General features: G+C 46.4%; 1 protein-coding gene across 1 annotated transcript; it reads right to left on the minus strand.

Moving 5' to 3' along the window:
• Positions 1-1,462: 1,462 nt before the first annotated feature.
• Positions 1,463-28,255, minus strand: SERINC3 (serine incorporator 3). Its single transcript, XM_056547925.1, has 10 exons — positions 28,075-28,255; positions 23,852-24,013; positions 15,637-15,830; positions 15,361-15,440; positions 8,378-8,515; positions 7,749-7,918; positions 4,916-5,006; positions 3,299-3,482; positions 2,883-3,107; positions 1,463-1,712 (listed from the first exon to the last, which is right to left on the minus strand). The coding sequence occupies exons 1-10, from the start codon at positions 28,111-28,113 to the stop codon at positions 1,574-1,576; spliced, it is 1,422 nt and encodes a 473-aa protein (XP_056403900.1). The 5' UTR covers positions 28,114-28,255; the 3' UTR covers positions 1,463-1,573.
• Between the last annotated feature and the right edge of the window lie 43,834 nt (positions 28,256-72,089).

Below are 72,089 nucleotides of genomic sequence, written 5' to 3' on the forward strand. Positions count from 1 at the left end.
CGGAAAGCCCTGTGTGTATAGTGAGCAAGGAATATGCAGCGTATTTCCCGCTGCTGCCATAAATTTACTAGTGTCCTATGCCTTGATAAAGCTGGGTCTCTCCAGCGAAACGTCGGGGGGATGCTAGGGAGCAACAAATTTTAATAAGCAATAATAGGAATTGGTAGATAAAATAAATAGAGGAGGTTATATGTTATGTGGACCGTTAAGATTGGAATCTCAGGACCCAGAATAATGGAATAAAAGAGTCCCTAACATAGAAGCCTTAGTGGAAATAGAATTAGTGGAACCAGTATTGGACCAATCCAATTCCTATATATTGTGTTTTTAAACACTTTCTTTTGTATTATTTTTGCACTACAATTTGATTTTAACAAATAATAAATAAAAGTGAAGTTTTAAAAGGGTGACCCTAGTTGGGGGTCTTAGTCCCGGATGGGTTGTTAACCCTGAAGGGAATTGGAATTTATGAATTAAATACCCTGGGTACCCTATGGGGGACTTTTGTGTATACTGTGCATATAGTGAGCAAGAGATACGCAGCGTATTTCCCGCTGCTGCCGTAAATTTTGCGTAGCGTCAAAAACGCTGCGTCTACGCCCTGTGGGAACGCACCCTAAAACAAAACAAAAAAAACAACCCAGGATATATCCCAATACAGAAGAGCACACCAACCTTGAGCTACACAAATGATACCTTTATTGCAGCTGGGAGGTGTCCAATGACAGAAAAGGCTGTGATGCTCTGCATCACTATACATAAATCTATCAAATACTGAATACAAAGAAAATCTGAGCATAAAAACCAGAACAACATAATACATATATATATCTTTTCATATAGAAAATGTTACCAATATATTACTGATATGAAGATGAAATAAACTGCTCCTGGATACAAAGCATCAACTCAACTGAAGCAGATTAAAAGCAGCAGAATACATATTATAAAGCCTCAAAATTAAAAAGATCCATCAGGAAAAAGAAAATGGCTTAAAGGGGTACTCCGGTGAAAACCTTTTTTCTTTTAAATCAACTGGTGGCAGAAAGTTAAACATATTTGTAAGTTACTTCTATTAAAAAATCTTAATCCTTCCTGTACTTATTAGCTGCTAAATACTACAGAGTAAATTATTTTCTTTTTGGAATGCTCTCTGATGACATCACGACCACAGTTCTCTCTGCTGACGTTATAATAATAATAACGCTTTATTTATTATTGTCCTTAGGGGTATTTGAACCCAAGTCCCCAGCACTGCAAGGCAGCAGTGCTAACCACTGAGCCACCATGCTGCCCTTAGCATACATCTGCTATGCATGGTTGCTAAAATGGACAGAGATGTCAGCAGAGAGCACTGTGTGCGTGATGTCACCAGTGTTCCAAAAAGAAAGGAATTTCCTCTGTAGCATTCAGCAGCTAATAAGTACTGGAAGGATTAAGATTTATTAATAGAAGTAATTTACAAATATGTTAAACTTTTTGCCACCAGTTGATTTAAAAGAAAATAGGTTTTCACCGAAGTACCCCTTTAAGGAATTAGAGCTATTACCAAAAAGGCAGGAATCAGAGGCATCTAGCTGAAGTCTCTGTTGGGAAGGGCACAGGGAGCTATGAGGGTCCAGGTATAGACTAACAGACAGAACCAGCTGGAAGCCATCTTCACCCAGACAGCTGGCCACTTGCTTGTAATGGTGTTCAAGTCCGCATCCGGGCTGTGAATTAAGAAGATTTAGATTAGCTGTGCCGTTTAATTTTGCATAGTTAACAATGAACGGGACTTGGCGCTTCCAGGATAGCCACGGCCCCTTGAGTCAGCTGATCAGGGAGTTTGATCCCCAATGATCTGACATTGATGGTCTATGCTAAAGAAAAGACTAGAGATGAGCGAACTTACAGTAAATTCCATTTGTCACGAACTTCTCGGCTCGGCAGTTGATGACTTTTCCTGCATAAATTAGTTCAGCTTTCAGGTGCTCCGGTGGGCTGGAAAAGGTGGATTCAGTCCTAGGAAAGAGTCTCCTAGGACTGTATCCACCTTTTCCAGCCCACGGGAGCACCTGAAGGCTGAACTGGTTCAACTGGTTCCAGAAAGTAAATAATCTTAAGCCTTCCAGTACTTATCAGCTCCTATGTGCTCCAGAGGAAGTTGTGAAGTTCTTTTCGGTCTGACCACAGTGCTCTCTGCTGACACCTCTGTCCGTGTCAGGAACTGTCCAGAGTAGGAGCAAATATAGCAAACCTCTCCTAATACTATTACAACTTCCTCTTGAGCATACAGCAGCTGAAAAGTTCTGGAAGGATAAGGATTTTTTTTAATAGAAGTAATTTACAAATCTTCGTAGAAGAAAATATATGGAGTGGCTCTTGTTCAGATCACGACCAAAGACGACCTGGGCTGCCCAAAAGATACACCTATACCTAAGGTGTATCAGGTGAATGTAAAATTGAAAGAAAAGAAAATTGGGGCTCAAGGTCAAGGATTTATGGACACAGAGTGATAATAAATTAAAATTAGTAATATGAATACACAGTGATCCCAATGACCTACAGGGCCCTTGTAAAGTCACGGTAACCACTGGATAAAGTCTAGTGATTACCGTGACTTTACAAGGGCCCTGTAGGTCATTGGGATCACTGTGTATGCATATTACTAATACATTTAATTTATTATCACTCTATATGTGTCCATAAATCCTTGACCTTGAGCCCCAATTTTCTTTTCTTCTAATTTACAAATCTGTTAAACTTTCTGGCAGCCGTTGATTTGAAGAAAAAAAATAAAAAAAAATAAAGGTTTTCTACCAGAGTACCCCTTTAAAGTCCTAGAAAACTTATTTAACCCAATCTCTAACCCCATCTAATAAAATGATAAAAGGTCTCACCTATACCAGTTGGTGAGGGTCACCATGACATAGAGGGAAGCAAGGCACAGCATGAAATGGAAGAAGGAATAATTGTACTGGACCCCATCCTTCTCATTATCCATAACACGGCGAACCTCGCCATCCTCAACATCTCCGCCATTCCCACTGGTGTCATCCAGTATAGCGGTGTCCTGGCCAGAAAGAGTCAACTTCCTCACTTGGCTGCTGGAGGAGTTGCGAATACTGCAAAGGACAAAAAGGAAGACATGTACAACGTGGTGAAAGGACTACTATACTACGGCTTTTTATGTGCAGGAATATAACTGCCCCTATAATACTGCCCCTATATACAAAAGAATATAACTAGTAAAACATTGCTCCTCTGTACAATATCATAACTACTATAATACTGCCCCCTGTATAAAAATTCTTACCTTGAATAAAGGAGACACAGCACAAACATGACAAGGCCAATGATGCTCTGAGTGTCCCACCATTGTAAAGATTTGGGGGGCTCAGGAGTGGATAGCTGTGGCAGTGTTGATGCATTGCCAGGACTTATTGTTGGGGCAGTAATTTTGTTCAAGATGCTTATCAAGCTTGGGTTACAAGTACGGTCTGGAGGAAAAAAAAGAATGCAACATTAGAATCCAACAATTACATGCATGAATCACATATCATGTACAAATCTACATATATAAAACTCAATGTGTGTGTATTTAATGGAGTGACATTTGGACATGAGCACTACTGCACCATTCAACCCTATGTGCCCGACAGACCGCAGAGCACTTTGCAATACCACTCAGTGCTATAAAGTTTTAGATTGCCGTTTCAGGTCACCCTCGTAACCAGTTAAAGACCCATCAACAATCCTGTAGTGCTGTTGGTGGGACAATTCTTTTAAAAGATGAAGAGGAGATGTGTTTAACCTAGGGCTGGGCGATATGGCCAAATAGGTGTATCGCGGTATTTTTGTAACTTATGGCGGTTCCACGGTGTATATAACGGTATCCCCCCCCCCAAAAAAAAAATATGATTAGTCCAGCGCTGCCCTGTCCCCATCGGGGTACTACTCACGTAACCTGCAAGTGCTGCCCTCCTGGTCCTCCTGTTTGTTGCGGCAGCCGGCGCTGACACTCTATAGCTGTATCCCTACGCCCAGGTAAAACAAAAATAAATTATAACGCATGTTCCTACGTCGGCCTTACTCTCTTCCTGGGGACGGGAACTTTGGAAAGCCGTCAGCCTATCACCGGCCGCAGCGATGTTCCGCCTCTGCCGGTGATAGGCTGAGCCCACTGTCATGTAAGTAGCCGGTTTCTTACATGACAGTGGGCTCAACCTATCACCGGCCGAGGCGGAACATCGCTGCGGCCGGTGATAGGCTGACAGCTTTCCAAAGTTCCCGTCCCCAGGAAGCTTCTCCAGACCGACGGGGAAGGTGAGTTAAAGTTTATTTTGTTTACCTTTTGCAGCCCGGGCATAGGGATATAGTATAGAGCAGTGGTCTTCAACCTGTAGACCTCCAGATGTTTCAAATCTACAACTCCCAGCATTCCCAGACAGCCAACGGCTGTCCGGGCATGCTGGGAGTTGTAGATTTGAAACATCTGGAGGTTGAAGACCACTGGTATAGAGTGTCAGCGCCGGCGGCAACAAAAAACAAGAGGACAAGGAGGGCAGCGCTTGCAGGTGACAGATGTGAGTAGTACCCTGATGGGGACAGCGCAGCACTGGGCTAATAATTAACTGGGGGGGCAGAACAGCGCTCGCGGGTCACATATGATTAGTTCCACGATGTGGGGACAGCGCTGGGCTGATAATTCCTTAATTCCCGAGGGGGAGGGGCCAAACCGGTATTGCGGTATGGGTTAAAATTCGTATCGTGCAGCACAAAAATGTCGGTATTTGGTATGAACCGGTATACCGTCCAGCCCTAGTTTAACCCCCAACGTCATGTCATTCCTAAAGTTCAGAGGCCCAATTTCTTTTCCCCTGCTTTTAGAAATGACAGGGTCCCACAAAGCATGTGGCATGTTTTCACTCACCTGGCTCATTGGACATAGCGGACCAGGTCAGGTACATGGTATACAGAGTAATTATGGAGGACTGGAGGAGTCCAGAGCGTGGCTGATATTCCTGCAATGTGAGAAGAGAGCACAAACATGTCATTTCTGTATAGAAACAAGTACACGTCAGAGGGGGGAGACATCCATCACTGCTGGGTACCGTATAAAGGGGTTATCTGGGCACAGACATTAGTATCACTAGGTTATTGCCTCTATGTCCAATTGGTGCAAGTCAGACTGCTGTGATGGCACCACCGGGGAAACACTGCCACTTCAAATCAGTGCCACCCATTTATTCCCCCCACAAGCCACATTATTGGCCATTTATAGAAACGAAATCAAGTATAGAAACTACAGACTGCTGCCTTGAAGTTTTATATTCTATAGTATTAGTGCAACCTTGGCATAACACTAAAGGGGTACTCCGGTGCAAAACAAATTATTTTCATATCAGGATATGCCCATATCAGGAACTGTCCAGAGCAGGAGAAAATCCCCACAGCAAACCTATGCTGCTCTGGAAAGTTCCTGACACGGACAGAGGTGTCAGCAGAGAGCACTGTTCACAAGACAAAAAAAGAAATTCAAAAAGAAAAGAATTTCCTCTGTAGTATACAGCTGCTAAAAAGTACTGGAAGGGTAAAGACTTTAATAGAAGTAATTTACAAATCTGTTTAACTTTCTGGCACCAGTTCATTTAAAAAAGAAATAAATGTTTTCCACTCAGATCCCGTGATCAGTACAGATCACGGCATCTGCGGCAATGCGCATGTTAAAATAGAAGATCGGATCGCCCGCAGCGCTGCTGCGGCGATCCGATCATCTATAATGACGGATGGAGGCCCCCTCACCTGCCTCTGTCCGTCCCCTGCTCTGGTCTGAGATCGAGCAGACCAGAGCAGGAGATAGCCGATAATACTGATCAGTGCTATGTCCTATGCATAGCACTAAACAGTATTAGCAATCAATACTTTAAAAAGTGTTAAAAAAAAAAAAAAGTTGAAAAATCTAAAAATAAAGTTTAAAAAAGTGAAAAATTTCCCCCCCCCCCGCCCAATAAAAATGAAAATTGTCAGTTTTTCCCATTTTACCCTCAAAAAGCGTAAACATTTTATTTTTATTGGAAACCTATTTGGTATCGCCGCGTGCGTAAATGTCTGATCTATCAAAATATAATGTTAATGTTCCTGTATGGTGAATGGCGTAAACGTAAAAAATAAACGCTGCTTTTTTTGTCACATTTTATTCCCCAAAAAAATTTTTTTATAAAAGTTTTATGTGTGCAAATGTGGTATCAATAAAAAGTACAGATGATGTCGCAAAAAATGAGCCCTCATACCGCCCTATATATGGAAAAATGAAAAAGATATAGGTGGTCAAAATAGGGCAATTTTAGATTACTGATTTTGTACAAAAACTTTGAGATTTTTGTACCGCTTAAAAAAATCTCAAAGTATGTAGCCATGGGTATCATTTTAATTGTACTGACCCACAAGAACTCATGTCATTTTTACCGTAAAGTGTATAGTGTGAAAACAAAACCCTCCAAAATGTGCAAAATTGTGGTTTTCATTAAAATTTCCTCCCTAAAAAAATAATTTTTTGAGCTTCGCTGTACATTTTATGGTAAAATGAGAGGTTTCATTACAAAGTACAATTGGTCATGCAAAAAACAAGCCCTTATATGGGTCTGTAGATGGAAATATAAAAGTTATGGTTTTTTAGAGGAAAAAACGAAAATGCAAATAAAATTGGCCTGGTCCTTAAAGTGAAAATGGGCTTGGTCCTTAAGGGGTTAAGGTACATCCACAGGGTATGCCATAAATGTCTGATAGATGCAAAGTCGCACCTCTGTGACCTCACCCCTATCTCCAGAACACGGGTCCCCAGACTTGCCTGGTTGTAAGCGTGCTCAGCTGTTTCTCCTAAACATTTCCACAGCAGCATATAGAAGCTGATCAGCTTGAATTTCCTTTCTGTCTGACCACAGTGCTCTCTGCTGACACCTCTGTCCAATTTAGGATCTGTCCAGAGCAAGAGTTTTTCTATGGGGATTTTCTCCTGCTCTGGACAGTTCCTGACATCGACAGAGGTGACAGCAGAGAGCACTGTGGTTCAGTAGAGCATTTCCTCTGTAGTATACAGCAGCTGATAAATCCTGAAAGGATTAAGATTTTTTAATAGAAGTAATTTACAAATCTGTTTAACTTTCTGGCACCAGTTGATTTTAAATTTTTTTTTCCAGTGGAGTACCCCTTCAAGGGTAGGGTCAGACGTAATGGATCTGTAGTGTATTTTACGATGTGGATGCGTCGATGACTGACCTTATAGTGTGCCTCCTGCTGTACCTCTATGAGCAGACTCACAGGTCCTGTGTGTCTGCTTGTAGCGGCAGATTGCTGCTACAAGCAGGCACAGTAGGAGGCGCACATCGACGGATCCACATCGTAAAATACGCTACGGATCTGTTACGTGTGACCCTACCCTAAGCGATTCATGTTATTGATCATCAGTGGATACCTGTAGAAGCCCAAGTAACATAGAATATAAGTGCAGCTGCCTGTACAGATGGCACATACACTGCTGTTTTTCAGTTACACATCATGCCAACATTTCTGATGTTGCCTAACCCTAACCCGACTTAGGCAGCTAACCCTAACCCGACAGTCTTAGGCAGCTACCGAATCAAAATGGCAGACCACCAAAGCCTTCACCTTGCAGCTACCCAATTCTCCCATACAGTTTTTTCCCCCCATCTGTACAACCAGCTGCGCCATCACCTGCCGAGTACCTGTGGTGACATAACCAGTACCTGTACTCTGGGAAGAATAGACACGATGGACACTATGATACACAGGATCATGTTGAAACTGATGAAGAACTTGTTCTCTGTGCAGCCGCCGGGAATGGTGTAGAAGACGTAAAAGAGGCCGATGCCGATGAGAGACAGGATGTACAGCAGGGCGGTCACAGTCAGCAGCACTGGACAGCAGAAAAAAAATTATGGCATTAATCAGATCACATAGTCCAGCCATACACATAGGCCCTGATGTACTATTGTAAACCCCACATGTCTCCGAGATTCTGTAGAACTGCGCCAGAAATTCTGTCTGCACAAGAATTTGCGCCAGAATTGAAAAAACACAACCAACTCACCATTTTACTAAGAAAACCTGAAAAGGGGGTGTGGTTTCAGAATTTTTTGAAAAATTCCAACATATTTTATAAGGTTTTCATAGAAAATGTGTTGGATTTGAGCTGAGGAAAAATAAAATAAAAATGCAAAATGTAGGGAAGCATTTGTAATTACCGTGTAAAAAATATCTGTCGGGGGGGGGGGGGGGGATTTGTTTTTTTTAAATATTAAAAAAAAAAAACACAAAGAAAACTCCATTCCACTCTTGTAGAGTAGAATCCAGTCCGTATAGAATTCTTACTTACCTGCATACCAGCATTTCGAGTTCCCTTCCTCCATTTTCTCCACCCAGGACTCATTTACTGAATGAGCAAAGTCAATGAGCAGAACCAACTGGATGACTATGAAGCTGCCGGCACCAAATATACCAACCCAGAACCATGCTGAAATGACAAAGAGCACATGGATGATTATACTGCCTCCAGCTAGGTGCCATAACATCTGCACCAAGGGAAGTGACAACAATTTTCACTGTAAACCAAGTCCGTCACTACAGCTCATACACATTAAAGGGAATTTGTCACCTGCAATTTACGGTACACCCCAAATGTCTGACACTGTTAAAGAGAACTCTGGTGGAAACAAGTAGAAAACAAAATGTTTTCAAATCAACTGGTGCCTGAAAGTTAAAACAGATTTGTAAATTAGTAAATTACTTCTATGAAAAATTTTTGATCCTTCCAATACTTATTAGCTGCTGTATAAAACAGAGAAATTTGTGAATTTCTTTTCTTTCTGACAACAGTGCTCTCTGCTGACACCTGTCTGTCTGTCTCTGAAACTGTCCAGATTAGAAGCAAATCCCCATAGAAAACATCTCCTGCTCTGGACAGTTCCTGACATGGACAGAGGTGTCAGAAGAGAGCACGGTTGTCAGGCTGGAAAGAACTTCACAGATTTCTCTGTAGTATACAGCAGCTAGTTAGTACTGGAACGGTTAAGATTTTTAAAATAGAAGTGATTTACAAATCTGTTTAACTTTCTTGCACCAGTTGAGTTGAAAATTATTTTTTTCCCCACCGGAGTTGCCCTTTAAATAGTTCTCAATCCTGTGCTGTGCAAACGAGTTGTGTGCAGGTGCAACATTTGGAAACAGGGCTCAGCTTCCGGGTGACTGTCATTCAAGCACAGCCAGGAATGGGAGCAAAAAGGCGTTCCAGTCCTCAGCCCCTCTGACACTTGTCACCAGAGAAAAAGCATGCTTCTCTGTCAGTGTTTCCCAACCAGGGTGCCCCCAGCTGTTGCAAAACTACAACTCCCAGCATGCCCGGACAGCCAAAGGCTGTCCGGGCATGCTGGGAGTTGTAATTTTGCAACAGCTGAGGGCACGCTGGTTGGGAAACATTATTCTATGTTATGAAAACACAGACACATATGAAAGGTATCATGTGTCTCCTTGGAACGTGAATTGCAGCTGACTGATTCCCATTAAAGGGGTACTCCAGTGAAAACCTTTTTTCTTTTAAATCAACTGGTGCCAGAAAGTTAAACATATTTGTAAATGACTTCTATTAAAAAATCTTAATCCTTCCTGTACTTATTAGCTGCTGAATACTACAGAGGAAATTCTTTTCTTTTTGGAATGCTCTCTGATGAAATCACAGTTCTCTCTGCTGACGTTATTATAATAATAACGCTTTATTTATTGTTGTCCTTAGTGGGATTTGAACCCAAGTCCCCATCACTGCAAGGCAGCAGTGCTAACCACTGAGCCACCATGCTGCCCTTAGCATACATCTGCTATGCATGGTTGCTAAAATGGACAGAGATGTCAGCAGAGAGCACTGTGCTCGTGATGTCATCAGTGTTCCAAAAAGAAAGGAATTTCCTCTGTAGCATTCAGCAGCTAATAAGTACTGGAAGGATTAAGATTTTTTAATAGAAGTAATTTACAAATATGTTTAACTTTCTGCCACCAGTTGATTTAAAAGAAAATAGGTTTTCACTGGAGTACCCCTTTAAGTACAATGAGGCTGAGTTCTAATATAAAAAAAAAAGCCAATTGTTGAAAAGGGCCACGTTTCAAAAATTTTATAAAAAAAAAAAAAGCAGAAACTTTAACCCCTTATCGATACAAGACGTAAATGTACGTGCTGGTACGCATCAGGATGTACTTTTACGTCCTGTACATGACGCATGCACTGGAGCCGTGCTTGCTTCATGCACAACAGGTCCCGGCTGCTATCAGCAGCCAAGGATCTGCCGGTAACGGCGGACATCAGGGTTCACTCTGATGTCTGACATTAACCCCTCAGGTGCCGTGATCAATATTAAAGTATAGTTAATAAAAAAAATTAAAAAGCCCCTCCCCCAATAACAATTTTAATTGTTAAATTTTTCGTCACATCATATTTAAAAAAATACTAAATAAAAAGCAAACAATAAAAACTACAGATCACAGCGCAAAAAATTAGCCCTCATACAGTACCGTATCCAGAAAAATTTGATAGTTATAGTTGGTCAAAATAGGGCAAATTTAACCCCTTAAGGACCCGGGCTTTTTCCGTTTTTTCATTTTCAATTTTTCCTCCTTAACTTTAAAAAAATCATAACTTTAAAATTTTCACCTAAAATTATATATAATGGCTTATTTTTTGCGTCACTAATTCTACTTTGTAATGACATCAGTCATTTTACCCAAAAATCTACGGTGAAATGGGGAAAAAAATCAATGTGCAACAAAATTGATGACAAAACACTATTTTGTAAGTTTTGGGGGCTTCCGTTTTTACGCAGTACATTTTTCAGCAAAAATGATACCTTATCTTTATTCTGTAGGTCCATACGGTTAAAATGATACCCTACTTGTAAAGGTTTGATTTTGTATTACTTCAGAAAAAAAATCATAACTACATGCAGGAAAAGTTATACGTTTAAAATGGTCATCTTCTGACCCCTATAACTTTTTTATTTTTCTGTGTTCAGGGCGGTATGAGGGCTCATTTTTTGCGCCGTGATCTGAAGTTTTTAGCTGTACCATTTTTGTTCTGATCAGACTTTTTGATCACTTTTTATTCACTTTTTTTGTGGAATAAAAAGTGATCAAAAATGCGCTATTTTGGACTTTGGAATTTTTTTTCGCATACGTCATTGAACGTGCGGTTTAAAAAGCGGTATATTTTTATAATTGGGACATTTCCACACGTGGCGATACCACATATGTTTATTTTTATTTACACAGTTTTTTTATTCTTGGAAATGCCGGGTGATTCAAACTTTAATTAGGGGAAGGGATAATTGAAAGGGTTAATGATTTTTTTACACTTTTCTTATGCAATATTTTAGCTCCTATAGGGGGGGCTATAACATTGCATTAACTGATCTTTTACACTGATTGATCCATCTCCATAGGAATGGATCAATCAGTGTTTTCGGCGATTGAATGCTCAAGCCTGGATCTCAGGCTTGAAGCATTCATTCGGCGATCGGACAGCGCAGGAGAAGGTAAGAAGACCTCCCCCTGTGCTACAGCTGTTCGGGATGCCGTGATTATACCGCGGCGATCCTGAACAGCTCCCTGAGCTAACCAGCACTTTTTACTTTCACTTTTAGCCGCGCGGCTCAGCTTTGAGTGCGCGGCTAAAGAGTTAATAGCGCGTGGAACCGCGCTCAGTGCCGCGCACTATTAGAGGCGGGTCCCGGCTTCACTATGACGCCGGGCCCGCCGCGATATGATGCGGGGTCACCATGTGACCCCCGCGTTATATCGCAGGACCGGGACCCAGGACGTATGCATACGTCATGGGTCCTTAAGAGGTTAAATGATTTTTAAAAAGTATCTAAACCTTGTTATCATTTTTATTGTATTGATCCACAGAATAAAGTGTAAAGAGTGAAAACAAAACCTTCCAAAATTAGCAAAATTGCATTTTTCTTTTAAATTTCCCCACACAAATATTTTTTTTGGTTTTGCCATACATTTTATGGTAAAATAAGGGATATCATTACAAAGGACAACTTGTCGCCCAAAAAACAAGCCCTCATATGGGTCTGTGGATGAAAGCATAAGAGTTGTGATTTTTTTTAGAAGGCGAGGAGGAAATAACGAAACTGCAAAAATAAAATTGGCTTAAAGTTTAGCAGGAAGGAACAGTGACACTGTGTTTATAAAAAGACAACACCTATAGGAGCAAATATTGCACAAAACATGACATTTTGGCGCAAACTCACACCAGCTCAAGACCATGTGATTTCATGGACTGTGTATACGTTAAGGCATCAACTCAAGTTGGCTATACATATAGACTGTGATCCGATAGCAGGGTTAAAAGGGGTACTCCAGTGGAAACCTTTTTTTTCTCTTAAATCAACTGGTGCCAGAAAGTTAAATAGATTTGTAAATTACTTCTATTAAAAAATCTTAATCCTTCCAGTACTTATTAGCTGCTGAATACTACAGAGGAAATTCTTTTCTTTTTGGAACACAGAGCTGTCTGCTGACATCACGAGCACAGTGCTCTCTGCTGACATCTATGTCCATTTTAGGAACTGTCCAGAGCAGCATATGTTTGCTATGGGGATTTACTCCTACTCTGGACAGTTCTTAAAATGGACAGAGATGTCAGCAGAGAGCACTGTGGTCATGATGTCAGCAGAGAGCTCTGGGTTTCAAAAAGAAAATCATTTTGTCTGTAGTATTCAGCAGCTAATAAGTACATACCACAAGTATCATACCCCAAAATAGATTACAGCCCATTTATATGGCAGCACTCTAAGTGTAAGCTGATTGGCTAAGGAAACCCTGGTGGATAATTGTGTATAACTTTATTACCAATCACAAGGTTCCTTTTACACTTTCTTCCTTATCATACTAGAAGCTTGTTATCCAACAAAAACCTCATTATTTACCAAGGTCACACTGGCGCTGTGGAGAGTCGCTGACGGCCGCCAGGCTATTGCAGTAATTTTTCTCCTGCTATTCTAACGGGCGTCACCCTGCTGTGTCATAACGGCAGTGTGAAAGCTATGGTTTGTGAGTGTAGCTTAGCTCCATCGTCTATTAGAGTCTAAGGCTACGTTCACACTGCCATTATAACAGCAATATGACACCCGTTAGGACAATAGTGGAAGAACAATTACTGCAATAGTTGTCCAAAAATAATGGCGCCTGACTGACCACATTACAGTCAGTCAGATCGGTCGGGATCCGTTGTGTCCGTTGTGCTCCAGTCTTGTAATGGCTTTCAAAGGTTAAAAAGAAAACAAAGAAAACAAGGGGAGGCTGACAGCCGTTAGCGTCCGAGCACAACGACAGTGTGAAAAGGGCCTAACTATGATGTGATGGAGAAGAGCTGCAGTGTAAAGCAGTCGGGGGAGGCAGAACAATAGTTTAAAGGGACTGTGTCACTTTTTTTTTTAAATATATTAATACAATTGTCATGTAATATTCTTTAGGTTTATTTGAGTATTAATTGTGTATGTGATGTATTTTTAATTTTATTCACTTATAAAGTTTTTACTGGGGGTTGCCATTACTAGAGTAGCTGTGATGACGTCACTTAACGACACCTTCACAGCTGCTCTACGGCAGTCGCTGGACATAGGAAAGTCCAGTCGGAGCCCATCTCATAGGGGAACATTAGGGACTAAAATGCCCTCTTCTGCGCATGTATGTCATGCGCAGAACAGAGCAGGTGTCCGTCACGAGAGGGAGCAGCGCCATGTTATTGAAGTCCAGAAGCAGCGGCTGCCGGACCTCCTGGCAGGCACTCAGGCCCGGTTACCACTCTCCCACCAACTGTCTCTTCCCTCCTCGTCTCCTCCACACCTCCCCCATCCTTCTCACCGCCTCAGGTTCTGTCTTCCCCGCCCAATATTCTTTTAAATTACAGGCAATAAATATTCTTTCAGCCCGGCCCCCATACACTGTACTGGCCGTGGGAGTGACAGTGCTGTGACCTCATCAGCATGTGCCTCTCTTTCACGGCCAGTGTTAGTGAACCGGCGCCGGCTGTATATTGCCTCCAAGCAAGATACCAGGAAAGACAGATGCAAGGTGGAACTTCACAGAAGCCGAGGAGGGAGGGGGGTTGATGGAAGCATTTTTCAACTGCAAAACTTCAACTCCCATCATGCTCCAACTGCAAAAGTCTGTCTGGGCATGCTGGGAGTTGTAATTTTGCAACAGCTGGAGGCACTCTCGTTGGGAAACACTTCTCCAAACAGTGTGCTCCCTTCACACCAGTGTTTCCCTACCAGTGTGCCTCCAGCTGTTGCAAAACTACAACTCCCAACATACCTGGACAGCAAAAGGCTGTTCAGGCATGCTGGGAGTCGTAGTTTTACAACATCTAAAGCAGTGTTTCCCAACCATTGTGCCTCCAGCTGTTGCAAAACTACAACTCCCAGCATGTCCGATAGTTTTGCCACTGTTGGAGACAGTTTGGAAAACACATGTTTACTACAATAAACAATGCTGGTACCACTATGACGAAGCTGCGGGCTTCAGCGCCTGCGCTCAACATATTACAGCAGTGGTTTCCAATCAGTGCATCTCCAGCCGTGACAAAACTACAACTCCCAGCATGCCTGAACAGCCAATGTCCGGCGTTCTTTCTGGTAGTATAACATGTAATAGAGCCATTGGCTGTCCAGTCATGCTGGAGATTGTAGTTTTGCCACTGCTGGACACACAGTTTGAAAACACTGCTGTAATATGAAAGCATAGCACACAGCTTGCATTTCTATTGGACCAGGGGAGAGGGACTTCATTAGGATGGGAGGGGATGTATATGGGAGGGAAAGGGGCGTTACTTTATTATCATTTCCTCAGAGTGGAGAGCAGGAGGAAGGCAGCAGCTTACAGGAAGTAGGAGAGGAGGCTCTTGGGAAATGTTGTCTTTTACGACTCAGGATTTTGGGAGGCTATTACAGGAAAACGGCTGAACCGATTTTGACCAAAGACGTCTTACTATCAGTGCTGCATATCTCCTTTAATTCAATGTACTATGTCAATGTAAAAGTAGGACTTTTTAGGAAACCACCATAGTAGAATGCTGGGAGATTAAAGGGGTTATCCAGGAAAAAAACTTTTATATAGCTCTGGTGCCTGCAGAATATTGACTGCAGCTCTGGGGTATAATACAGGATTTAACTCATGATCAGTAGAGAATAAGTAATGTAATGTATGTACACAGCGACCCCACCAGCAGAACAGTGAGTGCAGCTCTGAGGTATAATACACGATTTAACTCTTAATTGGATAAGAATGAGGAGCTGTCACATTTACCTCTAGTGAAAGGTCCCTCTGGAATGTAGAAAGCTCCAACCATAATACCGACAATGGCCAATATCTTGAAGAACCAAAACCTACAAGAGAGAAGATGCATCTTATTTAATACCCTGAAGACTAAGGAGCTTAAATGTGTTCTTTTCTGTGGAGAGGAGATAAGTGGTAACGATGGACAATTGCCCCTGAGTAAGGATGGTCATAAATATAGATGAGAGGTTATCACAACTCCACCACCTTCCAAACTTGACCCTAAATAAGACACTTCCTCTTTACCCATTGTGCACAGCAGCCCGGGCATCTCTGCTAGACTTGACTCCAATCATCAGCAAGGAAAAGACCAGGAAGAACATGGACATGGCAAAGCCGACACGATAGACGGCCTTGTATCCAACCAGCACATTACAGTTCACGTATCCGTCCACATGTGGAAGCTCCGTGCCAAACCCTCCTTCACAAAACCCTGGAATCTGTAAAACAAAACATGCAATTAGACCACATATAACTTGCTTGAGTTTGGGGAGTTACATGTCAATATGGGGGTCTGAGAGTTATGTCTGCCCTCTCTACAGGGTCCGTAAGTCTCATGTCTGCTTCATCCATGAGGTTGTCACTCGCATTTCTTACTTGATATGAATTTATGCTACCAAAGGTGAAGACTTCACAGACAGGGATGGATACCAAGGAACCAGTCGGACCACTACAGGTGCCAGGCGTTATGTGGCTGCAGCAATGCTGTAAGACCTGACACCTTTCCTGAGGTAACTATTCTGTGGTGTAAAGTAAAGCAAAGCAACATTGTCACAAACTAGGACAATCTGCCATGTGTAGTGGGAGATACAACGTGAGACAGGGCAGCAGCTTGTCCTGACTGACGCTGAATTTTCTGTCCCCTTCAGTCGTCCAGCATCAAACTCCAAAGAGAAAGTATCCCAAGACTATTTCTAGACAACGGAAGAGGAGACGTTCTTCTATTATACACAATGTTTTATTAATATACTTATATGAACATGGTGGTATAAGAGGCAGGAAGGACAAATCGGGGATATAAGAAGTCAAAGAAACATGAAATCTGAAACTCATTTTTTGGGTTGTTTTTACATGGATATCTATGGAAGTCCTTGTGTGGATAGTAAAATAAAAAGAAAAGGAAATGTAGCTCCTGAAGTCTACTTCTATTAGCCCACCCCTGGCTGGATTATTCTTTCCACTATAAACTATCAGTCAGCAGAATGATCTTTTAGTTTCAGACATCTAGAAGAGACACAGCTAAAGCCACTAAATACCCCTAAATGGGAATAAGGGGCCCCCACATTTATACATTAGCCACACTATACATGTTGTCAAAAGGATGGAAACCTAGACAGAACCACAATGGACCCCTAAATTAGGTCTGATCCATCACATTACAAACTAATGCCATGGATTCAGTGTGAACAGAGTCTTATAAAGGCCCCAAACATTAGAAAAAGTCAGTCAAACCTGCCGATTTTGATGGGATGGGCTGAGTGTCTAATATGTATGGCGGCCTCCACCAACAGTTGACTCTCAGGCATGTTGGAATTTAACTTCCCAATCCTTTTGTTCTTGAGATAAGTCCCCACAAGTTTACTTCCCCCTTCCCCAATCAGAACACAGGCAAACTCAGCCGATTGTGTGTATGGAGGGATCAGGAAAGATCAGTCAAGCAAAGGTGTAATGGTACATTTAATTTCCTATTTTAGGAATATGACAATTTAAGGCTAAAATTATTATTTTTTTAAATAATTTTTATTTAATTTTTTTAATAAACAAAATGATAAACATACCCATCCCCCCCTCCCTTGCCCCCAGATTCCCAAGTGTCCGATCCTCACATCACCAGAACTAGCAAGAATAAAGGGGAGATTTATCAAAACCTGTGTAGAAAAAAAGTTGACCAGTTGCCCATAGCAACCAATCAGATAGCTTCTTTCATTTTTCAGAGGCCCTTTCGAAAATGAAAGAAGCGATCTGATTGGTTGCTATGGGCAACTGGTCAACTTTCCCTCTACACAGGTTTTGATAAATCTCCCCCAAAGAGCATAGTTGAGACTGGATGCTTAGAAAAGCAGTCCATTGTATTATTTTCCCTGCAGCTTGGGCTACATATTAAAAAAAAAACCTCCGTACCGGGACAACCGATTTAAAGAGGACCTGTGGCCAACCCACTAAAATAAGATTTTACTGTCATTAAATAGCTTGTGATGTCCTAATCACACAGATTTTACAGTTTCTTGATAAGCTCGTCTATTCCTGAGATAAGGGGGTCAATAGTTTGTCTGACTGCTCAGGAAATCTGTCAGTTTGGCATCTGCTTAGTTTTAATACTTACACCCCTCAACTGAATAATCCCACCCACCCAAATTAAGTTCAAGCCCATCTGACCGATTCCCTGAATTGTCAAACTATCTTCCCACAATTCTCAGGAATGGGTGGACGTATCAAGAAACTGTAAAGAAGGTGTGTGATGAGGCACCCCAAGCTATTTAAGGATAACACAACCTCATTTTTGGGGTTGGACACAGGTCCTCTTTAAGCCTAAAATTGTCGGAGCCCTAAATACCAAATCCAAAAGTCCTTTTGTTTGTCTGATTTCTCCTGATCTACTACACTTTTGGGAAAATGTCACAGAAGACTATGCTTGGTCTATTAAAGTCTTTGTGTGCGCTGCAATATACATTAGTATACCTTTAATGAAGATATCCTGATGTATACAGGTAATGTAGCCACAAAAGATGATGTGAATAAGGCCTAATTATTATAGAAGGCAATTTTACCCTGTTAAACCCACTGTTCGCAAGGGGTCTTGGGAAACTAGATGGATTGTGAACACCCAGCAATTTAAGTTTAGTGCAACAATATTTGTTCAGTATAATTAAATGTATTCTCTTTTTTATCACAACTCCCACATTCAATGCAAGCAATAGAGCTGACAGTCAGGTGTCATCATGTACTGTGACCTCACTAAACACAAAGCTATAAACTCTGAGCACGTGTTACAACTGGATCCAATCTAGACAATCCTCGGAGCTAAACAGATCAGACTTTGAGCAGATACATTTTCTTGTACTGATACATTGTAGCAAACACAGAACAGTTAAAATATCCTAATGATTTACGGTATTTATCTTATGGAGGATTATCTGTAAACCAGCATGACATAACAGGAAACAGCAGCTGGCGCATTACTTTAAAGGGGTACTCCGGCCCTAATACATATTATCCCCTATCCAAAGGATAGGGGATAAGATGTCTGATCGAGGGGGTCCCGCCGCTGGGGACCCCCGCAATCTGTCATTCAGCACCCGCCTTTGCGAGCTCTCCGCAGCGCTGGAGGCTCCGAGTGTGCAGCGCGACGACCACGGGCCAGAGTATCGTGATGTAACGACTCCGCCCCCGTGTGATGTCACCCCCCTTAATGCAAGTCTATAATGCACACTCTGAGACCCCAGCGCTGCAGAGGTGGGTCCTGAATGACAGATTGCAGGGATCCCCAACGCGATCAGACATCTTATCCCCTATCCTTTGGACAGGGGATATGATGTATTAAGGTTGGAGTACCCATTTAATGTGCTAGTAATTGTTGTCATCACGGTTCAGCTTCTTATAACAAGCTGTGGGAGTCACATGGAGCGAGAGGCTTGTCATTTCATAGCTATGTAGATTGCTAACTATCTCTGAACTGAACGGGAGATGACAAGGATGGATCAATGACATCACCACATTTTTCTACTCCTTAATACACAGGTTCAAGGAGATGCCACTAGGAAATGGTATACATAACATCCTTGTCATATAGTTAATCAACCTAATCCAATGATAGAACAGGGCAGGGCGGTATACTTGTATGTCTATAAGTTTGAGTCTGCTGTTCCATACAAAGTTTACCGCAGCCTGGGCCAATGACCTCATCCTTGTGTTGTCACCACAGTGGTCAGGTGATGTGTTACTAATATGGACAATATATCACAGCCAGCAACACAGATCCGCAACGCTGTAACAGAATATGTACGTTCAGTATACTGAAACTTGAGATCTTCACTTACACTGCTAGAGAAACACATGACAGCACGCGCCACTTTCAGGCCACCTGATCCGACCGATAGAATGATATCGAGAAAAGGGCAGACTTGATTGACAGCTGGGTAGTGAGGCACATGCAGCTGAGCACTTCATGTGGCTGTGATTCATGATCGTGGTTCTCAGGATTAAGACCTGATGTGATCTAAATTTTTGACAAGTCTGGGCAACATATTTAAAGTGGTTTTAAATGACATCTTTAACCCCTTCAGGACCAAGCCCATTTTGGCCTTAAGGACCAGAGCGTTTTTTGCACATCTGACCACTGTCACTTTAAACATTAATAACTCTGGAATGCTTTTAGTTATCATTCTGATTCCGAGATTGTTTTTTCGTGACATATTCTACTTTAACATGGTGGTAAATTTTTGTGGTAACTTGCATCCTTTCCTTGTGAAAAATCCTAAAATTTGATGAAAAATTTGAAAATTTTGCATTTTTCTAACTTTGAAGCTCTCTGCTTGTAAGGAAAATGTATATTACAAATAAAAAAAATTTTTATTCACATAAACAATATGTCTACTTTATGTCTGCATCATAAAAGTGACGAGTTTTTACTTTTGGAAGACACCAGAGGGCTTCAAAGTTCAGCAGCAATTTTCCAATTTTTCACAAAATTTTCAAACTCACTATTTTTCAGGGACCAGTTCAGGTTTGAAGTGGATTTGAAGGGTCTTCTTATTAGAAATACCCCACAAAAGACCCCATTATAAAAACTGCACCCCCCAAAGTATTCAAAATGACATTCAGTCATCATTTTAACCCTTTAGGTGTTTCACAGGAATAGAAGCAAAGTGAAGGAGAAAATTCACAATCTTCATTTTTTACACTCTCATGTTCTTGTAGACCAAATTTTTAAATTTTTACAAGGGGTAAAAGGACAAAATGTATACTTATATTTGTAGCCCAATTTCTCTCGAGTAAGCACATACCTCATATGTCTATGTAAAGTGTTCGGCGGGCGCAGTAGAGGGCTCAGAAGGGAAAGAGTGATAAGGGGATTTTGGAGAGTACGTTTTTCTGAAATGGTTTTTGGGGGCATGTTGCATTTAGGAAGCCCTTATGGTGCCAGAACAGCAAAAAACCCTCACATGGCATACCATTTTGGAAACTAGACCCCTTGAGGTACGTAACAAGGAATAAAGTGAGCCTTAATACCCCACAGGTGTTTCACGACTTTTGCATATGTAAAAAAAAAAATTTTTTTTCACTAAAATGTGTGTTTCCCCCCAAATTTCACATTTTTCCAAGGGTTAATAGCAGGAAATACCCCCCAATATTTGTAACCCCTTCTCTTCTGAGTATGGAGGTACCCCATAAGTTGACCTGAAGTGCACTATGGGTGAACTACAATGCTCAGAAGAGAAGGAGTCATATTTGGCTTTTTGAGAGCAAATTTTGCTCGGGGGGCATGTCGCATTTAGGAAGCTCCTATGGTGCCAGGACAGCAAAAAATACCCACATGGCATACCATTTTGGAAACTAGACCCCTTGAGGAATGTAATAAGGAATAAAGTGAGCCTTATTACCCCACAGGTGTTTCATGACTTTTGCATATGTAAAAAAAAAAAAAAAAAAAAATTTCCACTAAAATGTGTGTTTCCCCCCTAATTTCACCTTTTTGCAAGGGTTAATAGCAGAAAATACCCCCCAAAATTTGTAACCCCATCTCTTCTGAGTATGGAGGTACCCCATAAGTTGACCTGAAGTGCACTATGGGCGAACTACAATGCTCAGAAGAGAAGGAGTCATATTTGGCTTTTTGAGAGCAAATTTTGCTCGGGGAGCATGTCGCATTTAGGGAGCCCCTATGGTGCCAGAACAGCAAAAAAAAAAAAACACACATGGCATACCATTTTGGAAACTAGACCCCTTGAGGAACGTAACAAGGGGTACAGTGAGCATTTGCCCCCCACTGGTGTCTGACAGATCTTTGGAACAGTGGGCTGTACAAGTTTTCATTTTCATGGACCACTGTTCCAAAGATCCGTCAGACACCTGTGGGGGGTAAATTCTCACTGCACCCCTCATTACATTCCGTGAGGGGTGTCGTTTCCGAAATGGGGTCACATGTGGGGTTTTTTTTTTTTGCGTTTGTCAAAACCGCTGTAACAATCAGCCACCCCTGTGCAAATCACCTCAAATGTACATGGTGCGCTCTCCCTTCTGGGCCTTGTTGTGCGCCCCCAGAGCACTTTGCGCTCACATATGGGGTATCTCTGTAGTCGGGAGAAATTGCGTTACAAATTTTGGGGGGCTTTTTTCCCTTTTACCTCTTGTGAAAATGTAAAGTATAGGGCAACATCAGCATGTTAGTGTAAAAAATAAAAAATTTTTACACTAACATTCTGGTGTAGACCCCAACATTTCCTTTTCATGAAGGGTTAAAGAAGAAAAAGCCCCCCAAACCTTGTAATGCAATTTCTCCCGAGTACAGCGATACCCCATATGTGGCCCTAAACTGTTGCCCTGAAATACGACAGGGCTCCAAAGTGAGAGCGCCATGTGCATTTGAGGCCTAAATTAGGGATTTGCATAGGGGTGGACATAGGGGTATTCTACGCCAGTGATTCCCAAACAGGGTGCCTGCAGCTGTTGCAAAACTCCCAGCATGCCTGGACAGTCAACGGCTGTCCGGCAATACTGGGAGTTGTTGTTTTTCAACAGCTGGAGGCTCTGCTTTGGAAACAGTGGCGTACCGGACGTTCTTATTGGGGGAGGGGGGCTGTGTAAGGGTATGTGTATATGTAGTGTTTTTAACTTTTTATTTTATTTTGTGTTAGTGTAGTGTAGTGTTTTTAGGGTACAGTCACATGGGCGGGGGATTACAGCGAGTTTCCCAGCGCAAAATTTGCTGCATCTCAAGATGCCACTGTAAAAGCCTCGCCCATGTGAATGTACCCTGTACATTCACGGGGGTGGCGGGGCGGGGGGGGGGGGCTTGCTTCAGCTGTTGCAAAACCACAACTCCCAGCATGCATGGTCTGTTAGTGCATGCTGGGAGTCATAGTTTTGCAACAGCTGGAGGCACACAGGTTAGGAAACACTGAGTTAGAAACAATGTTTCCCAACCAGTGTGTCTCCAGTTGTTGCAAAACTACAACTCCCAGCATGCCCAGACAGCTGAAGGGCATGCTGGGAGTTGTAGTTCGGCAACATCTGAAGGGCCAGATGTTGCTGAACTAAAACTCCCAGCATGCCTGGACAGTCAGTGCATACTGGGAGTTGTAGTTTTGCAACAGCTGGAAGAGCACAGATTGGAGACCATTATACAATGGTCTCCAAACTGGGGCCCTCCAGATGTTGCAAAACTACAACTCCCAGCATGCCCAGACAGCCAAAGGCTGTCTAGGCATGCTGGGAGTTGTAGTTTTCAGACTCCTAGAAGCAGCAGTGAAGATCTTCACTGCTGCCTCTGAGGACCACATACTTACCCGTCGCTGCTCGTCCACGTGGCCGGTCCCGCGCTGCTCCTCGGTCCCGCCGCTGGATCAGGTAAGTCCGCCGGTCCCCACGTGTTCCCCCCGAATGCCGTAGGTCCCCGCGAGCCCCTGCAGCCTTCGTCCCCCGTTCTGCCCGACTTTCAGGGGCGGGCAGTGCGGGGGATCTGAACTTTCACCCCAGATCACTGTGATTGGTCCACAGGGACCAATCACAGTGATCGCTGACCAGGACCATCAATTGATGGTCCTGGGGGTGAAGCAGAAGTTGTCCCCTGCTGGAAACAGCGGGACTTCTGCCAGTTAACCCGTGCGATGCTGAGCATCGCCGGGTTAACTGCATGTCATTTATAAACGCCGGGATGCGCGAACGCACTGCACAACCCCGCGTTTATATATGACATTCTGCGGGAAGGGGTTAAGATAATTGCTGTAAATGATTTTCCTTATAAGGGTGCATTTTTCAGCCATTACCGTGCGAATTTCGCGCGAAAACGATGTCGGGCGGATTTTTTTTTTACCATTGACTTCTACTGATTTCTGCTAGTGGATTCTGCTTGAAGAATGAACATGCTCATACTTCAAGCGGAACGGAGTTCAGCATTGGAATTCCACTAGCAGAATATCCGCAGTGTGAACAGGACAGCGGAAAAAACATTACAGTTAATGGGCAGAGGAGATGTGAATTAATTTGGAGCAGAGAATTCAAGAGGAATTACTTAAATAAATAAATTCCTCTTGAATTATTCTGTGTGAACGCACCCTTATACCTAAAAGTGAAACCTCTTTGTATGGACCATACAGGAAACGAGGAGACCATGTTTGAGCCAGAAAAAAAAAAAAAAAAAAAGAGAGAGACCTTTATAGAGGGCTTCTACAGCATCTGTGGGGAGCCCTAAAGCTGTGCTGGAAAGCAATGGGACCTGGGATATGGACATCATAGAACTTACTTTCTTTAGCTGGTCCGATATTCCTGGAGACAGCATTACAATGGAAAGCAGCGTCCCCAGAAACATGATAAATGCATAGATAAGGCGAGTCACGGTGGAATTGCCAGAGTTGGGGCAGCAGCGGCATAGTATACATGTGGCACTGCTGCACAGGCACGGAATCTGCAAAGAAAGACATTTACGGATTAATGGGGTCAGAGCTATCAGCTGAGAGTCACATGTAGAGCACAGAAGACGTGATAAATCCCAGAATACGGGTCATATGAGAATCTAACACAAGTCAGACGGCAAACCTGAGGCTCCTGGGCACAAATGCAAAATCTCTAACAGGGCCCCCACATGGTGTCTTCTGTAGCAGAGGGGACATTGGGTACCCAAAAGTATGTGTCACCTTGGATATAGCGTCATAGAGAGATATTTTGATCACTGGGTGGCTCAGGTGCTGAGACCCTCAATGATCTCTAAGATGAATGGGTAGTTAGTTTCCTCTCAGTTTTCCCTGGAAAGCAGAGCATGCAATATACAGCATACGGCTAGTTTTACACGGGTGTAACAGACACATTTTACCATCAATATTTCAGCCACGAGTCTCTGCCTGATGGTGCATTTGATAACCCAAAATGACAGCCGCCACACCCCCTCCAATAGGCTTGCATTGAGGGGGCAGAGTGTGATATCCCACAGGGGCGGAGCCGTGACTTCACAATACTCCGGCCCAGTGACCGTGATTCATCAGACCAGGAGCGATGTTCGCTCCAGAGGCTGACGATAGCGGGGTGCTGCATGAAAGATTGCGGGGGTCCCCTGCGGTAGGGCCCCAACAATCAGGCATATTATCCCTATCCTTTTGAATAGAGGGATAAGATGTCTTAGGGCCGGAGTACCCCTATGCAGGGAATAAGATGTCTGACCATGGGGGTCCTGCCACAGGGCAACCAAGCGATCTTGACTGCGCCACCCCAGACATCTGGTGCATGGAGCGACATGACAGGCGATGCGGGGCGGTGGCTCATAATGTCACAGTCCCTCCCCCTCAATGCAAGTCTATGGAAGGCCGTCAAGCCCCTCCCATTGACTTGCATTGAGGAGGTATGGCCGTGACATCACAAGCCTCCAGCGCAGCACCCAACGTTCTAAAAGAACGCCAGGTGCAGCAGGGCGGGACCCCTGCGGTCAGACATCTTATCCCCTATCCTTTGGATAGGGGATAAGATCTCTAGGGGCGGAATACCCCTTTAAAGTGATTCTGCTTTCCAGGCGTTCTGATTCTCCAGAAAAAAATTGGAATAAGAAAGGTTAGGACCCATTCACACTATGGAGACTCTTTCTGGGATATTTCCCATCTCAGCTCTAGCTAGGACTGCTCAGAAATATGATTTTTTTTAATAGTCAGCAATGCGTGTTTGAGCAAATTCCATCAAAAGAAAGAATCCTGAGTCCAAGATCCGGAATTTTCACTGCAGATGTTCCGTAGTGTGAATGGTGGAGCAAAGCTCACTAAAAACAATGGGAGGCTGCTGCAGTGGAATTTCCAAACAGAATTCCACTTCGAAAATACATAATGTAAAATGGGCCCGTATGAGTCTCATTCCAGAAAAGCAGAATGTTTTTCACAAGACTAAATATATTGACAGATTATCCATTTCATTTGAGTTGTGCAAATATAATTGTAGAGTCACTCGACTCTAACATATACTTTCTATGAATCCCCATGCCACACACTTTCTTGGAAACTAAAAGGCACAGTGCTCACCCCTTAATTTTAGAAATCACAGGGGTTTATGCACCCAGATCCTGACCAATCAAAACGTCCAACATGTCAGTATTACAAGGCAGACGTTTGTAGAGATGATACTTCCAGGAACTATTCCCCAGCAGTAACGCAACTTAAGGCCACTGCAGAGGGGTGGCTCAGTATTTATAAGGAGGTGAGATGGGGGGGGGGGGGTTAACCGAGAAATGACACCAGAGAGCGATATTGAAGTTGCCATGATCATCTCTATAAATTCCCCTATTTACCAACACCAGGTTAGGATGCCCAAAATGCGGATATCTTCCCTTTAAAGGGCTCCCCGATATGTAATACCACATTCCACCAACAGAGGCCACCTGCTACTTCCCTGCCAATAACTGCTGACCAGATGGACATCATGGCTTCCCAGCTTTTGCCAAACTACAACTCTCAGCATTCCTCAAAACCTGACTAAACTGTATCAAAACATGTACAAATTTTAACCCGTATACAGTTAAAAACTGTATACGGTTTAAAAAATGATATCCGGTTGCATTTGTTTTTTAAGAAAAAAAACGTATTTAACTTTTCACTCCATTATGAATACAGTTTCACTTGTTTGATTGAAATTCCAAGAAAAAAAACTGTGCAAAGTCAAAAACCGTATGGTGAAAACTGGATGGAACCGTATGCACACAGTTGTCTACGGTTCCAACTGACTCCCATGTTTAAAAAAAAACGTATACGGTTTAATTTTTCACCCAGACCAAAAACCCTGGTAGGCTACGGTTTTGGGTACGGATAAAAAAAAAAACAGACAAAACCGTACAGGATGCAAAACGGACACAACCTGATGCATCTTTTGGCATACGGTATTCAATGTAGAGTCAATGCATACGGTTTTCAATACGGTTCCGTACGGTTTTCACATAGAAAACGTATACGGGAACTGTATTGCAAAAACGTGGTGTGAATGCACCCGTAAAGGAAAACTGTCACTTGTTTTCTCCCGCACTATCCACAGGTACTGGTGGATAGTGCGGGAGACGCTGATTAAAATGAGTCCTACCTTGTCCGGATCTGTGCCGCCGTTCTCCTGCAATGTAGTTTTATTATCTGTTGAAATCTTGCTGTAACTGGCATGGGCGGGGCTTCGGCGCTTATCGGGCACTGACGTCAGCGCCGCTTATGAATATTCATCCTTCCTCCCTCCAGTTCTCCCTCTCTTTGCTGCTCTTAAAGGGGTAGTCCAGTGGTGAAAAACTTATCCCCTATCCTAAGGAAAGGGGATAAGTTTGAGATCGCGGGGGGTTCGACCACTGGGGCCCCCCTGCGATCTCTCTGTACGGGGCCCCGGCTCTCCGGCCAGATAGCGGGTGTCGACCTCTGCACGAAGCGGCGGCCGACACGCCCCCTCAATACATCTCAATGGCAAAGCCGAAGATTGCCGAAGGCAGCGCTTCGGCTCTGCCATAGAGTTGTATTGAGGGGGCGTGTCGGCCGCCGCTTCGTGCAGAGGTCGACACACCCCTTTTCCCGTGGGCTGTTGGGGCTCCGTACAGTAGATCGCAGAGGGCCCCTGCGGTCGGACCCCCCGCGATCTGCAACTTATCCCCTATCCTTAGGATAGGGGATAAGTTGTTCACCACTGGGTCACCACTGGACTACTCCTTTAACTGGAGGGAGGGGGAATGAATATTCATAAGCGGCGCTGACGTCAGTGCCCGATAAGCGTCGAAGCCCCGCCCGTGCCAGTTACAGCAAGATTTCAACACATAATAAAACTACAATTGCGGGAGAACAGAGGCGCAGATCCGGACAAGGTAGGGCTCATTTTAATCAGTGTCTCCCGCACTATCCACCAGTACCTGTGGATAGTGCGGGAGAAAACAAGTGACCGTTTTCCTTTAAACTACAACTCCCAGCATACCGTGAGAGCCTTCGCTGTGAAGGCATGCTGGAAGATACAGGGGGAGATTTATTAAAACTTGCGCAGTGGAAAAGTTGCCTATAGCAACCGATCAGATCCCTTCTTTCATTTTGCAGAGACCGTGTTAAATATGAAAGTAGTGATCTGATTGGTTGCTATGGGCAACGCGGCAACTTTTCCTCTGCGCAGGTTTTGATAAATCTCCCCCATAGTGTGATAACAGCCCATGTTCCCTGGAAAGAAAGGAGATAAAACATCACAATACAAGAACTACCATTCTGTAAGGCAATGTTTCCTGCCCAGTGTGCCTCCAGCTGTTGCAACACTACAACTCCCAGCATGCCCGGACAGCCGAAGGCTGCTGGGAGTTGTAGTGTTGCAACAGCAGGAGGCACACTGGTTTGGAAACTGTAGTACGGTGTGGAATTTTTAACTTTATCATTTCCAGAGCACAGAGAAAACCCTGGAAGTCCCTATGACCCCCATACTGTCCGCCCTGACCCCATGTTAGTGGTCTCCAACCACCGCCCTATGGACGTTGACTGACAACCATTCCCTTACCCAACTGGCGACAGAGCAGATCCCCAGGACTCCCCCCATGGTGGTAGCAGCTCCTCCAGACGACCACAAGACCTTTGTCAACACGAACACAGCACCGCCCGTCTCCGGCTGTCTCTATCTCTCCTTCCTGCCTTCCTTCCTAGACACTGCGCTTCTCTGCGTAATGACGTCATCTCATCTGCAGAGCCCCTCCCCAGAAACTTTAGGGAAAAAAAAAAAAAACAGCACTGGCGCATGCGTATTGAACGGCAGCGGTGACGTAAAGTTTCTAAGGCGTGCCAGTAATGCGCATGCGCACTTCTTTATGAGCCGTCTACTTGGTCTTTGGGAGATCCGTCTGCCTAGCAACCAATCACGGCGCTGCTTTCATTTTCCTGTTCTGAGCTTAGAAAATGAAAGCTGCGCTGTGATTGGTTGCTATGGGCAACAGAAAAATGTAACATCAACTTTCTGGTTGAGGGGATTTATGCTTCCCTGACCAAGCCCAGAGTAGCAAATTTGAGCAAATATTTGGTGCATGCTCCATTTTTTCCCCAAATTTTTTGCGCAAAGCATGAGTTTGCACAGCATTTTTTTTGCGCAAAAAAATTGCGCTGCTGCAGATGATGATACATCCTAAGGCTAGGTTCAGACTACGGAATTTCCGCCTGCAATTCCGCTTTGAAATTACAGGCAGAAATTCCGCTTGCTAAAATATATAGTGTAGTGAATGGGTTTCCGTTCACAAATTCACACTTCGGAATTTGTGAAGCGGAATTTGTGAACGGAAAATCCGCTTGGAAATTTCCGCCTGAAAAATGGCGTTGGAAAACCGCGCGGAACACATTGTAGTCAATTGGAGACTGCAGTGTCCGCATGGTCTTAGCGCAGACTGATTCAGCCGCACTCGGAATCTCCGGGCGGAAATTCTCTGCCCAGAGATTCCGTAGTGTGAACCTAGCCTAAGTGTTCACTTTGAGGCTATGTTCATGTGGCGAAATTGCTGAGCGGAATCTGGTCGGATTGTTTTAAACGGGACTCGGCGCACGGCGGAATTTCCGTGATGGAAACAATTGCCCTGAAAGTTCCGATTTCAGCCTTTGAAGAAAGAAATGACATGTCAATTCTTTCCACTGAATTCCAAGCCTGCAGGATGTCCGCCCGGAAATATTACGCTTGTGTAAACCTAACCTGACAATGAAAAGTCCAAGGCTAGGTTCACACTACGGAATCTCCGGGCAAAAAATTTCCGCCTGGAGATTCCGAGAGCGGCCAGTGTCGGCTGAATCAGTCGGTGCTAGGACCGCGCGGACACTGCAGTCTCCAATAGACTGCAATGTGTTCCGCGAGTATTTCTGCCTGAAGAATGAGCAACGCCTTTCTTCAGGCGGAAATTTCCACCTGTCAGTATTACAAGGCAGACGTTTGTAGAGATGATACTTCCAGGAACTATTCCCCAGCAGTAACGCAACTCAAGGCCACTGCAGAGGGGTGGCTCAGTATTTATAAGGAGGCAGGGGGGTTGTGAGATAACCGATTTCACAGAGAAATGACACCAGAGAGCGATATTAAAGTTGCCATGATCATCTCTGTAATGTCCCCTATTTACCAACACCAGCAGGTTAAGATGCCCAAAATGCGGATATCTTCCCTTTAAAGGGCTCCCCGATATGTAATACCACATTCCACCAACAGAGGCCACCTGCTACTTCCCTGCCAATAACTGCTGACCAGATGGACATCATGGCTTCCCAGCTTTTGCCAAACTACAACTCTCAGCACGCCTTAAAAGGGTACTCCGGTGCTTACACATCTTATCCCCTATCCAAAGGATAGGGGAAATGATGCCTGATTGTGGGAGTCCCGCTGCTGGGGGGGCACCCCGTTTTTAATCAGTCCCTGGAGCGTGTTCGCTCCGGGTCTGATTACCGGCGACCGCTGGGCCGACGGCATGTGACATCACGCCTCCGCCCCCGTGTGACGTCACGCTCTGCCCCTCAATGCAAGCCTGTGGGAGGGGAGCTGTCACGCCCGCTCCCATAGGCTTGCATTGAGGGGCGGAGCGTGACGTCACACGGGGGCGGAGGCGTGACGTCACATGCCGTCGGCCCTGTGGTTGCCGGTAATCAGACCCGGAGCGAACACGCTCCGGGGACTGATTATAAACAGGGTGTCGCGTGCAAGATCACGGGGGTCCCCAGCGGCGGGACTCCCGCAATCAGGCATCTTATCCCCTATCCTTTGGATAGGGGATAAGATGTCTAAGCACCGGAGTACCCCTTTAAGAGCCTTTATTATAAGGGAGCAACTATATCTAGCGGAAATTCCGTAGTGTGAACCTAGCCTAATCCTCTCTAATCCCTGCCGACCCTTTGCCATACTCCATTGAATTGAATAGGCCAAACGGGGTCTGCTAGTCGGGTCATTTTTTGGCCGGGACTGAAAACCACAGCAGACCTCAGTCCAGTGCTGGACAAAAAAAATAAATAAATACAGTCTGAAAATAACCATACACAGACTCCAATATTTAAAAAAAACTGCTGCATATCATTTTCTTTTTCCGCTGAAATCCTGCGAAGCAACGGACATCAGACAGAAATCAGACAGAGCCCATCCCAAGTCAATGGGACTCATCGGGACCCGTTGGTGTCTGTTGTGCAACGGACTGTCCAGCTCAGTTTTTTTCAAAGATGAACAAAGTCTGTGATGGAGCGCCAATGCAGATGTGTACTTAGCGTCACCTAGTAAGTCACATAATAAAAAGTAATGTCCATAGCAGGCAATCGATCGCTTATAAGTTGCAGTGGCAATCATCAGATGCCTATAAACCAGTGGGCATACAGGCATCTGTCCAGTTTCAAACTGGTAGAAAATATTCAAATACCTGCTCAGTACATAACAAAAAAAACTAGTAAGACACAGAAGCTTCTGTAAGGCTGGAAACTCAAGTTTCTGTGAAAAAAAAATGCTGCAGCCATGTTTTTCAACCTTTACTAGCGCTTTTATTTTATTTTTTGCTCAGTGGCAGTTTTGTAAAATCACAGCACGTAATGGGTAGGGGATTTTTTTTCAGGACATCGTTTCAAGACAAAAATGCATATTGGCACTTGTCAGGCGTTTTTCCCCCAATTCTTCAATAGAAATCATTGAGTCGCATGACTTTTAATTAGAAAAACATAGGGAATAAAATGCTAAAGAATACAATGAGAATACTAATACACACTATTGGGGGGGGGGGGGATGACACAAAAACTGTACCTTGGATATGAAAAATGAGGACAAAAAAATGTCAAACAAGATTTGTGTGTTTGTAGCCTTATAGTGTATTCCAGCCACCGATTTCCCCATAAGGCAAGGTCTACACTGCGTTTTGTCTCTTATTAGATGTATTCATCAGCATCATGCTAAAAACGGGTTGCCGACATATACTGTAACGAAGGCCGCGGATGCAACTTTTTTAATGGTCCTTCCACACTTTTGAGTCTGCTGAAAATAGCTAATGTGGCCCAAACATTGTCTCCTTTTGGACCACTGAAATGAATGCCATCAGCTGCCATCTATTACAGTATATGTTGGCAACTCCAGTTGTGCACCAGTCCTATTAAAAAGAAAAAGGCTCATGCATGGAACTCGCCAAGCATTGGTAACATTTGCCTTGGCAACTATTCAGCCAAACGGACAGAAAAACAAAGCAGGACTTGCGCTTTAAAGCACAGCTGCATTCTACACGATCGCATGCAACTCAGTGTATTTTATAGTTAAAATCTATGCCTGCTATCAGCTGGCATAGATTTCGATCTGTGGCTCACAAACAACCACAGATGCAACTGTGGTGGTGGGGTGTGTGGTGCAGGGCAGATGTCGTTACCCTAGGGACAGATGGCATTAACCCCTTGTATTCATGACGCCAGGGCGTGGTTTAGCCTATAACCCCCCAAAGGTATACCGCTGGATCCTGGGATAGGCACGGGGGCACGACCCCAAGTTATGGACTGAAAGGTTGTATCAGGGCATGCTGTGAGTTGTAGTTAGTGAAAGGCTGCACTAGAGTTCTCCTTTATTATTGTTTTATTCTTTTTCTTTCTTATCTCCTTCTTCTCGTTCTCAGCCTTCTCAAGGTCGTGTTCCTAATAAGTTAAATTTCCTGTAACTAAAGTTGCTTGTTAAAGAATTTCACTATGTTAATTGGCGCTATGTACCCTGAGAAGAAGTATGTGAAATCAAAACAATTATATCACCTTTTAGATGTGTCCACATTTTTATTGGTCAATGTAAATACGCTTTTTGCTCGTAGCCATATTTTAATTGGTCAATGTAAATAAGCCCTTTTGCCCTTTTTATACTGATGCTTGATGCAATAAACTAGAGTTTTTCCCTCACATATCTTTTTGCCTGTCATTTTTCCTATGAGGGATACGCTCTCCTGGCGCCAGGGAAGGTGACACAAACCAAGGTAGAACTAAGGCACTATATGTCAGGGGCAGGGCCGTTTGAAGGAATTTGGGGGCCCCAAGCAAAATAGAAATGGAGGCCCCCTCCCCACCTTACGCACGCAAAAAAGATTATATATACAGGACCATATAGAGATTATATACCAGCTGTACACAGGATATATACCCCATATAAGTGTTTACAGCTACACGAAGGAACTCACAGGTCACGTCTTTTCTGAGCAGCGTCGTCCTTTTTCCTTTTCTTCCCCATCTGACTCAGACCGCCATGATGTCTTCTTCCAGCCAAAACTTCATCTCTCTTCATCTGCAGAACAAACATCTTAGACTCTGCATTTTTCTAGTGCTCTCCTTAACCCCTTAAGGATGCAGGACGTAAATGTACGTCCTGGTGCGGTGGTACTTAACGCACCAGGACGTACATTTACGTCCTTAGCATAACCGCGGGCATCGGAGCGATGCCCGTGTCATGCGCGGCTGATCCCGGCTGCTGATCGCAGCCAGGGACCCGCCGGCAATGGCCGACGCCCGCGATCTCGCGGGCGTCCGCCATTAACCCCTCAGGTGCCGGGATCAATACAGATCCCGGCATCTGCGGCAGTGCGCGATTTGAATGAATGATGGGATCGCCCGCAGCGCTGCTGCGGGGATCCGATCATTCATAGCGCCGCACGGAGGTCCCCTCTCCTTCCTCCGTGCGGCTCCCGGCATCTCCTGCTCTGGTCTGTGATCGAGCAGACCAGAGCAGAAGATGACCGAAAACACTGATCTGTTCTATGTCCTATACATAGAACAGATCAGTATTAGCAATCATGGTATTGCTATGAATAGTCCCCTATGGGGACTATTCAAGTGTAAAAAAACATTAAAAAAAATGTAAAAGTAAAAGTAAAAAAAAAGTGAAAAATCCCCTCCCCCAATAAAAAAGTAAAACGTCCGTTTTTTCCTATTTTCCCCCCAAAAAGCGTAAAAATTTTTTTTGATAGACATATTTGGTATCGCCGCGTGCAAAAATGTCCGAACTATTAAAATAAAATGTTAATGATCCCGTACGGTTAACGGCGTGAACGAAAAAAAAAAAAAAGTCCAAAATTCCTACTTTTTTAATGTATTAAAAGTTTTTTATATGCAAATGTGGTATCAAAAAAAAGTACAGATCATGGCGCAAAAAATGAGCCCCCATACTGCCGCTTATACGGAAAAATAAAAAAGTTATAGGTCATCAAAATAAAGGGATTATAAACGTACTAATTTGGTTAAAAAGTTTGTGATTTTTTTTTAAGCGCAACAATAATATAAAAGTATGTAATAATGGGTATCATTTTAATCGTATTGACTCTCAGAATAAAGAACACACGTCATTTTTACCATAAATTGTACGGCGTGAAAACGAAACCTTCCAAAATTAGCAAAATTGTGTTTTTTCATTTTAATTTCCCCACAAAAATAGTGTTTTTTGGTTGCGCCATACATTTTATGATATAATGAGTGATGTAATTACAAAGGACAACTGGTCGCGCAAAAAACAAGCCCTCATACTAGTCTGTGGATGAAAATATAAAAGAGTTATGATTTTTAGAAGGCAAGGAGGAAAAAATGAAAACGTAAAAATTAAATTGTCTGAGTCCTTAAGGCCAAAATGGGCTGAGTCCTTAACCCCTTAAGGACCCAGCCATTTTACACCTCAGGACCCGGCCTTTTTTTGCACATCTGACCACTGTCACTTTAAACATTAATAACTCTGGGATGCTTTTAGTTATCATTCTGATTCCGAGATTGTTTTTTCGTGACATATTCTACTTTAACTTAGTGGTAAAATTTTGTGGTAACTTGCATCCTTTCTTGGTGAAAAATCCCCAAATTTTATGAAAAATGTGAAAATTTTGCATTTTTCTAACTTTGAAGCTCTCTGCTTGTAAGGAAAATGGATATTCCGAATAATTTTTTTTTTATTCACATATACAATATGTCTACTTTATATTTGCATCATAAAATTGGCGTGTTTTTACTTTTGGAAGACACCAGAGGGCTTCAAAGTTCAGCAGCAATTTTCCAATTTTTCACAAAATTTCCAAACTCACAATTTTTCATGGACCAGTTCAGGTTTGAAGTGGATTTGAAGGGTCTTCATTTTAGAAATACCCCACAAATGACCCCATTATAAAAACTGCACCCCCCAAAGTATTGAAAATGACATTCAGTCCGCGTTTTAACCCTTTAGGTGTTTCACAGGAATAACAGCAAAGTGAAGGAGAAAATTCACAATCTCAATTTTTTTCCACTCGCATGTTCTTGTAGACCCAATTTTTGAATTTTTACAAGGGGAAAAAGGAGAAAATGTATACTTAAATTTGTAGCCCAATTTCTCTCGAGTAAGCACATACCTCATATGTCTATGTAAAGTGTTCGGCGGGCGCAGTAGAGGGCTCAGAAGCGAAGGAGCGACAAGGGGATTTTGGAGAGTACGTTTTTTTGAAATGGTTTTTGGGGGGCATGTTGCATTTAGGAAGCCCCTATGGTGCCAGAACAGCAAAAATCCCCCACATGGCATACCATTTTGGAAACTAGACCCCTTGAGGTACGTAACAAGGAATAAAGTGAGCCTTAATACCCCACAGGTGTTTCACGACTTTTGCATATGTAAAAAAATAAAAATAAAATTTCACTAAAATATGTGTTTCCCCCCAAATTTCACATTTTTGCAAGGGTTAATAGCAGAAAATACCCCCCAAACATTGTAACCCCATCTCTTCTGAGTATGAAGGTACCCCATAAGTTGACCTGAGGTGTACTATGGGTGAACTACAATGCTCAGAAGAGAAGGAGTCATATTTGGCTTTTTGAGAGCAAATTTTGCTCGGGGGCATGTCGCATTTAGGAAGCCCCTATGGTGCCAGGACAGCAAAAAAAAACACATGGCATACCATTTTGGAAACTAGACCCCTCGGGGAACGTAACAAGAAATAAAGTGAGCCTTAATACCCCACAGGGGTTTCACGACTTTTGCATACGTAAAAAAAAAATTTAAAAAAATCACTAAAAGGTGTGTTTCCCCCCCAAATTTCACATTTTTGTAAGGGTTAATAGCAGAAAATACCCCCAAAATTTGTAACCACATCTCTTCTGAGTATGGAGGTACCCCAAAAGTTGACTTGAAGTGCACTACGGGCGAACTACAATGCTCAGAAGAGAAGGAGTCATATTTGGCTTTTTGAGAGCAAATTTTGCTCGGGGGGCATGTCGCATTTAGGAAGCCCCAATGGTGCCAGAACAGCAAAATAACCCCCACATGGCGTACCATTTTGGAAACTAGACCCCTTGAGGAACGTAAGAAGGCGTAAAGTGAGCATTTACCCCCCACTGGTGTCTGTCATATCTTTGGAACAGTGGGCTGTACAACATTTTTAATTTGCACAGCCCACTCTTCCAAAGATCTGTCAGACACCAGTGGGGTGTAAATTCTCACTGCACCCCTCATTACATTCCGTGAGGGGTGTAGTTTCCGAAATGGGGTCACATGTGTTTTTTTTTTTTTTTTGCGTTTGTCAAAACCGCTGTAACAATCAGCCACCCCTGTGCAAATCACCTCAAATGTACATGGCACACTCTCCCTTCTGGGCCTTGTTGTGCGCCCCCAGAGCAGTTTGTGCCCACATATGGGGTATCTCCGTACTTGGGAGAAATTGCGTTACAAATTTTGGGGGGCTTTTTTCCCCTTTACCTCTTGTCAAAATGAAAAGTATAGGGCAACACCAGCATGTTAGTGTAAAAAGTTTATTTTTTTTACACTAACATGCTGGTGTAGACCCCAACTTCACCTTTTCATAAGGGGTGAAAGGAGAAAAAGCCCCCCAAGATTTGTTAGGCAATTTCTCCCGAGTACGGCGATACCCCATATGTGGCCCTAAACTGTTGCCTTGAAATACGACAGGGCTCCAAAGTGAGAGCGCCATGCGCATTTGAGGCCTGAATTAGGGATTTGCATAGGGGTGGACATAGGGGTATTCTACGCCAGTGATTCCCAAACAGGGTGCCTCCAGCTGTTGCAAAACTCCCAGCATGCCTGGACAGTCAACGGTTGTCCGGCAATACTGGGAGTTGTTGTTTTGCAACAGCTGGAGGCTCCATTTTGGAAAGAGTGGCGTACCAGACGTTTTTCATTTTTATTGGGGAGGGAGGGGGGCTATGTAGGGGTATGTGTATATGTAGTGTTTTTTACTTTTTATTTTATTTTGTGGTAGTGTAGTGTAGTGTTTTTATGGTACAGTCGCACGGGCGGGGGGGTTACAGCGAGTTTGAGCTGCCGCGCAAAATTTGCTGCATTGCAAACTTGCAGCCCGATACTCACTGTAAGCCGCCTGCCCATGTGAGTGTACCCTGTACATTCACAGGGGGGGGACCTCCAGCTGTTGCAAAACTACTACTCCCAGCATGCCTGAGAATGTTTGGGAGTTGTGGTTTTGCAACAGCTGGAGGCACACGGGTTGGGAAACACTGAGTTAGGAAACAATATTTCCCAACCAGTGTGCCTCCAGCTGTTGCAAAACCACAACTCCCAAACATTCTCAGGCATGCTGGGAGTAGTAGTTCGGCAACATCTTTAGAGCCAGATGTTGCCGAACTACAACTCCCAGCATGCTTGGAGTTGTAGTTTTGCAACATCTGGAGGACTAGTTTGCAGACCACCAATACAGTGGTTCCCAATCTGTGCCCTTCCAGATGTTGCAAAACTACAACTCCCAGTATGCCAAAACTGTCCAGGCATGCTGGGAGTTGTAGTTCTGCAACATCTGAAGGGCCAGATGTTACAGAACTACAACTCCCAGCATGCCTGGACAGTAAGGGCATGCTGAGGATGTGTAGTTTTGCAACATCTGGAAGGGCACAGTGGTCCAAAAACTGTGGACCTCCAGATGTTGCAAAACTGCAACTCCCAGCATGCCCAGACGCCAAGGGCTGTCTGGGCATGCTGGGAGTTGTAGTTTACAGGGTCCTATTACAGCAATGCATGTCGCTTTACGGCGACGTGCATTGCTGTAAAGGGCCCGACCGCGGCTGAAGATCTACTCACCTGTCGCCGCCGCCGCCATCTTCACCGCCGGGATCCGGGTCTTCAGCACTCCCCCGTCCCCCGCCGCGTCCTCCGGTCTTCCTCCCGTCCTGTCCCGACTTTCAGGGGCCGGGCAGGACGGGAGGAAGTAACCGCCCCCCCTCCTGCGATTGGTCGGTTCACTAACCGACAGATCGCAGGGGATCGGAGGAGGTGGCAGGCTTGCCACCTCGCTCCGATACTTCAGCATGGTCCTGGCTGTCTGTGACAGCCGGGATCATGCGAAATTACCGGGCGGTCGGGTCCCAGAGACCCGATCAGCCCGGTATCGCCGCAGATCGCAAGGGCGGTTTCCCATGCGATTTGCGGCGATCGCCGACATGGGGGGCCTACATGTCCCCCCTCGGCGTTTGCCCTGGATGCCTGCTGAAAGATTTCAGCAGGCATCCAGTTCCGATCTCTGCCCGGCGAGTGGCAGAGACCGGAAAACGCCAGGACGTACGGGGACGTCCTGGGTCCTTAAGGCCCAGGGTGCGGGGACGTCCCCGTACGTCCTGGGTCCTTAAGAGGTTAAGGGGTTAAAGGGGTACTCCGGTGAAAAACTTTTTTTTTTTTTAAATCAATCGGTGCCAGAAAGTTAAACAGATTTGTAAATTACTTCTATTAAAAAATCTTAATCCTTCCTGTACTTATTAGCTGCTGAATACTACAGTGGAAATAATTTTATTTTTGAAACACAGAGCTCTCTGCTGACATCTCTGTCCATTTTAGGAACTGTCCAGAACAGCATATGTTTGCTATGGGGATTTCCTTTTACTCTGGCAGTTCCTAAAATGGACAGAGATGTCAGCAGAGAGCACTGTGCTCATGATGTTAGCAGACAGCTCTGTGTTTCAAACGGAAAAGAATTTCCACTGTAGTATTCAGCAGCTAATAAGTACAGGAAGGATTAAGATTTTTTTAATAGAAGTAATTTACAAATCTGTTTAACTTTCTGGCACCAGTTGTTAAACGGAGTACCCCTTTAACACTACACAATCTCCTCATCTATAGGCCTGTAATAATGCCCCCTTGGTGTCCCACTCAGTAACAGAGCATGGTGCCCAACAGTCCCCAACCATGGTGCCTCCAGCTGTAGCAAAACTACAGCGCCCAGACGACCTCTGGCTCACCCCTTCTCATCTTCCCCCATGTCACATTCTCCCCCATGTTAACCCCCCCCCCCAACCCAGTAGACAGGAAGTACCCCCAAATTAGATCCCCAGTAGGCAGGTAGTACCCCCAGATTGACCCCCTCCCCCCAGTAGGCAGGTAGTACCCCCAGATTGACCCCCTCCCCCCAGTAGACAGGTAGTAGCCCCATATTAGACCCCACCCCCATGGTAGGCAGGTAGTACCCCAGATTAACCCCCTCCCCCCCAGTAGGCATGACGTACCCCCAGATAAACCCCTTCACCCCCCCCCCAGTAGGAAGGTAGTACCCCCAGATTAACCCCCTCTCCCCCCCCCCAGTAGGAAGGTAGTACCCACAGATTAACCCCCTCCCCCCAGTAGGCAATACCCCCAGAAGAGGGGGTTAATCTGGGGGTACTACCTTCCTACAGGGGGGGGAAAGAGGGGGTTAATCTGGGGGTACTACCTGCCTACTGGGGGGGGGCCAGATTAACCCCCTCTCCCCCCTCAATAGGAAGGTAGTACCCCCAGATTAACCCCCTCCCCCCAGACCCAGTAGGCAGGTAGATAGTAGTACTAGTACCCCTAGGAATTGAGTGCAAAACCTTCACTTTCACTCACTGTCAGAGAAGTTGCACTTACTTGCACACCTAACGCCGCGCGCAGTAATGTCGGCAGTTCGTGCACCGCCCACTGTCACGCTCTAGGGCTGGCGTCAGGACGCCGCCCCCTGAATTCTGGGACTCAGCGTGATGTCAGGTGACATTAGGAGGCCCGGGCCGACGGACGGTAAGCCGGAGGGGGCACAAAAAGTAGCCGGAGGCAGCGACTTCCAGTCTCTGCCTCCCTCTCCAGGCAGGCTCTCGCACTGCTGGCCTGGCAGGCCGACAGGGCGAGCTGCCTGCCGAACGGGATAGCACAAGAGGACAGGCAAACACCGGCTCTGCTCGGGGGCCCCGGGCCAGCTCGGGGCCCCAAGCAATTGCTTGGTTTGCCTGTCCTGTTGCGACGGGCCTGGTCAGGGGTGTATAGTGAGGAGTAGCAGATCCTTTCAATGGACAACGGTAGCTTTACTGAGGGTAGACAGTTTATACAGTTCAGCCAGGGCCCAAGGAGGTGACTAGTGACGCAGAGACCTTAAGGGCTTGCTGGGAGTTGTAGTAGGACTGGACAATTGAATGCAGACCACTCTGACTTTATAGATGACAGGGACTGACTTGACTTGACTTGATGGTGGCTGCAGCTTGATACTGGACGTTGAGGTCTCCAACACTCTAGACACACTCACACTTGGCACGACTGCACTGGACCTCAGCTTAGCAGAAGAGCAGAGATCAAAGAGAGAGAAGCTAGCTCCACCCAGGGCTTATATGTGGGAGACTAGCAGGGAGCCCATAGGTCACTCTTGGGATCACCTGGTCACTGGTACCTCCTGGATAACAATCACATGACATATCACATGGTATAACTCTTAAAGCAACATTACATTTTTTAACACTTTACATGGTAAAACATATTTACAATGGGGAAACAAGTGCAGGGGGCCTTGGGGACACTGAAGGAGGCTGAAGTGCCCACTGAGGCCTAGTGGAACAGGAATGAAATAACCGTAGAATCAGGAGTTTGTCCGGCGCAAAGAGGAACCATCAGGAGGCAGAGTAAAATCAAGGGATTTATTGAATGCGCCGGACAAACTCCTGATTCTACGGTTATCTCATTCCTGTTCCATTTCTACTAAGGAGGGCTGCAGTGGACCGATTCATCCATTTCATGCTAGACCTTGTTGTATGTGGGCCCACAACCAACATTGGTAAGCGGCTTGGGAATACCTTCCCCTCCCCCCACTAACAAGACTTGCTGATCCCGCACATGAGGCGCCTTCTCCCCTCTCTCTACACTGAGGCCTAGTTACAGTTCCTGGGGCATTTATGCACAATGTCCTTCTCAGGTCTGGATTACGAAACAAGATTAGGATGAGTCCATGTGGCATGGTGACTGTCCATACATGCTCTTTAAACATATGGGGTTAATTTTGACTTTGTATCTGCTTTCTGAAGACACTCAAGACAACAATTTGCATATTAATACACATAGATTCACGGATTGGGCTGCTGGAGGCTATCTACCCAATGCCTTGGCTGCTGGGGCCCCTCGGTTCTCAACTCTTCTCCCCAGAACTCAATATACGTTGTTACACTATACAACAGTGTTACCTTTACATTTATCAATTCTGTCGCTCTACGTGCATTATCTAGAAATCAGGTGAACCCTCTGACCATTAGAGTACCCTGTACACGGGGACAGGAGAGAAACATTAGACACATAACTGTATATATTTAGAACTTGTGGACTGGGACGACAAATAATGTTACAGTCCTATCTTAACTATTTGCATATGTGTGGACTAATTTTACCATATGTGAACTGACTGTGAACTACCAAATGTGTGGTACATAACTTTACATTATGAGTTAATCTTTGTACCTGGCGGGAATTTGTCCTTGTGTTGAGGTAGTGGCTATGCTTTTCCTGACCGGATCAGGATACCTCCTATACATATTGCCATGAACAACAGACACTGTACATCTTGACATTATTTACAAACACATTATATATGTTACGCCTAGCGCTCCGGGTCCCCGCTCCTCCCCGGAGCGCTCACGGCGTCTTTCTCCCTGCAGCTCCCCGGTCAGTCCCGCTGACCGGGAGCGCTGCACTGTCATGGCCGTTGGGGATGCGATTCGCACAGCGGGACGCGCCCGCTCGCGAATCGCATCCCAGGTCACTTACCCGTTCCCGTCCCCTGCTGTCATGTGCTGGCGCGCGCGGCTCCGCTCTCTAGGGCGCGCGCGCGCCAGCTCCCTGAGACTTAAAGGGCCAGTGCACCAATGATTGGTGCCTGGCCCAATCAGCTTAATTGGCTTCCACCTGGTCCCTGACTATATCTAACCTCCTCCCATGCACTCCCTTGCCGGATCTTGTTGCCCTTGTGCCTAGTGAAAGCGTTTTGTGTGTCTAAAGCCTGTGTACCAGAACTTCTGCTATCCACCCTGACTACGAACCTTGCTGCCTGCCCCGACCTTCTGCTACGTCCGACCTTGCTTCTGTCTACTCCCTTGTACCGCGCCTATCTTCAGCAGTCAGAGAGGTTGAGCCGTTGCTAGTGGATACGACCTGGTCACTACCGCCGCAGCAAGACCATCCCGCTTTGCGGCGGGCTCTGGTGAAAACCAGTAGTGACTTAGAACCGATCCACTAGCACGGTCCACGCCAATCCCTCTCTGGCACAGAGGATCCACTACCTGCCAGCCGGCATCGTGACAGTAGATCCGGCCATGGATCCCGCTGACGTCCCTCTGCCTTATATCTCTGATATCACCACGGTGGTCGCCCAGCAATCCCGACAGATCGCCCATCTAACCCACCAGCTGTCGGAAGTATTCACCATTGTGCAGCAACTTCAGTCGCAACTTCAGCAGCAATCATCTCCTCCGCCAGCTCCTGCACCCCTTCCGCAGCGAGTGGCCACTCCTAGCCTCCGCCTGTCCTTGCCGGACAAATTTAATGGGGACTCTAAGTTTTGCCGTGGCTTTCTTTCGGACCAGTTTCCTACTGAAAGGTCTAAGGTGGCTTTCGTAGTCAGCCTTCTGTCTGGAAAAGCCCTGTCATGGGCCACACCGCTCTGGGACCGCAATGACCCCGTCACTGCCTCTGTACACTCCTTCTTCTCGGAAATTCGAAGTGTCTTTGAGGAACCTGCCCGAGCCTCTTCTGCTGAGACTGCCCTGCTGAACCTGGTCCAGGGTAATTCTTCCGTTGGCGAGTACGCCATACAATTCCGTACTCTTGCTTCTGAACTATCCTGGAATAATGAGGCCCTCTGCGCGACCTTTAAAAAAGGCCTATCCAGCAACATTAAAGATGTTCTGGCCGCACGAGAAACTCCTGCTAACCTGCATGAACTCATTCATCTAGCCACTCGCATTGACATGCGTTTTTCTGAGAGACATCAAGAGCTCCGCCAGGAAAAAGACTTAGATCTCTGGACACCTCTCCCACAGTCTCCACTGCAATCTGCGCCTAGGCCTCCCGCCGAGGAAGCCATGCAAGTGGATCGGTCTTGCCTGACCCTGGAAGAGAGGAATCGCCGTAAGGAAGAGAATCTTTGTCTGTACTGTGCCAGTACCGAACATTTTTTGGTGGATTGCCCTATCCGTCCTCCACGTCTGGGAAACGCACGCTCGCACCCAGCTCTCGTGGGTGTGGCGTCTCTTGATGCTAAGTCGGCTTCTCCACGTCTCACGGTGCCTGTACGGATTTCTACTTCAGCCAGCTCTTCCCTCTCAGCCGTGGCCTGCCTGGACTCTGGTGCTTCTGGGAATTTTATTCGGGAGTCCTTGGTGAATAAATTCCGCATTCCGGTGACCCGTCTTGTCAAGCCACTCCACATTTCCGCGGTCAACGGAGCCAGGTTGGATTGCACCGTGCGTTACCGCACGGAGCCCCTCCTAATGTGCATCGGACCTCATCACGAGAAAATTGAATTTTTGGTCCTTCCCAATTGCACTTCCGAAATTCTCCTTGGACTACCCTGGCTTCTACACCATTCCCCAACCCTGGACTGGTCCACTGGGGAGATCAAGAGTTGGGGTCCCTCTTGTTCCAAGGACTGCCTTAAACCAGTTCCCGGTACTCCCTGCCGTGACCCTGTGGTTCCTCCTGTATCCGGTCCCCCTAAGGTCGTTAGGGACTCTGCCTGCCACAGAAAATGCCTCTCCCCCCCCTCCCAGTCCCTTCAGGCAAGCCTCTGTGTCCCCTCATGGCTCCCGTCCTTGTGTCTCCCTGCCCCGTGCCAAGCTTCACCCTCTGCCCTCCCTCCCCATTCCTACTCCTGCTGTACTGCCTGTCATTGAGGAAACCATCCATTCCTTCCCGGTGTCCTCATCCCAGGGGAGGCAGTCACCGGACAAAAAAAAGGGGAGACCTAAGGGGGGGGGTACTGTTACGCCTAGCGCTCCGGGTCCCCGCTCCTCCCCGGAGCGCTCACGGCGTCTTTCTCCCTGCAGCTCCCCGGTCAGTCCCGCTGACCGGGAGCGCTGCACTGTCATGGCCGTTGGGGATGCGATTCGCACAGCGGGACGCGCCCGCTCGCGAATCGCATCCCAGGTCACTTACCCGTTCCCGTCCCCTGCTGTCATGTGCTGGCGCGCGCGGCTCCGCTCTCTAGGGCGCGCGCGCGCCAGCTCCCTGAGACTTAAAGGGCCAGTGCACCAATGATTGGTGCCTGGCCCAATCAGCTTAATTGGCTTCCACCTGGTCCCTGACTATATCTAACCTCCTCCCATGCACTCCCTTGCCGGATCTTGTTGCCCTTGTGCCTAGTGAAAGCGTTTTGTGTGTCTAAAGCCTGTGTACCAGAACTTCTGCTATCCACCCTGACTACGAACCTTGCTGCCTGCCCCGACCTTCTGCTACGTCCGACCTTGCTTCTGTCTACTCCCTTGTACCGCGCCTATCTTCAGCAGTCAGAGAGGTTGAGCCGTTGCTAGTGGATACGACCTGGTCACTACCGCCGCAGCAAGACCATCCCGCTTTGCGGCGGGCTCTGGTGAAAACCAGTAGTGACTTAGAACCGATCCACTAGCACGGTCCACGCCAATCCCTCTCTGGCACAGAGGATCCACTACCTGCCAGCCGGCATCGTGACAGTAGATCCGGCCATGGATCCCGCTGACGTCCCTCTGCCTTATATCTCTGATATCACCACGGTGGTCGCCCAGCAATCCCGACAGATCGCCCATCTAACCCACCAGCTGTCGGAAGTATTCACCATTGTGCAGCAACTTCAGTCGCAACTTCAGCAGCAATCATCTCCTCCGCCAGCTCCTGCACCCCTTCCGCAGCGAGTGGCCACTCCTAGCCTCCGCCTGTCCTTGCCGGACAAATTTAATGGGGACTCTAAGTTTTGCCGTGGCTTTCTTTCGCAATGTTCCCTGCACTTGGAGATGATGTCGGACCAGTTTCCTACTGAAAGGTCTAAGGTGGCTTTCGTAGTCAGCCTTCTGTCTGGAAAAGCCCTGTCATGGGCCACACCGCTCTGGGACCGCAATGACCCCGTCACTGCCTCTGTACACTCCTTCTTCTCGGAAATTCGAAGTGTCTTTGAGGAACCTGCCCGAGCCTCTTCTGCTGAGACTGCCCTGCTGAACCTGGTCCAGGGTAATTCTTCCGTTGGCGAGTACGCCATACAATTCCGTACTCTTGCTTCTGAACTATCCTGGAATAATGAGGCCCTCTGCGCGACCTTTAAAAAAGGCCTATCCAGCAACATTAAAGATGTTCTGGCCGCACGAGAAACTCCTGCTAACCTGCATGAACTCATTCATCTAGCCACTCGCATTGACATGCGTTTTTCTGAGAGACATCAAGAGCTCCGCCAGGAAAAAGACTTAGATCTCTGGACACCTCTCCCACAGTCTCCACTGCAATCTGCGCCTAGGCCTCCCGCCGAGGAAGCCATGCAAGTGGATCGGTCTTGCCTGACCCTGGAAGAGAGGAATCGCCGTAAGGAAGAGAATCTTTGTCTGTACTGTGCCAGTACCGAACATTTTTTGGTGGATTGCCCTATCCGTCCTCCACGTCTGGGAAACGCACGCTCGCACCCAGCTCTCGTGGGTGTGGCGTCTCTTGATGCTAAGTCGGCTTCTCCACGTCTCACGGTGCCTGTACGGATTTCTACTTCAGCCAGCTCTTCCCTCTCAGCCGTGGCCTGCCTGGACTCTGGTGCTTCTGGGAATTTTATTCGGGAGTCCTTGGTGAATAAATTCCGCATTCCGGTGACCCGTCTTGTCAAGCCACTCCACATTTCCGCGGTCAACGGAGCCAGGTTGGATTGCACCGTGCGTTACCGCACGGAGCCCCTCCTAATGTGCATCGGACCTCATCACGAGAAAATTGAATTTTTGGTCCTTCCCAATTGCACTTCCGAAATTCTCCTTGGACTACCCTGGCTTCTACACCATTCCCCAACCCTGGACTGGTCCACTGGGGAGATCAAGAGTTGGGGTCCCTCTTGTTCCAAGGACTGCCTTAAACCAGTTCCCGGTACTCCCTGCCGTGACCCTGTGGTTCCTCCTGTATCCGGTCCCCCTAAGGTCGTTAGGGACTCTGCCTGCCACAGAAAATGCCTCTCCCCCCCTCCCAGTCCCTTCAGGCAAGCCTCTGTGTCCCCTCATGGCTCCCGTCCTTGTGTCTCCCTGCCCCGTGCCAAGCTTCACCCTCTGCCCTCCCTCCCCATTCCTACTCCTGCTGTACTGCCTGTCATTGAGGAAACCATCCATTCCTTCCCGGTGTCCTCATCCCAGGGGAGGCAGTCACCGGACAAAAAAAAGGGGAGACCTAAGGGGGGGGGTACTGTTACGCCTAGCGCTCCGGGTCCCCGCTCCTCCCCGGAGCGCTCACGGCGTCTTTCTCCCTGCAGCTCCCCGGTCAGTCCCGCTGACCGGGAGCGCTGCACTGTCATGGCCGTTGGGGATGCGATTCGCACAGCGGGACGCGCCCGCTCGCGAATCGCATCCCAGGTCACTTACCCGTTCCCGTCCCCTGCTGTCATGTGCTGGCGCTCGCGGCTCCGCTCTCTAGGGCGCGCGCGCGCCAGCTCCCTGAGACTTAAAGGGCCAGTGCACCAATGATTGGTGCCTGGCCCAATCAGCTTAATTGGCTTCCACCTGGTCCCTGACTATATCTAACCTCCTCCCATGCACTCCCTTGCCGGATCTTGTTGCCCTTGTGCCTAGTGAAAGCGTTTTGTGTGTCTAAAGCCTGTGTACCAGAACTTCTGCTATTCACCCTGACTACGAACCTTGCTGCCTGCCCCGACCTTCTGCTACGTCCGACCTTGCTTCTGTCTACTCCCTTGTACCGCGCCTATCTTCAGCAGTCAGAGAGGTTGAGCCGTTGCTAGTGGATACGACCTGGTCACTACCGCCGCAGCAAGACCATCCCGCTTTGCGGCGGGCTCTGGTGAAAACCAGTAGTGACTTAGAACCGATCCACTAGCACGGTCCACGCCAATCCCTCTCTGGCACAGAGGATCCACTACCTGCCAGCCGGCATCGTGACAATATACATTTTATTACAATACACAATAACCATTATAGTACACCAATATAAGTATTTACTTGTGCAAATGTAATGAGCAAAAATATATTACTCTAACGGTATATACATATTTTTCATTGTACCACTCCACAGTCCTGGTACATTTTAGAGTTCTTAGAAAAGAATCACGGCTAGAAGCCAGGCACATACACTTACGCAATTGGTTACAAATAAACTTCTTGACAATTTCATCAGGCAATTTTATTAAACGTTCCACAACCTGTAGAAAACAAAAGTACTTCACAAAGAAAGTTAATGATATATATCAGAATTATTACCGGTAGACTTCCTTAATTTGGGAACTTGACATCCCAGCCTCACCGATCGGACTGCTTCCGAGGCTGGGACATGTAATGGGGTCCATGGGACTGTGCCCCTCTAATGGACTCACTCAGGTGTTCCAGTTCACCCAGGACAACGTGGACTCTGTAATGGTGGGGATGATGGTGACCACCATTTGCACTGCAGCGGCTTGCGCCACTGGGGGAACAACGGTTGGTGCCTGTTGGGCCGGCCAAATCTCCTCTGTGGGAGTAGGCCGAGGCACTTCAGTTGGTGCCCGCTGATTAGGCCAAACGTCCTCGACTACAGGAGTAGACCTGGGCCCATCCACAGATGACTGGGGCTGTAACACTCACGTTTCTGAAGACAGGAACCCCGGTGGATGTGGATCCACTGGACCTGTGTGGCAGATGACTTGGACCGTACCAGGGAGCGGAGTCTAAGGTGCCGCTGGTTTTCACCAGAGCCCACCGCAAAGCGGGACGGACTTGCTGCAGCAGGCGGCACCCAGGTCGCTACACCTGGCACGGCTCGACCACACAGGTGGCTGAGGAGATACGAGGCACAGGAAGAATAAGGCAGCTCATAGTCTGGATAGCAGAAGGTCAGGGCAGGCGGCACAGTAGCGTAGTCAAAGCGAAGTAGGAGTACAGTAGGCAGGCGGCAGAGGAGCAAGGTCAAGTCACAAGAGCAAGAGATCTGATACACGGCAAGGCAATACTGAGGAATGCTTTCTCAATGGCACAAGGAAACAAAGATTCGGCAGGGAGCTGAGGAGGGTGGAGGAATTTATAAATGAGCCACAGGTGGATTACACTAATGAGCGTACTGGCCCTTTAAATCTTAAAGCTCCAGCTCGCGCGCTCGCCCTAGGGGACGGGGACGCGCACGCCGGAGCAGAGAGGCAGAGGCAGGAGAAACACCCAGAGAGTGACGGACTGGGGCTCCCGCGATGTGAGTCCCAGCCCCATCAGCAGCAGAAGGTAAGGGGACCATGCGCTCACGGCCAGCGTGTGTGGCCGGAGCGCATAACATAACAGGGGCAAATACTTTGGTACCATGCACTTAGGGCATGTATTTCTCTTCTTCTGGACAGATGCCTTTGACTTTAGGGGACAGCAAGGGTAGCAGATACTGTCGCAGATATTGGATAACTTGCGGCCAAACAACCACTTAAGTTATGGTGGTGACCGGGGACGTACAGCAGACTTCCGGGCCAGGGGAGTTTGCTCTGGGCTAGGGGTAGAAAGAGGGGTAGAGAAAGCGGCCTCAGCCGGGGTACTCATTTCTGACTCCTCAGTGTGAATTTCAGCCCAGGACCCCCAGGTCAGTTGGTGAGGGGACAGCCTCACTGGCAATGATGCAAGAAAAGATGCCGGCATTACCTCCACCAGGGTTGGTGGCCAGTCTCAGGCAGCGGGACTTGGTAGCAGACCTCTTCGGCCCCGATGGAGATCTTCTGGAGACTGTTGGCTAACTCTTGAAACAGGTGCGCCACGGCAACTTTCCGGGCCTCTTGGGACTCTATGTACATGTGCTTGCCTGTTCCGCCATGTTGCTCCTCTTACTGGCTTCCGGCAAACAGAGGTTCCGCATGCAGCGCTGACTTCCGCTCCCCCAGAAACAAGGAGCGGATCTTCACAGTTCCACTTAGCATCGATACAACAACAGTTTCCACACCCAGGGGCGGGACGTTGACCAGTGGACATTTTTGCTCACTTCTCTGGCAAATCTTTAACCCTTGCAGGTACAGGCAATACTTGGCAACGTAACATAGTTTCTGATCTGATCTTGCACATGGTTTTCACACTTCCATACTGTTCCAAATAGCAGGCAACAAACTTTTCTTCACCTCCTCCTCTATTACATAATTGCCTCGGATAAAGCACATTTCACAGACAAAGTCCCGTACACTTTTTGGCGCAGACTTAAATCGCATCGGCATGCTGTTTTTGCAGATAATATTGGACACAGTTCAATCTAGGGGGGAGGACTTGTGGCATAAGACGCACACCCGTATCCTGTTCATGACGCCAAAAGTAGTGGTAGCGGGGTGTGTGGTGCAAGGCAGATGTTGTTACCCTAGGGGCAGATGGCATTAACCCCTTGTATTTGTGACGCCAGGGCGTGGTTTAGCCTACAACCCCCCAAAGATATACCGCTGGATCCTGGGCTAGGCACGGGGGCAATAAAGACGCCAAGTTACGGACAACGGTAGCTTTACTGAGGGTAGATAGTTGGTAAAGTCTATACAGTTCAGCCAGGGCCCAAGGGCTGACCAGTGACACAGAGACCTTAAAGGGGTACTCCGGTGGAAAACTTTTTTTTTTTTTTCAAATCAACTGGTGCCAGAAAGTTAAACAGATTTGTAAATTACAAAGGAGGTGGTGCGGCACTGCCTCTGGTGGTGCTCAGATACTATAATAAGCAAAGTTCATGATATCCGTGAAGAGAAATGAAAATATCGGCACTCACCAGTGTGGCTGCAGGGTCTTCTTTATTGAGAAATACTCACATGCGGGGTATACCCTGCATGTGAGTATGTCTCAATAAAGAAGATCCCGCAGCCACACTGGTGAGTGCCGATATTTTCATTTCTCTTCACGGATATCATGAGATTTGTAAATTACTTCTATTACAAAATCTTAATCCTTCTAGTACTTATTAGCTGCTGAATATTACAGAGGAAATTATTTTCTATTTGGAACACAGAGCTCTCTGCTGACATCATGACCACAGTGCTCTCTGCTGACATCTCTGTCCCTTTTAGGAACCGTCCAGAGCAGCATATGTTTGCTATGGGAATTTTCTTCTACTCTGGACAGTTCTTAAAATGGACAGAGATGTCAGCAGAGAGCACTGTGGTCATGATGTCAGCTGAGAGCTCTGTGTTCCAAAAAGAAAATAATTTCCTCTGTAGTATTCAGCAGCAATTAAGTACTAGAAGGATTAAGATTTTTTAATAGAAGTAATTCAGAAATCTGTTTAACTTTCTGGCACCAGTTAATTAAAAAAAAAAAAAAAAAAAAGTTTTCCACCAGAGAACCCCTTTAACCCCTTAACCCTTTAAGGACCCAGCCATTTTTCACTGTAGGACCCGGCCATTTTTTGAACATCTGACCACTGTCACTTTAAACATTAATAACTCTGGAATGCTTTTAGTTATCATTCTGATTCCAAGATTGTTTTTTCGTGACATATCCTACTTTAACATAGTGGTAAAATTTTATGGTAACTTGCATCATTTCTTGGTGAAAAATCCCCAAATTTGATGAAAATTTTGAAAATTTTGCATTTTTCTAACTTTGAAGCTCTCTGCATGTAAGGAAAATGGATATTCCAAATAAAAAAAATTTGGATTCACATATACAATATGTCTACTTTATGTTTGCATCATAAAATTGACGTGTTTTTACTTTTGGAAGACACCAGAGGGCTTCAAAGTTCAGCAGCAATTTTCCAATTTTTCACAAAATTTTCAAACTCACAATTTTTCAGGGACCAGTTCAGGTTTGAAGTGGATTTGAAGGGTCTTCATATTAGAAATACCCCACAAATGACCCCATTATAAAAACTGCACCCCCCAAAGTATTCAAAATGACATTCAGTAAGTGTTTTAACCCTTTAGGTATTTCACAGGAATAGCAGCAAAGTGAAGGAGAAAATTCACAATCTTCATTTTTTACACTCGCATGTTCTTGTAGACCCAATTTTTGAATTTTTACAAGGGGTAAAAGGAGCAAATTTATACTTATGTTTGTAGCCCAATTTCTCTCGAGTAAGCACATACCTCATATGTCTATGTAAATTGTTCGGCGGGCGCAGTAGAGGGCTCAGAAGCGAAGGAGCGACAAGGGGATTTTGGAGAGTACGTTTTTCTGAAATAGTTTTTGGGGGGCATGTTGCCTTTAGGAAGCCCCTAAGGTGCCAGAACAGCAAAAAAAAAAAAAAAACACATGCCATACCATTTTGGAAACTAGACCCCTTGAGGAACGTAACAAGGGATAAAGTGAGCCTTAATACCCCACAGGTGTGTCACGACTTTTGCATATGTAAAAAAAATATATATATTTTTCACTAAAATGTGTGTTTCCCCCCAAATTTCACTTTTTTTCAAGGGTTAATAGCAGAAAAGACCTCCCAAAATTTGTAACCCCATCTCTTCTGAGTATGAAGGTACCCCATAAGTATACCTGAAGTGCACTACGGGTGAACTACAATGCTCAGAAGAGAAGGAGTCATATTCAAATTTTGCTCGGGGGGCAAGTCGCATTTAGGAAGCCCCTATGGTGCCAGAACAGCAATAAAACCCCACATGGCATACCATTTTGGAAACTAGACCCCTTGAGGAACGTAACAAGGAATAAAGTGAGCCTTAATACCCCACAGGGGTTTCGCGACTTTTGCATATGTAAAAAAAAAAAAAAAAAAAAATTCACTAAAATGTGCGCTTCCCCCCAAATTTCACATTTTTGCAAGGGTTAATAGCAGAAAAGACCCCACAAAATTTGTAACCCCATCTCTTCTGAGTATGGAAATACCCCATGTGTGGACGTCAAGTGCTCTGCTGGTGCACTACAATGCTCAGAAGAGAAGGAGCGCCACTGAGCTTTTGGGAAAAAAATTGTTTGGAAAGGAAGTCAGGGGCCATGTGCGTTTACAAAGCCCCCCGTGGTGCCAGAACAGTGGACCCCCCCACATGTGACCCTATTTTGGAAACTACACCCCTCACAGAATTTAATAAGGGGTGCAGTGAGTATTTACACCCCACTGGCGTTTGACAGATCTTTGGAACAGTGGGCTGTGCAAATGAAAAATAAAATTTTTCATTTTCACGGACCACTTTTCCAAAAATCTGTCAGACACCTGTGGGGCGTAAATGCTCACTGTACCCCTTATTACATTACATGAGGGGTGTAGTTTCCAAAATGGGGTCACATGTGGGTATATTTTTGCGTTTATGTCAGAACCGCTGTAAAATCATCCACCCTTGTGCAAATCACCAATTTAGACCTCAAATGTACATAGTGCGCTCTCACTCCTGAGCCTTGTTATGCGCCCACAGAGCATTTTACGCCCACATATGGGGTATTTCTGTACTCAGGAGAAATTGCGTTACAAATTTTGGGGGTCTTTTTTTCCTTTTAACGCTTGTGAAAATAAAAAGTATAGGGCAACACCAGCATGTTAGTATAAAGAATTTTTTTTTTTTTTACACTAACAAGCTGGTGTAGCCCCAACTTTTCATTTTCATAAGGGGTAAAAGGAGAAAAAGCCCCCAAATATTTGTAGTGCAATTTCTCCCGAGTTCGGAGATACCCCATATGTGGCCCTAAACTGTTTCCTTGAAATACGACAGGGCTCCAAAGTGAGAGAGCGCCATGCGCATTTGAGGACTAAATTAGGGATCGCATAGGGGTGGACATAGGGGTATTCTACGCCAGTGATTCCCAAACAGGGTGCCTCCAGCTGTTGCTAAATTCCCAGCATGCCTGGACAGTCAGTGGCTGTCCGGAAATGCTGGGAGTTGTTGTTTTGCAACAGCTGGAGGCTCCGTTTTGGAAACACTGCCATACAATACGGTTTTCATTTTTATTGGGGGGACAGTGTAAGGGGGTGTTTATGTAGTGTTTTACTCTTTTTTATGTGTTAGTGTAGTGTAGGGTTTTTAGGGTACATTCACACTGACGTGTTACGGTGAGTTTCACGCTAGGAGTTTGAGCTGCGGCGAAAAATTTGCCGCTGCCCAAACTTGAAGCAGGAAACTTACTGTAAGCCTGCCCGTGTGAATGTACCCTGTACGTTCACATGGGGGGGGGGGGGGGGGCAAACCTCCAGCTGTTTCAAAACTACAACTCCCAGCATGTACTGACAGACCGTGCATGCTGGGAGTTGTACTTTTGCAACAGCTGGAGGCACACTGGTTGGAAAACCTTCAGTTAGGTTCTGTTACCTAACTCAGCATTTTCTAACCAGTGTGCCTCCAGCTGTTGCAAAACTACAACTCTGAGCATATACTGATCGCCGATGGGCATGCTGGGAGAAGTAGTTATGCAATAGCTGGAGGTACGCAACTACAACTCCCAGCATGCCAAGACAGCTGATTGCTGTTAGGACATGCTGGGATTTGCAGTTTTGCAACATCTGGAGGGCTACAGTCTTAGAGAACACTGCAAAGTGATCTCCAAACTGTGGGCCTCCAGCTGTTGCAAAACTACAATTCCCAGCAAGCCCTGACAGCAAACAGTTGTTTGGGCATGCTAGGAGTTGTAGTTTTGCAAGATCTGGAGGGCTACAGTTTAGGGACCACTATATAGTGGTCTCAAACTGTAGCCCTCCAGCTGTTGCAAAACTACATATTCCAGCATGCCCAAACAGCTGTCTGGGCATGCTGGGAGTTGTAGTTTTGCAACATCTGGAGGGCTACAGTTAGAGACCACTGTATAATGGTCTCAAACTGTACCCTCCAGATGTTGCTAGGCAACTCACCGGCTTCCGTCGGATCCAGCCGCACGTCATCGCCGCCCGCCGATCTCCGTCGCCCGCGCAGCCTCCGTCGCCCGCCCGGATCGGTAAGTGGATCTTCGGCGCCGGTCCCCGTCGTTTCCCCGTCCTGCCCCGCCTATTGTGGGAGGGCAGGACGGGGAAAACGAAAGTAAACCCCCCCGCCCCTGATCTGCTATTGGTGGTCGCGTCTAGACCACCAATAGCAGGGATAGGAGGGGTGGCACCCGTGCCACCTCACTCCTATCGCTACAGGGGGATCCTGGGTGTCTTAGACACCCGTGATCCCCCTTACATTCCGTGTCATCGGGTCACTATAGACCCGTAATGACCCGGAATTGCGCAAATCGCAAGTGTGAATTCACTTGCGATTTGTCACGATCGCCGACATGGGGGGGGTCTAATGACCTCCCTGGGCATTTGCACGGGATGCCTGCTGAATGATTTCAGCAGCCATCCCGCTCCGATCCCCGCCCGGCGCACGGCGGGGACCGGAACTGCCCATGACGTAACTGTACGTCATGGGTCCTTAAGACCCAGGGTGTCGGGACGTACCGTTACGTCATGGGTCCTGAACGGGTTAAGGACCAGGCCATTTTACACCTTAGGACCAGAGCGTTTTTTTGAACATCTGACCACTGTTACTTTAAACATTAATAACTCTGGAATTCTTTTAGTTACATATTCTACTTTAACATGGTGGTAAATTTTTATGGTAACTTGCATCCTTTCTTGGTGAAAAATCCCATAATATGAGGAAAAAATTGAAAATGTAGCATTTTTCTAACTTTGAAGCTCTCTGCTTGTAAGAAAAATGGATATTCCAAATCATTTTTTTTATTCACATTTCCAATATGTCTACTTTATGTTTGCATCATAAAGTTGACATGTTTTTACTTTTGGAAGACACCAGAGGGCTTCAAATTTCAGCAGCAATTTTCCAATTTTTCACAAAATTTTCAAACTCACTATTTTTCAGGGACCAGTTCAGGTTTGAAGTGGATTTGAAGGGTCTTCATATTAGAAATACCCCATAAAAGACCCCATTATAAAAACTGCACCCCCCAAAGTATTCAAAATGACATTCAGTCAGCGTTTTAACCCTTTAGGTGTTTCACAGGAATAGCAGCAAAATGAAGGAGAAAATTCACAATCTTCATTTTTTTGTAGACCCAATTTTTGAATTTTTACAAGGGGTAAAAGGAGAAAATGTATACTTGTATTTGTAGCCCAATTTCTCTCGAGTAAGCACATACCTCATATGTCTATGTAAAGTGTTCGGCGGGCGTAGTAGAGGGCTCAGAAGCGAAGGAGCGACAAGGGGATTTTGGAGAGTAAGTTTTTCTGAAATGTTTTTGGGCGGCATGTTGCATTTAGGAAGCCCCTATGGTGCCAGAACAGCAATAAAAACCCACATGTCATACCATTTTGGAAACTAGACCCCTTAAGGAACGTAACACAGAATAAAGTGAGCCTTAATACCCCACAGGGGTTTCATGACTTTTGCATATGTAAAAAAAAAAAATGTTTTTTTCTCACTAAAATGTGTGTTTCCCCCCAAATTTCACATTTTTGCAAGGGTTAATAGCAGAAAATACCCACAAAAATTTGTAGCCCCATCTCTTCTGAGTATGGAGGTACCCCATAAGTTGACCTGAAGTGCACTATGGGCGAACTACAATGCTCAGAAGATAAGGAGTCATATTTGGCTTTTTGAGAGCAAATTTTGCTCGGGGGGCATGTCGCATTTAGGAAGCCCCTATGGTGCCAGAACAGCAAAAAAAACAACAACATGGCATACCATTTTGGAAACTAGACCCCTTGAGGAATGTAACAAGGAATAAAGTGAGCCTTAATACCCCACAGGGGTTTCACGACTTTTGCATATGTAAAAAAAATATTATTGTTTTTCAATAAAATGTGTGTGTCCCCCCCAAAAAAATTCACATTTTTGCAAGGGTTAATAGCAGAAAAGACCCCCCAAAATTTGTAACCCCATCTCTTCTGAGTATGGAGGTACCCCATAAGTTGACCTGAAGTGCACTACGGGCAAACTACAATGCTCAGAAGAGAAGGAGTCATATTTGGCTTTTTGAGAGCAAATTTTGCTCGAGGGGCATGTCGCATTTAGGAAGCCCCTATGGTGCCAGAACAGCAAAAAAAACAACAACATGGCATACCATTTTGGAAACTAGACCCCTTGAGGAATGTAACAAGGAATAAAGTGAGCCTTAATACCCCACAGGGGTTTCACGACTTTTGCATATGTAAAAAAAATATTATTGTTTTTCAATAAAATGTGTGTTTCCCCCCAAATTTCACATTTTTGCAAGGGTTAATAGCAGAAAAGACCCCCCAAAATTTGTAACCCCATCTCTTCTGAGTATGGAGGTACCCCATAAGTGGACGTCAAGTGCACTACGGGCGTACTACAATGCTCAGAAGAGAAGGAGTCAGATTTGCAAACTTTGCTGAAATGGGGGGGGGGGGGAGGGGGGACATGTCGCATTTAGGAAGCCCCTATGGTGCCAGGACAGCAAAAAAAAAAAAAAAAAAAACACATGGCATACCATTTTGGAAACCCCTTGAGGAATGTAACAAGGGGTAAAGTAAGCCTTAATACCCCACAGGGGTTTCACGACCTTTGCATATGTAAAAAAAAAAAAAATAATTCACTAAAATGTGGGTTTTCCCCAAAATTTTACATTTTTACAGGGGTTAAAAGCAGAAAAGACCCCCCAAAATTTGTAAATACATTTCTTTGGAATAAGGACATACCTTAATTTTTGATGATTTTCGCTCCGCGGGTGCACACCAGGTTTTGGAGTGGGAGGTCAGTCAGGGGCCTTGAGATTATTATAGCAGCCAGGATGTGGGACCCCCCTCAAGGAGCGTTAATGGGGGGAGCCATGAGCCCTAAAATAGAGGAACACTATGGGGGACAGCGGGCCGTAACTGGGGTAGACAGGTGGGGTACAGAGGTCCGTAATATGGGGTACAGTGGGCCAGAAAATTTATAAATTATAAAAAAAAAAGGCTACATTCCCAGAATGATGACCCAGAGCATAGCCAAAACAAAAAAAATATATACCCACCCCACACCCTATGATCTGAGTCATCATTCTGGGAATGTGATGTGTGTGGCCGTCCCAAACCTGTTGCCTCAAATGCGCACCCGCTCAGGTGGAGAGAGCGCTGCGCATTTGAGGCAACATAAAAATGTCCCCGATGATAGTGACTCAGTGACCTATGACCCATTTTTGAAAAAACACCCCCAGAGGTCTTATCAGGTATTTTATTTTTTTTCCAGTTTTTTTTGGGCAATGTGGTGGTTTTAGGAGGTTAACAATTTGGAATGTACTCTGGACTTGGTACATTGGTCAAATTATGGAAAATTAAACTGAAAAGGGAAAATGTTGGGCTCCATGGAAGTGTGATACTCCCTGAAGCAGCCTATGCAGAGGCCCGGATTATCTGGGCAAGTGTCGCACTGATACGTGGTGTCCTTACGTATCCCCCTCCTGCTACACACTCTGCACCTTTTCTGGGTTCGTCCCTTCTTTCCACTGTGGGGGATCACACCTGGAAAGTGTTGGCCTTGGACGATCCTGGCGCCTATAACTCCAGACCCTTGGGAAGTCCGGCCTGCTCTTTCCCGGTCAGCAAAGATCAGGAACCTTAGGACTTCTTCTTGGTACTGGAGGAATGTCCCTGTGTTGCCAGCATACTGGGATAGTACAAAAGTGTTGTACATGGCAACCTGTACCATGTAGACCGCAACTTTTTTGTACCATGCCAGTGTTTTCTGCATGGCGTTATATGGCTTAAGGACTTGATCTGAGAGATCAACTCCCCCCATATACCGATTGTAGTCCAGAATACAATCGGGCTTGAGGACCGGTCCCACGGTACCCCGCACAGGGACAGGGGTGCTGCTGTTCCCATGAATAGTGGTGAGTATAAGGACATCCCTCTTATCCTTATACCTGACCAACAAAAGGTTATCATGGGTAAGGGCACGGGACTCACCCTTGGGGATAGGCGTCTGGACCAAATTTAGAGGTAGCCCTCTCTGGTTCTTCCGCACGGTCCCATAAGCGGGTGTGGATCTGGCGGAAAGGGATTTGAACAGAGGGATGCTGGTATAAAAGTTGTCCACGTACACGTGGTAACCTTTATCCAGCAATGGGTGTATAAGGTCCCAAACGATTTTCCCACTAACACCCAGAGTGGGGGGACATTCTGTGGGTTCAATTTGGGAATCTCGTCCCTCATATACTCTTAACTTGCAAGTGTACCCGGAGGTACTCTCGCAAAGTTTATAGAGCTTCACGCCATACCGCGCCCGCTTCAAGGGAATATACTGGCGGAAGATGAGTCTCCTCTTAAAACTGATGAGAGACTCATCTACCGAGAGGTCCCTGAGCGGTACGTAGGCCTCCAAAAATTGTGCCCCAAAGTGATCGATGACCAGCCTCACTGTCACGATGCCGGCTGGCAGGAGGTGGATCCTCTGTGCCAGAGAGGGATTGGCGTGGACCGTGCTAGTGGACCGGTTCTAAGTCACTACTGGTTTTCACCAGAGCCCGCCGCAAAGCGGGATGGACTTGCTGCGGCGGTAGTGACCAGGTCGTATCCACTAGCAACGGCTCAACCTCTCTGGCTGCTGAAGATAGGCGCGGTACAAGGGAGTAGACAGAAGCAAGGTCGGACGTAGCAGAAGGTCGGGGGCAGGCGGCAAGGTTCGTAGTCAGGGTGGATAGCAGAAGTACTGGTACACAGGCTTTGGACACACAAAACGCTTTCACTGGCACAAGGCAACAAGATCCGGCAAGGAAGTGCATGGGAGGAGGTCAGATAAAGGCAGGGAGCAGATGGAAGCCAATTAAGCTAATTGGGCCAGGCACCAATCATTGGTGCACTGGCCCTTTAAGTCTCAGGGAGCTGGCGCGCGCGCGCCCTAGAGAGCGGAGCCGCGCGCGCCAGCACATGACAGCAGGGGACGGGAACGGGTAAGTGACCTGGGATGCGATTCGCGAGCGGGCGCGTCCCGCTGTGCGAATCGCATCCCCAACGGCCATGACAGTGCAGCGCTCCCGGTCAGCGGGACCGACCGGGGCGCTGCGGAGAGAGAGACGCCGTACGCGCTCCGGGGAGGAGCGGGGACCCGGAGCGCTAGGCGTAACACTCACTTTGTAAAGCCGGTCATGGATGGGATCACCTCGGGGCGGACATGCCGCATTATCCGCATAATGCAGGCATTTCTGAATGGCCTCGAACCGCCTCCGTGTCATCGCCATACTGTAGAGCGGGGTCTGGTAGAGGACGTCCCCGCTCCAGTATTGACGAGCACTTGGTTTTTTGTCCAGGACCATATGCAGCATGAGGCCCCAAAATGTCCTCATTTCCGCCATTCATTGGGCCTGGTCAAAAGCGAATCGGGGTGGTGGGCAATGAACTGCTGGGCATACAAGTCCGTTTGCTCCACCATTAGATTGACCAGGCTGTCACTGAAAAAAAACTTTAAAAAGTCCAGATCAGTGAAGCCAGCCGTGTCAATCCGGATTCCTGAGTCGCCAACAAACTCAGGAATCTGTGGCTGATAACCCTCTGGGGGGCTCCGGACAGGGTCACCGGAAGGGGGCTCCGGTGCACTTGTCTGGGGGGCCGGACTCCTATTACGAGCGGCATTGCCACTCGTACAAGTGTCGGCCACTGGGTCACTCTCATGGGGGGTGCGTGGCCTCGCCTGGCGGCGTCTCCGCTGCCGTACAGGGGACTCATCATCACTGCTAGATGATGGGGAGGAAGAGGAAGAACAAAAAAATGTAGGATCTTCCTCGTCCTCACTGGCAGATTCGGAGTCTGAGGCTAAAAAAGCGTAAGCCTCCGCTGCCGAAAATGCCCGGCGGGCCTTCGCCTTTTTTCTACGGTGGTGGGGGGGGGGGGGGGGGCAGTGGCCGGGTGGAGGGTGTGTGTGCAGGGGGGGGGGGGGATGGGAAGTATGTAGTGTGTGGTGCTTGGTGCTTTTAAAACGTGTACTTCAGTAATAGAAAAAGCTGTGGCCCAAAAAAAGGGTAGCGCACGCAGCTCCCTGAACCCCTAATAGGACCCGGGGTAAGGGATCAGACCCTAATAGGACTATGGGGGACCTATTAGGGGGTAAGGGGGGAATTTTTTTTTATTAAAAGAAAAAAAAAAGAAAAAAGCTGCGGCCAAAAAAATAAACGGATGGCGCACGCAGCTCCCTGAACCCCTAATAGGACCCGGGGTCAGGGATCAGACCCTAATAGGACCCTTGGGGACCTATTAGGGTGTCGGGGGGGTGCATTTTTTAAAAACTTTTTGTAACTTTTTTTTTTTTTACTTTTTTTACTTTATTAACCCCTACCTGTCCCTGCAATCCGCTGTCCCTATTCTAAAGCTGGTGAGGGGGCTCCGGAGCTCCGAGGGGGATCCACGGTCTTCTCCTCACTGCTGCACCCGCTGACTGAACACAGAGAGCGGGTGCAGCAGCGGGAAGGGACCGTTAACCCCTCCTCTGCCGCACTGCTATTGGCTGGACGATCGCCAGCCAATAGCAGCGTTGCTGGGGAGGTGACAGTATTGTCACCTCTCCCCAGCAACGGCAGGTGATTGGCGGTGTATCGTACACCGCCGATCACCATCTAGTTCCGGGTCATCGGGTCACCACCACTGACCCCGAATGACGGGAATCACCGCAGATCGCCCGCGCGATTTCCCGGACGATCTGCGGCGATCGCGGACATGTGGGGGTCCCGGGACCCCCCTCGGCGTTTGCCTAGGACGCCTGCTGAACGATTTCAGCAGGCGTCCGGTTTCGCAACTCGCCCGGCACGCGGTGGGATGCGAAATTCCCACGGACGTATGAGTGCGTGTCTGGTCCTTAAGACCCAGGGCGCAGGGACGTACTTATATGTGCCTGGTCCTTAAGAGGTTAGGGGCTTGCTGGGGCGTAGTAGGACTGGACAATTGAATGCAGACAACGCTGACTTGACAGATGACAGGGATTGACTTGACAAGTAGGGCTCTGTGCACTGAGTACAAGTAGGGCTCTGTACACTGAGGACAAGCTGGGCTCTGTATACTGAGGACAAGTAAAGCTCTGTGCACTGAGGACAAGTAGGGCTCTGTACACTGAGGACAAGCAGGGCTCTGTATACTGAGGACAAGTAAAGCTCTGTGCACTGAGGACAAGTAGGGCTCTGTACACTGAGGACAAGCAGGGCTCTGTACACTGAGGACAAGCAGGGCTCTGTATACTGAGCACAAGCAGGGCTCTGTATACTGATGACAAGCAGGGCTCTGTACACTGAGGACAAGCAGGACTCTGTGTATTGAGGACAAGCAGGGCTCTGTGTACTGAGGACAAGCAGGGCTCTGTACACTGAGGAGAAGCAGGGCTCTGTACACTGAGGACAAGCAGGGCTCTGTACACTGAGGAGAAGCAGGGCTCAGTGCAGTGAGTATAAGCAGGGCTCTGTGCAGTGAGGCTCTGTGACATGCCCCTGGCTCACACAGCAGAATGATTGACAAGCCAGGAACCTGCACAGCCCTTCTTGTTCTGCCCTCACTTCCTGTATTTTGTCTCAGCACAGAGACACACAGGCAATGGCTGCAGGGACAACATTTTTTTAATCCAAAAATACACACCTTTTTTAACCAATGTTTATTATAAATATATATTATATCAAAAGTTTTTGCAAATGACAGGTACACGTCAGTAATATATATTTTCTTTCACTACCCTTTTTTGCACTGACAAGATCTGCAATGACAACTCCATAATAAATCTGCATTAAACTCCACATGACTGTAAGGATTTGCAGATGCAGATTTACCATCAGAAATGCTATGCATTGTTTGAAAGCACCCTTTAAATTATGAAGCACTATAAAATGTGTCAGGGTGCTTTATTTTGGCTTTATAAACTGCATCAAAAATGTAAATTTGTATAGGCATCCAGTGTAGCATATTTGTACGGCTATTTGTTTATATGCAGTTATTCTTAATTGCCACTAGATGGCATCAAATAGATATTTTTTTCTATTACTTACAAAGTTATGTAAATTCTACATAAAGCAACAGAAAATACATTTTAGTATTGTGGTTATTTGTTCCGGCTGACAAACCCTTGTTTACTACATGTGTATTACCGATAGTAGTAGTATTGCTTAGCATGCCAAATCATATATATATATATATATATATATATATATATATATATATATAATGGAAGCTCAAACCATTCTAGATACAAAAAGTTATCATACATATGCACCACAGTGCATTCTGTATTAATATAACTCTTCAGATATCTTCATTCTGTTTGGTGCATGGTATAACGTTTTCTAAACTGGCCATATAAAATATTTGTATTGCTTTTCAAGTAGCATCAAATACTTTGAGAAGAAACTAGTCATCATGCTATTGGAAGGCCAGCATTGTCACCGCGGCTGTGAGCTCCTTATGTCCGCTCGCCTCTGCATCGCTCCCCGGTACCTACAGACAGGACTACAACTCCCAGCATGTCCTGACAGTGAAGACAAGCTGTGAGTTGTGGCCTTGTCTGTATCTAGCCGGGAGCGATGCAGAGGCGAGCGGGGCTGAGGGGCCCAATAATAATGAAATAAATATATATATTTAATAACATTCAGGGCTAAAATTTATATATTTTTGGAACTGTGTATGACGTGGGACTGATGGTACTCGCGGACCTTTATCAAACAGCGCAATACCTGTAGATAGTTTTCAAACATGTATATTGCGCTGTTTGATAAAGGTCCGCGAGTACCATCAGTCCCGCATCATACACAGTTCCAAAAATATATAAATTTTAGCCCTGAATGTTATTAAATATATCTTTTTATTTCATTATTATTGGGCCCCTCAGCCCCGCTCCCTCTGCATCGCTCCCGGCTGAAGCCCTCATTGGTTGGCTACAATTGTCCAATGAGGGCTTCAGCCGGGAAATATGAAATTACTGCTTACTGAGCTTAGGTTAGGAACATTCCCGGCTGGCTGGAGAGTGGAGCGGCATGCCGCCCGCTTCCCTGGATTTTAAGTTATGATGGCAGCAGGTCTCAGGAGTGAGACCCAGTACCATCGGTCCCTCAGCACCTGGACTACTACTCCCATCATGGAAGAGTCTGTTCCATGATGGGAGTAACGCAGTCAGAGTAAAATATAAAGTACCTAATATAAAAAAAAAAGGTTGTAAAACACATACATAATACATTAAATGCATACTTTACACAAAATAAATGATTAAATTACACATAAAAAAATCAAACATTTTCACTATTTTTATATTATCGGCGACTATTAATTCCCTGCCCCTCTTCCGATAAATGTTCTCTGCTTTTTTTTTTTTTTTTTTTGATACCCAACAAAATTCCTAAAAAAACGCCCGCAGGGAAACTGCCAAAGGGGTAGAAAATGCAATTTCCACACAAAGGTAAAAACACCAGAAAAAACAACATTAAAAACGTGGTGAAATTTAATGGCAGTTTTTGTGGCGTTTTTTTTCTGGCGTTTCTGCAGTCAAAAAAAAAAGTCCAAGTAGAAGCTTAGCCGGACTGTTATGTGGGCAATTTAACTTTTATTAAGTTGTAAAAATCTGCAAGTAACACAGAATTTCCTCTGCATCTTAACGTAGCCTTAGGCTAGTTTCACAGGCGCGTGCTAAATGTGGATGTTTGCATACATATTACCATAGACAGGGACTATTATCCATTATGCAGATACAAAAATATACACGTAACATGCTCGTGAGAAACCGGCCTTAGGGCTCATTCACATGAGCAGATTTATTTGCTGGTTTCCCGCTGCATGTTTGAAAGGGGGCAGGCTCCCTGTGGCTGTCGGCTGCGGAATTTCCACTGCGGAAAATCCGCCGCAGACCCTATTGACTTTAGTGGAGCTTGCAGCGGATTTTCTGCATCGCAAATTCCACAGCCGAACATCTGCTCCGGACAGCCGCGGAGAGCCCTCCCCCTTTCAAATACGCAGCGGTAAACCCGCAAATAAATCCGCTCGTGTGAATGAGCCCTTAGGGTATGTTCACTCTTGCCTATTTTGCTGCAGATTTTCTGCTGCTGATTTTACTACTCCTTGACTTTAATGGGTAATAAAATCAGCCGCAGAAAATCAGTAACAAAATACACACGTGCGAACGTGCCCTTAGACTGAGTTCACTCATTGCATCTGATGTCCGGCCATGTCAGCATGGTCTTCAAATTGACTGAATCTAAAAGTCACTATGTTGTGTAACCTTTGGTATCATTGTTTTAAAATCCCCACTGTTAGTGTGACATAGTCTATGACTCTATCATTGTGTAATTGTTCTAGAACATTTAGTGTCAATCCCACAAATTTTTTTTTTTAAAGTGCCTGTATGTTGTTGATTACAATCTTAAAGGGGTACTCCGCCCCTAGACATCTTATCCCCTATCCAAAGGATAGGGGATAAGATGTCAGATCGCCGCAGTGCCGCTGCTGGGGACCCCTGGGGACCCCCAGTTCGCTCTGCACGTAATGACGCGCAATACAGGGGCCGGAGCATCGTTATGTCACGGCTCCACCCCTCCTGATGTCACGGCCCACCCCTTTCAATACAAGTCTATGGGAGGGGGCGTGGCGGTCGTCACGCCCCCTGCCATAGACTTGCATTAAGGGGACGGGCCGTGATGTCACGAGGGGCGGAGCCATGACGTCACGCGGCTCCGTCCCCTGTATCGCCCGTCATTACGCACAGAGCGATCCCGGGGCTCCCCAGCAGTGGGACCGCGGCGTACTGACATCTTATCCCCTATCCTTTGGATAGGGGATAAGATGTCTAGGGGCGGAGTACCCCTTTAAGGGTCCATTCACACGGCGGAATTTTCGAGCGGAGTCAGGCAGACAAACTCTACTAGGAAATTCTGCTGCAGCAGCCTCGCATTATTTCCGTCGGGAATCTGCTGCACTGTGCAGAATTTCTGCAGAGGAAACATCTGCCACGGAAATTCTAATTCCTGATTCCAATGTTCTATGATGATGGCGCATTTCTGAGCAGTCCCAGTGCCAGCTTGTTCTGCCAATGCCTGCAGTCCACAGAATATCCACCCATTCTGCCGTGTGAGTGACCCTAAGTGTTAGGGCAGGGTCTCACGTGTTGTATTTTGCTGCATATTTACTGTTGCGTATTTTCCTTCCCGTTAAAGTCAATGAGTAGCAAAATATGCAGCTAATTTTGCTTCCCACTGACTTCAGGAAAATATGTAGCAGAAAGTACTCAGCAAAATACAGCACGTGTGACCTTACCCTTATGCTATGTTCACACGGCAGAATGTCTGCAGGTCTGCATTAAGTCTGTGTCCGCATATTTTCTTGCAGAATTTCGCATCTTACCCGCATTCGCGGAATTGATGCAGAATTGATGCAGAATTTGTGCTGCGGAATCCAGATGCTTTCTGCATGATTCAGCAGCACAGTTAAAAAATGGCCTTTGTTCATGCTAAATTTAAATTCTACACGATTTTTTTCTTTTTTTTTATTGTTTTCAAAAACAAACATACATACTATTTACAATTCAACAACACAAAACAGAAAAACAAAAAAAAAAGGAATAAAGCCCACAGGAAATAACAATTTTCACTATTATTCTGCACAAATTTAAACCCCATTGACTTCAATAAGATTCCCCAGCCTAAGTCCAGACTTATATTTTTCCGGAGAGCGGAAAGCGGGATTTCTGCATCAAACATTCCGCAGAAGAAATTCTGTTGTGTGAGTGACCTTGTGGAATCAATCCCATTAAAGTGAATGGACAATAAACAGGTTCATCCTTTCTGCGGACACGAAATTCAGAGTTTCCATGCCGGAAACACAGGGCATGGAAATTCTGCCATGTGCACAGTAAAGCAGAATCCTGTTGAATTCAACGGGACTCTGCTGCATTGGAATTCTGCACGGAAATTCTGTGGTGTGAACATAGCCTCGATGTCAGTCTGCCATTGTTCTGGAATCCTAAGCAACATTGTTTGCTTGTTCTGGAACCCAGAGTATCAAGGTGACACTGTTCTAGAATGCCTGATTGTTTTAGAACACTAAGTATCAGTTGGCCATTGTTTTTGTGGTAAGCTTGGTGGGATGTGGGGTGAATAGTGTGTAGCTGTGCAGTGATGAAAGGATCATTGTTGGATTAACCCTTAACTGTCGTGACGCCAGGGTGCAGGTTCCTCTCTGTATATGTATCCTACCGCCACCCTTCCCAGGAACAAGAGGGAGGAATAAAGGATTGTCCACAACTGGAATTTTAGTAAACTGAAGATAACTGTACTGCAGATTTTATGCAGGTTAAACCTAGTAACAGTCTTTACAGAGGACCGGACTTTAGGCTCCTCACAGGTTTGGCTGGGACCTTGTAGAGAATAAGCTTGAAGGATTTGCTTTACGCTGTTCCACTGGATTTAGGGGTATTGTTTAGGTCCAGCAGTCACGTAGAATTAACGGAATTTGGATTGAGTAGACTCACGGTTTTATAAGGCTCTGGATTGGTAGGCTTCAGGCCTAATTTGCCTTGTAGGTAAGCACAGAGCTCCGCTCGCTGTCATATCCCAAGGGAAAGAGCAAGGTCGGACGTAGCAGAAGGTCAGGGCAGGCAGCAAGGATCGTAGTCAGGGGCAACGGCAGGAGGTCTGGAACACAGGCTAGGAACACACAAGGAAACGCTTTCACTGGCACAATGGCAACAAGATCTGGCGAGGGAGTGCAGGGGAAGTGAGGTATAAGTAGGGAGTGCACAGGTGATGACACCGATTAGGCCTGCTGCGCCAATCAGTGGCGCAGTGGCCCTTTAAATTGCAGAGACCCGGCGCGCGCGCGCCCTAAGGAGCGGGGCCGCGTGCGCCGGGACAACACAGACGGGGAACGGGTCAGGTACGGGAGCCGGGATGCGCATGGCGAGCGGGCGCATCCCGCGTCGCGAATCGCATCCCGGCTGGGAGTAATATCGCAGCGCACCCGGTCAGCAGGTCTGACCGGGGCGCTGCGAACGAGAGGACGCTGCGAGCGCTCCGGGGAGGAGCGGGGACCCGGAGCGCTCGGCGTAACAGTACCCCCCCCCCTTGGGTCTCCCCCTCCTCTTGGAGCCTGAGAACCTGAGGATAAGACTTTTGTCTAAGATGTTGTCCTCAGGTTCCCAAGATCTCTCCTCTGGGCCACAATTCTCCCAGTCAACCAAGAAGAATCTTTTACCTCTGACTGTCTTGGATGCTAGAATCTCCTTCACCGAGAAGACATCAGACGAACCGGAAACAGGAGTGGGAGAAACAACTTTGGGAGAGAAGCGGTTAAGGATGAGTGGTTTAAGGAGAGAGACATGGAAGGCGTTGGGAATACGGAGAGAAGGAGGAAGAAAGAGTTTGTAAGAGACAGGGTTGATCTGTCACAAGATTTTGAAAGGACCAAGATAGCGTGGTCCCAGTTTATAACTGGGGACACGAAAGCGGACATACTTAGCGGAGAGCCATACCTTGTCTCCGGGAGCAAAAATGGGGGGGGAGTTCTTCTTTTTTTATCAGCAAATTTTTTCATCCAGGATGAAGCCTATAAAAGAGAATTTTGGGTTTCTTTCCATATGGTGGAAAGATCTCGAGTCACTTCATCAACAGCGGGCAAACCAGAGGGCATGGGAGTGGGGAGGGGAGGAAGAGGGTGACGGCCGTACACCACGAAAAATGGGGATTTAGCAGAAGATTCAGAGACTCTGAAGTTGTATGAGAATTCGGCCCATGGTAGAAGATCTGCCCAGTCATCCTGGCGGGAGGAAACAAAATGTCGTAAATAGTCACCCAGGACCTGATTAATTATTTCTACTTGCCCATTGGATTGGGGATGATAAGAAGAAGAGAAGTTTAATTTGATCTTGAGCTGCTTACAGAGGGCCCTTCAGAATTTAGACACAAATTGGACGCCTCTATCCGAGACGATATGCGCAAACCGTGAAGGCGAAAAATGTGTATAAAAAATTGCTTTGCCAACTGAGGCGCTGAAGGAAGGCCAGGAAGAGGGATAAAATGTGCCATCTTGGAAAATCGATCAACGACCACCCAAACAACTGTGTTGCCACGGGATAAGGGCAAGTCCGTAATAAAGTCCATACCAATCTGTGACCAAGGTTGTTCAGGAACAGGTAGAGGATGAAGGAGACCAGCAGGCTTCTGGCGAGGAGTCTTATCCCGGGCACAGACAGTACAAGCCCGCACGAAATCAACAACATCAGTCTCCAGAGTAGGCCACCAATAAAATCGAGAGATGAGTTGAAAGGATTTTTTGATGCCCGCATGGCCTGCGAGGTGGGAGGAGTGTCCCCACTTGAGAATCCCGAGGCGCTGGCGTGGAGAAACGAAGGTCTTCCCTGGAGGAGTTTGTCTGATGGAAGCTGGAGAAGTGGAGATCAGACAGTCCGGAGGAATGATGTGTTGCGGGGAGGCTTCCACTTCAGAGGCATCTGAAGAACGAGAGAGGGCATCGGCCCTAATGTTCTTGTCAGCAGGGCGAAAATGGATTTCAAAGTTAAAACGGGCAAAGAACAACGACCACCTAGCCTGGCGAGGGTTCAGTCGTTGGGCAGACTGGAGATAAGAGAGATTCTTGTGATCAGTGTATATAATAACTGGATATTTGGATCCCTCCAGCAGGTGCATCCATTCCTCAAGCGCCAATTTTGTGGCCAGTAGTTCTCGATCACCAATGGAGTAGTTTTTCTCCGCCGGAGAGAAGGTCCTAGAAAAAACCCACAAGTAACAGCATGCCCGGAAGAATTTTTTTGTAGAAGAACTGCTCCAGCTCCCACTGAGGAGGCGTCTACCTCCAATAAGAAGGGTTTAGATGGGTCAGGTCTGGAGAGCACGGGAGCAGAAGAAAAGGCAGACTTGAGATGTTTAAATGCGTCTTCCGCTTGAGGAGACCAGGACTTAGGATTGTCATTTTTCTTGGTTAGAGCCACGATAGGAGCCACAATAGTGGAAAAGTGTGGAATAAATTGTCTGTAATAATTGGCGAACCCCAAAAAACTTTGGATAGCACGGAGTCCGGAGGGGCGTGGCCAATCTAATACGGCAGATAGTTTATCTGGGTCCATTTGTAGTCCCTGGCCAGAGACTAAGTATCCTAGGAAAGGAAGAGACTGACATTCAAAGAGACATTTTTCCATTTTGGCATAAAGTTGATTGTCCCGAAGTCTCTGAAGAACCATGCGGACATGCTGGCGGTGTTCTTCCAAGTTGGCAGAAAAAATCTGAATATCGTTCAGGTAAACCACAACACAGGTATATAGAAGATCACGAAAAATTTCATTAACAAAGTCTTGGAAGACGGCAGGGGCGTTGCAAAGGCCAAAGGGCATGACCAGATACTCAAAGTGTCCATCTCTGGTGTTAAATGCAGTCTTCCATTCGTCCCCCTCCCTGATGCGGATGAGATTATAAGCACCTCTTAAGTCCAGCTTGGTAAAGATGTGGGCGCCTCGTAGGCAGTCAAAGAGTTCCGATATAAGAGGTAAGGGGTAGCGTTTTTTTACCGTGATTTTATTAAGTCCGCGGTAATCAATGCAAGGGCGTAGGGAGCCATCTTTTTTGGAGACAAAAAAAAATCCAGCTCCGACAGGAGAGGAGGACTTGCGGATAAACCCCTTTTTTAAATTCTCCTGGATGTACTCCGACATGGCTTGGGTTTCCGGAGCAGACAGAGGATAGATTCTGCCCCGGGGTGGAGTAGTACCCGGGAGAAGATCAATAGGACAGTCATAAGGCCTGTGAGGAGGCAAAGTCTCTGCTTGTTTTTTGCAAAAAACATCAGCATAGTCCAGATAGGCCTTAGGAAGACCAGATACCGGGGGAACAACAGGGTCACGACTGTGAGTACTGGGAGCCGGTTTAAGACAGTCCTTGTGGCAAGAAGTACCCCAGTTCTTGATTTCCCCTGTGGTCCAATCAAGGGTTGGGGAATGGCGTTGAAGCCACGGTAATCCAAGAAGAATTTCTGAAGTGCAGTTAGAGAGGACCAAAAATTAAATTTTTTCGTGATGGGGTCCTATGCACATTAGGAGAGGTTCCGTGCGGTAACGCACGGTACAGTCCAATCTTTCATTGTTAACAGAGTTGATGTAGAGGGGTCTGGCGAGACTGGTCACCGGGATGTTGAACCTGTTGATGAGAGAGGCCAAAATAAAATTTCCTGCAGATCCGGAATCCAAGAAGGCCGTAGCAGAGAAGGAGAAGGTAGAAGAAGAAATCCGCACAGGCACAGTAAGACGTGGAGAAGCAGAGTTCACATCAAGAGCTGTCTCACCTTTGTGCGGAGTCAGCGTGCGTCTTTCCTGGCGAGGAAGATGGATAGGACAATCCTTCAAGAAATGTTCGGTACCGGCACAGTACAGGCAAAGGTTCTCCATGCGGTGTCGTGTCCTCTCTTTAGGTGTCAAGCGAGACCGGTCAACTTGCATAACCTCCACGGCGGGAGGCACAGGAACGGATTGCAGAGGACCAGAGGAGAGAGGAGCCGGGGAGAGAAACTGCCTCGTGCGAACAAAGTCCATATCCTGGCGGAGCTCCTTTCGGAAAAACGCATGTCAATGCGGGTGGCAAGATGAATAAGTTCATGCAGGTTAGCAGGAATTTCTCGTGCGGCCAGCACATCTTTAATGTTACTGGATAGGCCTTTTTTAAAGGTCGCGCAGAGGGCCTCGTTATTCCAGGATAATTCGGAGGCAAGAGTACGGAATTGGATGGCGTACTCGCCAACAGAAGAATTACCCTGGACCAGGTTCAGCAAGGCAGTCTCGGCAGAAGAGGCTCGGGCAGGTTCCTCAAAGACACTTCGAATCTCCGTGAAGAAGGAGTGTACAGAGGCAGTGACAGGGTCATTGCGGTCCCAGAGCGGTGTGGCCCATGACAGGGCTTTCCCAGACAGAAGGCTGACTACGAAAGCCACCTTAGACCTTTCAGTTGGAAACTGGTCCGACATCATCTCCAAATGCAGGGAACATTGCGAAAGAAAACCACGGCAAAACTTAGAGTCCCCATCAAATTTATCCGGCAAGGATAATCGGAGGCTGGAAGCGGCCACTCGCTGCGGAGGAGGTGCAGGAGCTGGCGGAGGAGATGATTGCTGAAGCTGTGGTAGTAGCTGCTGTAGCATCACGGTCAGTTGAGACAGCTGGTGACCTTGTTGCGCTATCTGTTGCGACTGCTGGGCGACCACCGTGGTGAGGTCGGCGACAACTGGCAGCGGGACCTCAGCGGGATCCATGGCCGGATCTACTGTCACGATTCGGCTGGCTGGAGGTGGATCCTCTGTGCCAGAGAGGGATTGGCGTGGACCGTGTTGGTGGACCGGTTCTAAGTTGCTACTGGTATTCACCAGAGCCCGCCGCAAAGCGGGATGGTCTTGCAGCGGCGGTAGCAACCAGGTCGTATCCACCGGCAACGGCTCAACCTCTCTGACTGCTGAGATAAGCGCGGTACAAGGGAGTAGACAAGAGCAAGGTCGGACGTAGCAGAAGGTCAGGGCAGGCAGCAAGGATCGTAGTCAGGGGCAACGGCAGGAGGTCTGGAACACAGGCTAGGAACACACAAGGAAACGCTTTCACTGGCACAATGGCAACAAGATCCGGCGAGGGAGTGCAGGGGAAGTGAGGTATAAGTAGGGAGTGCACAGGTGATGACACTGATTAGGCCTGCTGCGCCAATTAGTGGCGCAGTGGCCCTTTAAATTGCAGAGACCCGGCGAGCGCGCGCCCTAAGGAGCAGGGCCGCGTGCGCCGGGACAACACAGATGGGGAACGGGTCAGGTACGGGAGCCGGGATGCGCATCGCGAGCGGGCGCATCCCGCGTCGCGAATCGCATCCCGGCTGGGAGTAATATCGCAGCACACCCGGTCAGCAGGTCTGACCGGGGCGCTGCGAATGAGAGGACGCTGCGAGCGCTCCGGGGAGGAGCGGGGACCCGGAGCGCTCGGCGTAACAGTCACATTGATCCACAGGCCTTAGTGACAGTGTGCCATTGTTTTAGAATCTCAGATGTCATTATACATCCTGGTTGTCACATATATGAATAGTATAGGATCCTAAATAACACGTTTGGGTATTAATTTGAGTTCCTGCCACAATCGCTGTTGTACATCTCACATGAGAGTCTGGAGGGAGAGATATAAATCATCTCCCATATATTATACTACAGTATCAGCTACTTCTGCTCACAATTCTAGATTATGCTCAGGAACATTACATGTGTTTTGTATCCAGTATTTTATCTCTGCCAAAGAGAGTGAAAAAAGACTCCATTAAGAATGAAGCCTTGTCAGTAAACAATAGGCGTTCTGTGTGGAGAGAGGAATTCCAGCGGTTGCA

This window comes from Hyla sarda, chromosome 12 (assembly GCF_029499605.1).
Source record: "Hyla sarda isolate aHylSar1 chromosome 12, aHylSar1.hap1, whole genome shotgun sequence".
Classification (NCBI taxonomy): Eukaryota; Metazoa; Chordata; class Amphibia; order Anura; family Hylidae; genus Hyla; species Hyla sarda.

Coding starts and splice junctions, on each gene's coding strand:
- SERINC3 (XM_056547925.1), bottom strand. CDS start 28,113: ATGGGGGGAGTCCTGGGGATCTGCTCTGTCGCCAGTTGG. Junction 15,441..15,636: donor CGGGCTGCTGTGCACAATGG/GTAAAGAGGAAG, acceptor TCTCTCTTGTAG/GTTTTGGTTCTTCAAGATAT. Junction 5,007..7,748: donor CTATTCTTCCCAGAGTACAG/GTACTGGTTATG, acceptor CTCACATTGCAG/GAATATCAGCCACGCTCTGG.